The sequence below is a fragment of the Heloderma suspectum genome, chromosome 6 (assembly GCF_057233095.1).
Source record: "Heloderma suspectum isolate Gila_16-S chromosome 6, 16-S_ref, whole genome shotgun sequence".
Lineage (NCBI taxonomy): Eukaryota > Metazoa > Chordata > Lepidosauria > Squamata > Helodermatidae > Heloderma > Heloderma suspectum.
The window spans coordinates 12,373,149-12,445,237 of NC_139463.1; positions in this window are offsets into that span (position 1 = coordinate 12,373,149).

Sequence of the window (72,089 nt, forward strand, 5' to 3'; positions counted from 1 at the left end):
CTAGCGCAGCCTTCCCCAGCCTAGTACCCCCCCCCAGGTGTTTTGGGCTACAAATCCCAGAATCCCTGATCATTGGCCATTGGCCATGTTAGCAGGGGCTGATGGGAGTTGAAGTCCAAAACATCTGGAGGGATCCAGGTTGGGGAAGGCTGACCTAATCTGGTTAAACACAGGGTGGGGAGAACTTAGGGCAGGGGTACTCAGTTTGGAATGGGGCACTTGGTTCTGCCTGCTCAAATACTCTTGATCAGACTTAATTTTGTTTCAGTTTTCTCTAATTATGCATTTCTCATATTTACCTATGCTCCTCCCTGTCGGGATTGGGAGCTTCCATTTTGAAGGTATCCCATTGTACATTGAGTGGGGTTTGAAGCGGGAGCACTTTCTAACTGACATCACTTTCAGGCACTGGTGCTTTCCAATAAAAATAGACCATGCAAGCTATTGATCACAGATGCAAGGGCACGAGAACTATTAAGGGTGGCTATATGAGACTTGGCCATCAGGGAATCAGAAAACAGTTTTTAATACTGCATTAAAGCTTTGCCATTAAGCTTTTTGCTCTATTATTATAAGCTGGAGATGCTAATGTGCAGGATCAGGTGAGTCAAAACTGCAAGCACAATGATCTTGGGCTGGCTTTATTGCAGAGGAAGCTCCAGGGGTAATTAGCAAAGCCTGCTTAGTTCTCTTACCTGATAGCTTCAAATCAGGGCATAGCTCAGAGGCAGAGCACATGCCGTGCATGTAGAAGGCCCCAGAGTCAATCTCTGGCACCTCCAGCTTGCAGGGCCAGCCCTACAAGTATGCAGGATGTGGCAGGCACATCAGGCAGCGTGGAATGAGAAGAGTGGTGAATTGTGCCACTCTCCCCACCCAAAGGGCCCATTGCTCCCTCCCTGTGTGGTGCCACTGCCTCTGGTGCCCACCCACCTCCCTGTTCACTGGCCAGCCTCTTAAACCTTCTTCCCCAGCCATGAGGGACTCCTGGGAGAGTTGGCCAAAATATCATGAGATCCCACAGCCAGGACCTCTCATAGTATTTCAGCTGACTCTGCCAGGAGGCCCCTGCAACCAATGAGGAAGGAGGGAGGGAGGGCCAGAGGGGGAGGAAGAGGAGCCACCACCACCACCACCATCCTGGCACCAAGCTTCTGGTGGCGCCACCACCAGAAGAAGTGGGGTGGTGGCACCAGCAACAGGGGTGTCACTGCCTCCTTGCTTGAGGCAGCAGGATGCCTGGGGCCAGGCCTGCCAGCTTGCAAGTTCTCCAGTACGTAAACAATACTGGACTATATCAACCAATGATTCAGTCCAGTATAAGACATGAAGGAACCTGGGCCCTTGGGGAGAAGGCCCCTGCCCCTGCCAGAAGAGGGGAGTTCTGCTTCAGGGGAAAGGGCTGAGCTTCAACCCAGTTCCATAGAGCCCTGTCACCTTAAGAGTCAGATCAGTAAGTCTGCTTTAAGGCAAAGTACTGAACACCAAGGAAGAATTGCTCAGGAGCAGGCACTGTAATACACAGCAGCTGAGCTGTGGGTGGGGCTCAGGAGACCCTGGGACTATAAGCCTGCATTTGCTGTCTGGACTTTGCTGAAAGCAACCCTGGGTCTCAGCTTCTTGCAGCCTGACCTTAACTCATGTTTGGACCTCAGCATTATTGACAGTGGACTTGCCTGATGCTGCTTCTGATTATACTTGTCTGCTATCCTGTGTGTTTCATCTTGGCTACATCGCTGACTTATCTCTGGAAAATCCTTGTTAGCCAGTAAAAACTGCTTTGCTCTTGGCCTGCTCAGTTGACTCCTCCATTGTAATTAATTGTGTGTGTGTGTGTGTGTGTGTTTGCACAGCAGGGAGCTGAACAGGACCGTTAGGGCAGGGATGGGGAATGTGTGGCATGCCAGATGTTGCTGGACCATAATCAGTGGTGCTGCCAGGGAAGGGCTTCAGGACAGAAGTCCAGGCCCCTGCTCAGCAGAATGAGTGGGAGGGCCCCCAAATGCAGCAGGGCTGGCTTACAGTGGGTTTACTCTACTCTGACTCTTTGTAATAGATGGGACAAATTAGTCTTGACTAACTAAAGCATGACTACATCTGGATCCAACTCATTGCCATGTAAAAGGAGGGGCATGGCCGCATGAGACCATTGACTTCAGAGTCTGAAATTACCAAAATGCATCACTGACTGGGTAATCCCCATCAGTCCTACCCAGCATAGCCAATGGTGAGGGATGACTGGAGTTGTGAATGAATAAATAAATGTTATTTATTACATAGCATTATTAATGTTAATGTTACGTATTGTTATTTATTAACATTAATGTTATTTATTAATGTTAACATATGTTAACATATATTAACATATGTTATATATTAACATAAGTTATTTATTAATGTTAAATAATGAATTTATTTAATGTTATTAATACCATTAATGGTATTTATTAACATATTAGATTTGTATACTGCCCAGTAGCCAAAGGTCTCTGGATGGTTCACAACAATTAAAAATAAAATAAAAAAGGTAAAGGTGTCCCCAGCCAGTCGTGTCCGACTCTAGGGTGTGGTGCTCATCTCCATTTCTAAGCCGAAGATTCAGCGCTGTCCAAAGATGGTTCCGTGGTCATGTGGCCCGACAATAAAATACAGATGATAAAATACAATATAAAAATTTAGAACTACAATACCAAAATAAAAATTACCAAGCAGAGGCTAGCAGCAGTGCAAAAATGTAAAATGCAATACCAGATTTTTTTAAAAAAATGAAAAACTAAAATGCCTGGGAGAATTAAAAGGCCTTCACCTGGTGCTGAAAAGGGCACAATGTAGGTGTCAGGCGAACCTCTCTGAGCTTATTCCACCTCACCTCCTTTGGCAAGTGCTCCCAGAGAAGAGCTGTTGACACTGATCTTGGGGTCTGAGCATGTGTATATGGGAGGAGACAATCTTTCAGGTAGCCTGCCCCCAAGCCATTTAGGTCTTTGAATGTTACTAGTACCAATACTTTGAATAGGGCCCAGAAATGGACTGGCAGCCAGTGCAGATGAAAGAGTACTGGTATAATATGATCATGTTGGCCAGTCTCTCTTGATAGTCTCACTGCCCTATTTTGGACTAGCTGAAGTTTCTGGACCATTTTCAAAGGCAGCTCCACAGATAACATATTATAAGAAACATGGTAGTGCTAAGGTTTTCATGGTTAGAAATTGCAAATGTGGATTCATTTGTTACAATGCTTCCCTTTCAAGAATCTTGCACAGGTAATGAACAAGTCAAAAAGAAGTGTTTAAGTTACCCTTCACTCTGGCATGCTTTCTTTCTACATACAGGGAGGGTTTGGGGGCAGCCAGAGATGTTTTAGACTCTGTACCCTCCCCTGCCCATCCCCTTACAGTTTGAAGAGGGTACCACAACATCCAGGGAAAGCTTAACAATCTCTTGATTCTCCCAGTTGTATAAAGTGGCACTGGCTCTATCCTCAGGATCATGGCGTGTCTGTTAGAAAGCAAGACCTTGGCCTGGAGAGCTAGTGCTGGATGGGGGCGACAATACTGGACTAGACAGACAAGTATTCTGACTTGATAATAAAACAATGTCCTATGAAGGGAAGGTATGTGTGTAAATTGCACACATACATGGACACAGATGCACGTACACCTAGCTATGGCCGGAAAATCAGCAGTCATGTACAGGGCTAGGATTCAGGAAGATTCTCTCCCCTACACTTCTGGCAGTAAATCCCAGGATGATGTTGTCGACAGCTAAAGACTCAGAGTGCAGGACTTCCAAGTGCTGACAGGGCATGTACGATACCATCTGCCAATGCAGAAAACTTGGAAAGGTTTTGGTGTAGCTAGAGGAAAACTTTCCTTTGCCACCAGTGTGGTATTTAATAATGCATGCTTCTTCCCCCTTTCCTTGCCGGTCTTGCTGCATCTTGATTCCTAAGGCAGAGGGTACGATTAAGCAGAAGAAAGTGTGGCACAGTTGGTGTCCCTAAATGCTCCTACTGTATATAGATACAGATATATAAATATAAATGAGAGAGATGGGGATTGCATTTGTAGAGCACTAGACAAATGCTCAGTATCATTTTGATGAGTAAGAAGTGTGCAGAAGCCCCAGAGAGTTGTACTGCTACCCCATCCATATTTTCCCCAATACAACATTGTCTCATCTGCAAGTCTAGCACTTTATTCCCCTACCCCAAATGTGAGATTACGGTAACTAAAAGGGTGTGATCAAGGTTAGTGCTGGGTTGGGGGCTAAATGTGTCACCTCCTCTTGGTGATCCCAGTTCCTGGGGTGAGGGACCAAGTTCTTCTCCAGCTGTGCGTCCCAGATTGCAGACCATTTACTTTGCCACATAGAACTGATCGGGAGGCCTAGGGAATGGGCAGCCCTTCATTTGCATGCCCCCTTCATCTACATAATCTCACTGCCCTGTATTTGCATAAACCCACCCTGGGTTCCATTTCTTGGGGATCTCACTTCCAGAAAATGCCACGTAGAAAAAAAATGCAACCACCATTTTTGATGTGTGTGTCACCTGTTAGGGATGGGGGAGAAATCTGTTCAGTCTGCATTTAATGAGAACTTACCTAACTTTGCACTTTTGACCACTACATGAACTGAAACTCAGCTATACTTCAAAAAGCTTTAGGAGAGGCATTTCAGCCTTTTAGATTGGAGGGGGGGGGAACTATCCAAAAGCTAAGAAACACCAAATGATCAGCAACTGGGGGAAGGGTCATGTCCTGAGAAAGAAGTGTGGCCAGCTGAGGAGGGCCAATTTTTGCCCAGGGGCCTGAAGTTCACCTCCGCTGTCCTAGAACATGACCCCAGAACCCTTTTCAAGACACTGGAATACCCCAGCGGACAAAGTGATGTGGGAAGGTTCCCCTTAAGATAGGAAGAATGAGCACTGATCTCTCAGGAGTGGGGGAAATCTATTTACAATCTCAGGATGTCACAAAGGGTATATTGGAAACTTCAAGAAACATTAGCCATGTTTACACTGGAAATCCCACTAGATGGGAAGGCTGCCACATAATCAAGAGGTGGAGGGCTGAAAACAGATTGCACTCATCTGTTCAAAGGTCAGGAGTGGCAGGAAATATGGCCACTAATTCACAACACGTGGCAGCATTAATATAGGCCACCTCCTGTTGCATTTGAATTGCTGGCTCTGCCCTTATGTGTTAATACTGAGAGAGGGAATTATAAAAATGTAATGAAAGCACTGAAATCTGAAAGTCTCGTAATGATGAAATATAACAACTCGAAACGAAGAAGCAGCAGCAGCAGTAGCAAAAAAAAAAAAATCAATTCTTCCAAAACAAAGAGAAAGAGGAGGAGAGGAAGAGAGCCATGTCTGAAAATGAGTTTTACTTCCTCTCTTAGTGTTCTACCACACACACCCCGCGCGCCCCCAAGCAATTACTGTTGGGCTGGCATTGCCTTTCTGCACATTAATTCCCCATTATGAGTAAAATTAATGAGCTGTCCTCAGTATGGGTTGCACACTTCATTATTGGGACTAATAATCCACCTGAGATTGGGAGCTGGTGCCAAGTACTACCCTGCCCTGGTTTTCTACAAAACCATCGGATCACAGGAAACTGCCGTATACTGAATCAGAAGATCGGTCCATCTAGCCTAGTATTGTCAACACTGACTGGCAGCCACTCTCCAAGGGGTTCAGGCAGGAGTTTTTCCAGCCCTAGTTGGATGTGCCAGGGATTGAATGTGGGACCTTCTTCATGCGAAGCATGCACTCTACCAGGGAGCTACACACCCTGCCTAGGAGGGAGCAAGACTTGGGGAAAAGTGACTCAAAGAGCATGTGCTTTTCTGGTATCTCTCTCTTCAGAGTGGGGTCAGAGAGAGATGCTGCTTTTGTTCATTAGAGCACCAACTTGTCATGACCCCAACTCCAAGCATGTCCCATTCCAACCTTCCCTTCTATGAAGATCAAGTACTCCCTTCTCAGGAGAAGTGCTGTGGTTCCAGGATCAGGAAGGTCAGGCTAGCAGGGGAGTTGTCCAGCAGACAGCACAGTTAGAAAAGTGTTTCTTCAGCAAGGGTTAGGCTCCAGTTGAGCAGCTCACCCCTACAACTTCCTAGACTGCCATTTGGGCCCCGATACAGAGAATGCTTCCTCCTCATAAGTAGGATGCAATAATAGTTGATACACTGACCAATGCTTCTGGTGGTGGTCCTAGGAGGGTTATCAGCATCCTCCAACTTCCCCTGACCCTTGTAAACACCAAGACTTGGAACTGGATCCTCCTCCTCCAAGGTCTCCTGAAGTTCCAGGGAGCCCTGCCACAAAGGTGGTGGGATATGACAAAGCAGCAGCAGCCAAGGACTTGGACACAGAGGAGGAGGAACCAATTGGATCAGGGAAACCAATGGTCTAAACTGCAGAAGCACTGAAACCAGACCCAGACCCCAACACCAAGACCAGTTAGAACCTTTTGGCCAGAAACGCCAGGAGCAAGAGACCCCTGAACTGGAGATCCTGGAGACAGCAGCCTCAGACCAGAGTCTCCTGAGGAACTGGCCCTTTTGATGGTGCCTGCTCACCAGTGAAGGCAATGTTCAAGGCTGGACCTCGCAGATGACTGAGGGTTAGGATCCAGACCAGAGGATTACCCTTTTAAGGCTCTCCACTCTCCAGGAAATAAGCAGATCCTGGGAGGTTTTGTCTGGCCCAAGAAGGATGAAAGCCCTCAGCTTGGAGCTATCCAAAGTCCTATAACTCCAACCCCACCCCACCTGCCTAACTAAGCCACCCTCAAACATTACTCCTGCCCTGTGGTCTCATCATGGACAGGACAGGACACAACTAATAAACTGGCCTTGAAGCTACAGAGCATGGCCCTTCAATGCTGCCCACTCCCCATGGAGCAGCAGAGCTTGGAACAGCCATCGGGTCCTGCCAGGGTTCGATATAAGGTCTCAGTTTTGCCCAGAAGCATGTTAGAGAAAGGGGTCTGCTGCAGCCAAGTTCTAGTGTTCAAAGTGGAGCCCTCTGGATGTTTTGGACTACAACTCCCTGCATTCCTGACCATTGGCCATGCTGGCTGGGGCTGATGGGAGTTGCTGTTCCATCTGGAAGGCTTCAGGTTGGGGAAAACCTGATGTAGTGGATCCTCTATGCATTACTCTATCCTATGCTTTCCCTGCAGCCTTCTCCTCGCTTGTCAGCTCCTGCTGATCATTTACCCTCATGCTCAGCCAAGCCTCTGTGGTTGTACCCAGCATGCCACAGACCCAAACCAGCCTTATAAAGGATACCAGGTCAGTTCCCAGCTAATCCAGTTCCCCAGAGTTGACTCCTTGCTTAATGCACCAGGCATAGAAAGAGCCAGTTCTCTCCTCCAAAGTGTGGCTGCTGTGTCTCAAAAGGCCATCCCCAAATCAAAGGGACAAAGCAAACGCAACAGTCTGTGTTAATCTGTTTCCACTCTTCATCATAGAGGGTTTTGCTTTACAGCTGTTTTCTCTGACTGACCTCCCTTCTGATTGAAGCAGTGCTGGCTTCCAAGCATTCGGAGAAAGTTTTATCTCTAATTGCCTGCCAGGATCAAACTCTCATCCAGATTGTTAACAGGCAGCCACTGTTAATATCAGTTCATTAAGAGATGGCTGCTCCTTAGCCATCAGCACTTCTGGTCGAAAGAAGGCTCTTGTCTTTACAAATAGGAGCTGTAAGGGGCCAATGCAGGGTTGGGCATGATGTGATAAACAGCCCCTGCTAAGGTAGATGCACACAGAGCAACTTCCAAGGCTGGGGGTTGTGTGTATCTATCCATGATATCACCGCTCCTCACTTGTAATGAACGGGTTGTATATGTAAGGAATGGGGGGGGGGCACATCTAGAATAGGGATGGACAAATATGTCATTTTCAGTTACTCTCCAGTTCTCGTTTTTCCAGCCTTAAGTCCAGTTTGTTCAGAACACTGAGAATTGTTTTTAAAAGTTCCTGTGAAAATCCATAAGCATTTTTCTGCATTTTTTTCCTGAATACACACGTTTTTGTATGCCATTTTGCCCAAGTATTCACATTTTTATGTACATAGTTTAACAATGGAATTTGCTACCACAAGATCTAGTGATGAACGCCAACTTGGATGGCTTAAAAAGGAGATTAGACTCATTTTTTGTGGATATCAATGGCTACTAATCCTGTTGGCTGAATGCTGACCCCAGTATTGGGGGCAGTATCCTATATACACCCCTTGCTGGGGGACATGAGTGGGAAGGTGCTATTGCACTCATGTCTTACTCGTGGGCTTTTTGCAGGCATCTGGTTGGCCACTGTGAGAACAGAATGCTGGGCTAGATAAGCCGTCGGTGTGATCCAGCACGGATCTTATGTGCATATTTTCTTGCAGAAGAACTCCATTGCAAAATTCAGAGAAGTTCAAATTTCAAAGGACAACTGAACTTTGGGTTCACATACTGGTTTGAATTAATTTCTCCCTCATCCCTAGCCTAGAACCTGGACTTCCAGACATCAGACTCCAGCACTACCACACCTCTGGTTTCAGCAAGCCTGGCAGATCCATCCTCTGAGGCCAACACCTAGGCTGCAGTACCAGCCTGCCTCTAGCATGAATCAGCTGATTCCAAGGGCCAATCCCTGTCTTTTGTAGTTGTTTATTCGTTCAGTCGCTTCCGACTCTTCGTGACTTCATGGACCAGCCCACGCCAGAGCTTCCTGTCGGCTGTCGCCATCCCCAGTTCCCCCAAGGTCGAGTCCGTCACCTCCAGAATATCATCCCTGTCTACCAGGGTCTATAAAACCTTAGCTCAAGAGTTCGCTCCTTAATCCAAGCAAATTAGCCCTGTTGTGATACTGCTGCCACAGCTCCTGCTTTTCTTTCTTTCCCTGACTGATATTTTGGAACTTGACCATTGCCTGACCTTGACAATATATAACTACCCCTCTGATCCTTGTTGGCTCCCTGGCCCACTTGGACTGATAGCCAGGTCTCCTAGACTCTAGAATCCATCAGTGAAACTCACCATTGTATTTACACCACTGTGAACATCCTTGACATGGTACGTGCCATGGGATGAAGAAGTGCAGTTATCCTGTTGATGAACCAGTCAAACAACTGATTTCTCTTTAGCTGGAAACCATGCCCACCAGTTTCATGCAGAAAATCTTTACATCCAGTTTGATGCACGTAGCCAGTGGTGCAGGAAATTTGCACCTGACCCACAGGTCTGTGGTGCCTGACACTAATTCTCATAGAGCTGTGGAGCTGAACGTAGGGATTGCAGAGACAGTGTGGGTGGGGATGACACTCCTTCATACCTAGCACAGACCACTTTAGTGCCAATGTACCTCTGATCAAAGCTAGGGATGTTGGAGAAATCCACCACAGATTCAAATGAGTTTGGATTTCTACAAATCCAACCTGTGGATTCCACAGCAGCCCTTTTCCGAGTTGCACAGATTCCACAGACTTGCAGACCTGTTTTTACTGGGGGGGATTTGCACAAATTCATACTCAATAATGTGCATTAGCACAAGTGTGCATCAGTGTGTGCTTGCTGTAATGCGCATTAATGCTAAACACAGATGGAACAGATTTAACAAAATCTGTACATCCCTAATCACACCAGATCCCCCAGCTAGTTTGCAAAACCTTGGGCCGTGTTGTTCAACACCCTCATAGATCTATGCCTTAAATCAGGGATGGACAACCTTTTTTGGTTGGGGGCTGCAATGGGCTTGATGGAGCCCTTCAAGGGACATGCAAGTTCTTGTGGCTGGTGGTGAGTGGGGCAACGACACCCACCCATTCATATGCACACATTTACACACACACATTCAGGTTAAGAACTGATGGGTCAGGGTGAAGTTCAAGACTTTTCCCTACCCCACGCCAGCTATCTGGATGGGGATTGTTGTTTTCCCACTACTAATAGTAAGGAAAAAGTGATGCATTCCCTGCAGCCCCACTGCTGACTGATCAGCTGGACTGCAGGGAATAGCACATGGGGCTTCCTAAGGCTCTGCAGGCCAGGGAGTGGGCTGCCCACATGTGTATTGAATGTACATGGTGACATAGACAGCAAATGCTCTGGAACTGGAGAGTGGCCTGACAAGCTCAGCAAGGTACCCACTCCAGCCTACATACTCCAAGTGCCTCTTGAACAAGATCATACACCCCTCTCATCCTTAGAGGATCTTCCTCCAACATCCAAGGCATTATGCTTCAGCAGTGACACCAAGAGTAGGAATGGCTGAGCACTTGCTGAGGACCCACACCCCATCAGGGGTGGCAAGAGCCCCTGGAGTTGTTCCTCCTCTTCACCCATAGCAACCTGCTCATTCACCTGCCTCTAGCTTTGGTCTAGAAAAAGGTGGTGGTGACAAGGTGCAGCTGGAAATGCCTCCACCTTCTTGCTCATTGGCTCACTGCCTATCAAGCAAGGATGTGACAGCAAGGATGAGAAAGAAGATGAGAAGCAAGAGCAGCTGGTGACAATGGCAGTGAGAAGGTAGGCATACTGAGAGAGGGGGCCTATTTAGGGTGCCTCACCCATGGTCCATCAAAAACCTAGAGCAAGCACTGAGTGGCACCTCGAGCAAAACCTAGAGCAAGCAGTCTTAGAGCCAATGTGTGCCTAGCTGCTATGCCTTCTTTTCATTTTTACTTTAGAGTTGGAGCAGAGGGACCTAGGGAGGTGGTGGGCTCTCCCACAGTGGAGGCATTCAAGATGAGGCTGGGCTGCCATCTGCCAGGGATGCTCTGGCTTGGATTCCTGCATTGAGCAGAGGGTTGGACTCGATGGTCTTGTAGGCCCCTTCCAACCCTATATTCTATGATTCTATGACCCAATCCAGATCTTAAAGCCCCCTTACCTGCCACACTAGAGTTCCAATCTAGATTGGGGGGGGGAGGGTGGTCATACTCCAGTGGAAAAATGGTGAGGTGGGATGGGGGACATAGCTGCTAGACACTCATTTAAAATAATGACTGTTTTGGCCCAGAGCTATCCAAATTCTGCTGATCTATAAAAATTTGCATCCCAGAGCTATCAATCCAAAGCCTGTTGCTAGCATTAAATGCATATGACTGAATTCAGGGCTTTTTGAATGCACCTCCATCCCCCATTTCTCAGCAGGTTCTTGTTCCTTGCTGCATTTGCACTTCAGGCAAACAAGGCAAGCAAGCTGACATCCAATGGGCCCCTCCTTTTTGCCCTCCTGCCCCATACTCATTCTCTAGAACCTGACATGGGAGAAGATGAATAGTGAACAGATGCACTGAAGCTCTTCCTCCCCTTCACCACCACCAGTGCCCTCTACCTGCCATCCCAGAAGAAGATATTTCACCATGAAGCGAAATGGAGAATCATAATGAAAAGCCAGCCTCTGTTTAGTGTGTTGGAAGGATATTGTGCGGGCAGTGACAGACATCTGGCACAGGAGAGTCAATCTCCCAGCCAGGGAAGTGAAAGGGCTCATCCAAACTGCCTGTTCAGAAGAGGCAAACTTGGAAATGGCTAACTGACAATGCAGAGGCCTAGTGGAAGACTATCTGTTAAGACGTGGCCTCTGCCAAGGCAAACAGCATGACAAGAGTGATGTTGGCAGAAGCATTTCCTTCTTTTCTGTCTGTCTGTCTGTCCTTCCTTCCTTCCTTAGAATCATAGAATAGTAGGGTTGGAAGGGGCCTACAAGGCCATCGGGTCCAACCCCCTGCTCGATACAGGAATCCAAGTCAGAGCATCCCTGACAGATGGCTGTCCAGCCTCATCTTGAATGCCTCCACTGTGGGAGAGCCCACCACCTCCCTAGGGAATTGGCTCCATTGTCATATTGTTATAGAAATTTGAGTTGTAATATGTCTGTTATCCCATAATTTTATAAGCTAGGCTATGTCTGTTTTACCTCAGTGTGAGACTGCCATGTTAAACAAAGACACAGCGCCTTATCAGAGACTCAAGAATGCCAAGAATGTGTTTACTAGAGTACAAGGCTACCTCTCTGCGCATGCCTAGATATGTCAAAGGTGCTGCCTGTCTTCTGTTTCCCTCTCAGCTAGACAAAGAGATTAGTACAGCGCAAGCGTAAGACAGCCCCAAAGGTCTTGCCTATATAAACTTTTGAATCACATCACTTGATTGTAACCTTTGATGGAGCGTTAGCCCCAAGGGTTGCCTTATTCTGCAGAATAAAATCGTGTTGGACCAGATCTCTGCCTCCTCTCGTTCTTGGTAAATGAATTGGAAGGTCTACCAGGGAAAAGAACACAATTTTTGTAACAAATTTGGCGACCGCGAAGGACAACCCTGTGTGACCTGGGAGCTAGGCAAACGCTGGATCAACCCAAGGGGAGGGCGCCCTGGACCTTGTTTGGTTCACCGTGAGGTTTGAGGCAGCTGTTGCCTGGCAACCCAGCTAGCAAAGGACTCCTGAAGAGACGAGGCGAGTGGCGGTCTTTGGAGGACAGGACGAAACGCTGTCCGACTCTGGGGTCGTTTGGAGGCTGAGCTACGAGGTAAGTTGGATCGCACTGTCTGGGCCGTCTGGGGAGTGCAAATCTCCCATTCTTGTCTAACTGAGCCTTGCTTAAGCAGCAGTTGGGAAAGAAAAAATAAAAAAATTGGCCAACAGGATAGGATCAAAACTTTCGTAGGAGAAAATAGCCAAGACCCACTGGGATGCATGCTTAAGAATTTTAAGTTGTTTAATGACAAAAGATGAGCTCATAAAGTTTTGTAATGGGGAATGGGTGACATTTAGTGTTGGCTGGCCAACTGGGGGAAGCTGAAAAAATGTTGGGTCCAAGGTATATAATAAAGTGATTGTTGATAACCATGGGGATCAGCTGCCTTATATTGATGCTTGGCAAATGTGGATATTGAAAAATCCTGACTGAATAAGAAAACATAAAGGTCAATATTGTAAAGTCATGATGGTATGCTCCGAGATGAAGCCCAAAGCCCCTGTTCTCCCTGACTCAAGCCCCACGGAAAGAGCTTGGAGATTAAGAGATCCTGCCCAAGGCTCCCTGGGTTTCCCCTGCCCTAATCGGCCTGTTAGGTTGGGAGGAGAGGTTGCTGGGGGGAGGAGGGAGAGAAGCCCCCCCCACAGAGAACCCATCTGTTACATCCCCACGTCTCGCTCGGTCTAGCTCCTTCTAAGTTGAAACATCTTCCAGTGTATTCAAGTTTGTTAGAGGAAGCAAGAACAGCTACAACAACAACAAAAAAGTTGTAAACTCTGAAGAAAGAGATTTGTTCGAAGTCTTAAAGACTGTGGCAAAATTAAAGGAACAAAGACAGAGCAATGTCTGGGTCTGTGTAAGCTTATCTCTGCCAGTCTATTGAGAGCAGAGCTAAGGGGGGGTTGCCCGGCCCCACCAGAAGATGTCTGTAAGGACCTAATAGAAACAGTAAGATTTGCAAAAGAATTGCCCAAGTTAAAGCATCACAGCTGGAAAGCTGAGCAGACCTTGCTCTTATCTGTCGAAGAATCTAAAAGAGGTGTAAGGTTACACCTTCCACTCTTAAATTAAAGAAAAGACAGACAGCCTTTGCTAACATCCCATTTTTATTGCCCAAAGCTTTTTGTTTGGATCCATTATTGTTTGGATTTTTGAGAGGCACTCTGCACATGGATTAGAACTTTAGACTGTTAGAGATTTGCCATGAACAGTACTGTGAGGCTTGTCATAGCCATAAACTCCGGTTGTTGTAAATTGTGTGTTTGTTTGTGATCAGCTCAGTGCACAGTTTGATTTGTAACTTCAACACTCAGATAAAAAGCTGTATTTCCAAGGCTTTGAGAGATTCACAAACTACAAAGGAAGCAGCCTTCAAAAAGTTCAAAGAGAAACTACGAAAGTTAGTTTCCGTTTAGAAAAAAAGGGGGCCAATAAATTGTATTAAAAAGTGAGAGAGGAAAATTCCCCCTCCCCTTCTCCTGTGGCATCTCTAAGCCCAGCTGTGCTTCTAAAGCCTGAGAAAGTTCCTGCCCCACGTGTTCCAGCTCTTTCTCAAAATCTGAACTGTCTGGACACTCTAAATGCTCAGAGGCAAGCTTGTCACTCTGTCAAAATTCATAAAGTGTGGAGTTGCCGATGCGAAAATGGTGGCTTAAAACTTTTTGCATATATAAAAATGCCCTTCCCTTGATCTTAATGGGCCCTGGCTGTGTAGCCAGAAGAACAGTATGATTGCCAGATCTGCTCCACCATGCCCTGCAATTAAAAAAAAAATGTTTTTCAGTCATGCTGTTAGATTTCAATGGTGTAAAGCAGAAAAGGCAAGAAAAAAAAAAAAGAAGAGAAAGTTGCAGAAGACTGATGGGGCAGCAGCAATGTCTCTGCCCCAGTTGATAGAGATTGCTTATAAGGTGTTTGTGAATCGTGAGAAAGTAGAGAAGAAGGAAGCAGATAAGAAGGGCAGACAGAACGCAGCTTTGATTGCAATGGCAATCACAGGGCAAGTCCCTGATTGGGCAGATAAAGTTTTAAAGAAAGATTTTGGGAATCAGAGAAAGTTGCATTTGGGAAGAGATGAATGCGCTTACTATAAAGAGAAGGGACATTGGCGAAAAAACTGCCCAAAGCGAAAGGGGAAGAAGAGGGGGGCGATGGTGGCCATAAAAGGGAAAGAGGACCAGCTGTGGGTGTCCTTGCTTCAATATTCAAATGACCTTCTTCTGGCCACCAAGACAGAGGACTCATGTGCTAAAGCTACTATCTCCCTCTTGCAAGAATTAAACTTGAAAGGCTATAAAGTGTCAAGAGAAAAGGCTCAGATTTGCCAGACCCATGTCACCTTCTTGGGCTACCTGATTTGAAAGGGAACCAGAGACATGAGCACTGCTCGGTTGGACATCATACAGAAGACACAGAGGCCTACAGACCCTCGAGAGTTGCGAGCCTTCCTTGGGCTCACCGGGTTTTTTTTACAATGTGGATACCTGATTATAGAGGGAAAGCGAAACCCCTGTATGAAGCTTTGACAAAAAAAATATATCATCCACTGAAAATGGACAAATAAAATGGAAAAGGCTTTTCTTAAGCTGAAGCAAGCCTTGGTGTCGCCACCTGCTCTGGCCTTACCAGATCCCGACAAACCGTACCGGCTCTATGTACATGAAAATAAAGGAGTGGCATCAGGGGTTTTGACCCAAAGGACAGGTCCTTCCTGGAGACCTGTAGGATACTACTCGAAGACTCTGGATCCAACCGCAAAGAGATGGCCTGCTTGCTTAAGGGCCGTGGCAGCAACTGTGCTTTTATCGGTCACGCCAGTCACGCTATGAGATCTCCCTGCTTTCAAGCCCAGGCCTCATCCTGCCACCTTGCTCCCTAAGCCAGATCTAAATTGTCATGACTGTTTAAAAATTTTAAGTCAGGTGACTCTGATCAGGCCTGACCTCACTGATTCCTTGTTACCAAAGCCAAACCTTAAGGTGTTTGTAGATACACAAGATGTGCAGTAGTTACTCTCGAAAAAGCGCATGGAAAGAGTGCCAATCCCGAAAAAAATAAGAGGCAATGCTTTGGCAGATAAGGCTGCAAAAGAAGCCGCACAAATGAGAAGTGAGGAGGTGCATTATGAAAGAGACCTAATCCCATATTTGAGTACAGATTTGGTTCCAATCTACTCTCCAGCTGAGCATGAGAGAGCTCTTGAATACAAAGCAAAGCAAACTAAAGATGGATGGTAGATAGTCCCAAGAGGCAAAGTGTTCATATCCAGGCCTCTTCTGAGCTTTATAGTGAGAGACTTGCACCAGGCTACACATCTAAGAAAAATTGCAATAGAAGATCTACTCGTGAGACACAGTGTAGCCCCTAAATTAAAATGGCCACAGGCCTTGCCAATCGCCTTAACTCGAATACAGTGCACCCCCAGGGGAAGTATTAAATTGACACCGTTTAAAATGTTATATGGGCGCCCACCTCAGATGTTACCTATGGCTGATAGCTTAAATATAAACTTTAAAGTAAGGGCTTTAAAGATCCATGAATATGTTACTGCCTTGCAGTCTGTTTTGTCTTGTCTTCACAGGTTCGTGGCACCATACGAATCCTTGCCTTTAGATGCTCCAGTGCATAATTTCAGTCCTGGTAATTAGGTGCTGATCCAGTCCTGGAAAGATGAACCACTTACTGAAAAATGAAAGGGTCCATTCCAGGTTCTACTCACCACTCACACGGCTATAAAAGTCGCTAGAAGAAAGAAGTGGATCCATCACACCCACATAAAAGCATCACCTGCACCAGAGGGGGTCACACCGGAAGCTGACCCACCTGAAGGCCACCGTTAAAGTAGCAAACCACTAGAAAAATAGGGCAACTTATAAAACAAATGAGTAAAAACTGTGATGACACTGTAATAACAACTGTCAGATTCAGAACCAAACAAGGTAGGGGGTGAACTAGTTACAGGATTGCTTACCCTGGGTTTATACCCAGAAATTATTGCAGAAAAAGTATCCTAGGCCTCACTTGCCATTTAGAAGAGACCATCAGTGCCACAGCCATAATGGTAAGGGCCATGCAATCTGAAATTGAAGATCTCAGCCAGCTAGTGGCCCAGTATCAGTTTGTTTTAGATTATCTCTTAGCACGCCAAGGTGGCTTCTGCACCCTAGTGAAGCAAGGGTGTAGAGTAAAGTTCCATGATTTAAACAAAACCATAGAAGATGAAATTGCCAAACTACAAGATATGATTGGACAGAATTATTCAGGAGCAAGTGATCCTTGGTTATAGTTGACTTCCTGGCTCCCTGATTTTGCATGGTTAAAACAACTTGTAATCAATGCAGTCTTGTTTGTTATGATACTATTGATGCTGGTTTGTGCCTTTAAGTGTGTAGTCCACTGCTGGACCAAAAAGAAGTATGAGATTTAAGAAAAGCCTTTTGAGGGGGGACTGTTATAGAAATTTGAGTTGTAATATGTCTGTTATCCCATAATTTTATAAGCTAGGCTATGTCTGTTTTACCTCAGTGTGAGACTGCCATGTTAAACAAAGACACAGCGCCTTATCAGAGACTCAAGAATGCCAAGAATGTGTTTACTAGAGTACAAGGCTACCTCTCTGCGCATGCCTAGATATGTCAAAGGTGCTGCCTGTCTTCTGTTTCCCTCTCAGCTAGACAAAGAGATTAGTACAGCGCAAGCGTAAGACAGCCCCAAAGGTCTTGCCTATATAAACTTTTGAATCACATCACTTGATTGTAACCTTTGATGGAGCGTTAGCCCCAAGGGTTGCCTTATTCTGCAGAATAAAATCGTGTTGGACCAGATCTCTGCCTCCTCTCGTTCTTGGTAAATGAATTGGAAGGTCTACCAGGGAAAAGAACACAATTTTTGTAACAATATTGCTCTAACAGGAAGTTTTTCTTGATGTTCAGCCGGAATCTGGCTTCCTGTAACTTGAGCCCATTATTCCGTGTCCTGCACTCTGGGATGATCGACATGAGATCCTGGCCTTCCTCTCTGTAACAACCTTTCAAGTACTTGAAGAGCACTATCCTATCTCCCCTCAGTCTTCTCTTCTCAAGGCTAAACATGCCCAGTTCTTTCAGTGTCTCTTCATAGGGCTTTGTTTCCAGTCCCCTCATCATCTTTGTTGCCCTCCTCTGAACCCTCTCCATTTGTCTGCATCCTTCTTAAAATGTGGTTCCCAGAACTGGACACAGTACTCCAGGTGAGGCCTAACCAGTGCTGAGCAGAGGGAACTAGTACTTCCTGGGATTTGGAAGCTATGCTTCTTTTAATGCAGCCCAAAATAGCATTTGCCTTTTTTGCAGCCACATCACATTGTTGGCTCATATTCAGCTTGTGATCGACAACAATTCCAAGATCCTTCTCGCTTGTAGTGCTGTTGAGCCACGTATCCCCCATCTTGTAACTGTGCATTTGGTTTCTTTTTCCTAGGGATGTATGAAAGTAACTTACCTTTTTGTAGACTGATTCGCGGTGGGGGGGAGGCGCTCTGTCCCTCCCCCTGGAATCCTTGAGGGGGGGGAGGCGATCCAGTCCTCCCCCCCAGAATCCTGCCCGGCAAGCTCTGCTCCATGGCAGCTCCACGGAGCAGCCGGCCAGGGCCGTCTGCAGCCGGAGTTCCGGCCACGGACTGGCTGGTGTGGACGCAAATGGTGGCTGCCGTAGCAGTTGCCGTTTGCACCCAGCCAGGCAGCCATGATAGGCTACGTAAGTATTTACATAGCCTATCACGGCAGGCAAAAAAAAAAAAAGAACAGCATACGCAAATGGCGGCGGTTACGGTAGCCGCCATTTCTGTTCCCTATTTTTTACCGTTTTAGCCTACGTAAATATTTGCGTAGGCTAAAATGGCAAAAAATAGGGAACGCAAATGGCGGCCGCCGTAGCTACTACCATTTGCGTACACCTTTTTTTTTTTTTTTTGCTTGGCTTGCCATGATAGGCTGCATAAATACTTACGTAGCCTATCACGGCAAAGACCAGGATGCAAATGGCGGCCGCGGCAGCTGGTCAAAAGACCAGCCGCCGCCACCACCACCACCGGAGCTGCTGTCGGAGCCTCCACCATCCGGAATATCTGCCCCAGGTAAGCTTCGTCCCGGGGGGAATCCATGGGGGGTGGGGGGGCAGGCCTTTCCACCACGGATTTCTGGGGGATGAATGCCAGTGCATTCGGCCTCACTAAAATCTGTGGCAGAATTCTCTGCCATCCCTACTTTTTCCTAGGTGCAGAACTTGGCATTTATCCCTATTAAATGTCATTCTGTTTTCTGCCCAGCGCTCCAGTCTATCCAGATCACTTTGAATTTTGTTTCTGTCTTCCAAAGTATTAGCTATCCCTCCCAATTTTGTGTCATCTGCAAATTTGATCAGCATTCCCTGCTCCTCCTCCTCCAAGTCATTCATAAAAATGTTGAAGAGCACTGGGCCCAGGACTGAGCCCTGCAGTACCCCACTCATTACCTCTCCCCAGTTTGAGAAGGTCCCATTGAGAAGCGCTCTTTGAGTCCGATTCTGTAGCCAACTGTGGATCCACCGGACCGTTGTTTCATCTAGCCCACTTTGAGCTAGTTTGCTCATCAGGATATCATGGGGCACTTTGCCGAAAGCTTTGCTGAAGTCGAGGTATATTATGTCTACAGCATTCCCGCAGTCCACAAGGGAGGTTACTTGATCAAAAAATGAGATCAGATTTGTCTGGCAGGACTTGTTTTTGACAAATCCATGTTGGCTTCGAGTAATCATGGCATTGTTTTCAAGGTGCTTCCAGATGGATTGCTTTATAATCTGCTCCAGAATTTTCCCAGGGATTGATGTCAGACTGACTGGTCTGTAGTTCCCAGGTTCCTCCTTTTTACCCTTTTTGAAGATAGGGACCACATTAGCCCTCCTCCAGTCATCCGGCACTTCACACATCCTCCATGATTTCTCAAAGAGAATAGGCAGCGGTTCTGAGAGTTCGTCGGCCAGTTCCTTTATTACTCTAGGATGCAGTTCATCTGGCCCTGGAGATTTGAACTCATTCAAAATAATTAGGTGTTCCTTGACCATCTGCCTATCGATCTCAAGCTGCAATCCTGCCCCTTCAGCCTGTACTTCGCCTTTTCCAGGGGTGTCATAGACTCTGTTTTGGGAGAAGACTGAGCCAAAGTAGGAATTGAGTAACTCTTAGGGGTGTATGAAACCCCGCTTACCTGGCTCCTCCGGGTTCCGTTGGGGGGGTAGGCGCTCTATCCCTCCCCCCGGATTCCTCAAAAGCCAGCTGTGCTCCATGGTGGCTCCGTGGAGCAGCAGGCCAGGCCCAGGCCAGGGCCGTCCACAGATGGATTTCCAGCCGCGGAGGGCTCTGGGTAAGGGGGAAAAAATGCGTATGCAAATGGCCATTTGCGTTCCTTATTTTTCTTCGTCTTAGTCTATGTAAATATTTACGTAGACTAAGACGAAGAAAAATAAGGAATGCAAATGGCGGCGGCTGTAGCCACCACCATTTGCGTACGCCTTCTTTTTTTACCCAGATGTTTTAGGCTACATAAAAACTTACGTAGCCTATCACATCTGGGTAAAAAAAAACACGTACGCAAATGGCAGCAGCTATTTTTCTTCGTCTTTTCTTTTTTTTACAGAGACGTGATAGGCTACATAAAAACTTACGTAGCCTATCACATCTCTGTAAAAAAAAAAAGACAAGACAAGACAAGACAAGACAAGACAAGACAAGACAAGACTGCAAATGGTGGCAGCGGCAGCCGGTTGGAAGACCAGCCACCGCAGCCACCGCCGCCAAAGCCGCCGCCAAAGCCACTGCCGGAGCCGCCGCTGGAGCCGCCGCCGCCCGGAACATCCGCCCCAGGTAAGTCTTGTCCCGGGGGGATCTGCAGGGGAGCGGGGGGGGTGGCAGGCCTCACCGAGATCCGTGGCGGAATTCTCTGTCATCCCTAGTAATTCTGCCTTTTCTTTGTCATCTGTTATCATTTTGCCATCCTTATTTAATAGCTGTACCACCATTTCTTTCCTCTGTCTTTTACTATGTGTGTAGCTGAAGAAAGCATTTTTGTTGCTTTTAGCATCCCTCGTTAACCTCAGCTCATTCTCAGCTTTAGTCTTCCTGATGCCATCCCTGCAATTCTGTGCTACCTGCTTGTACTCTTCCTTTGTTGCTTGGTCTTCTTTCCACTTCCTATATGTGTCCTTTTTTTGTTTTCAGGCCATCTCTTAGCTTTTTGTGAAGCCACATTGGCTTCTTCTGTTGTCTTCCACCTTTTCTTCTTGTTGGAATTGTTTGTAATTGTGCCTTGAGAATTTCCTTTTTTAAAAGCTCCCACCCATCTTGGACTCCTTTTCTCAATAGAGTCGCTTGCCATGGGACCTTACTGATCATTGTTCTGAGTTTAGTAAAATCAGCTTTCCTAAAATCCAGGGTACATGTTTGGCTACACTCGGCTTTTGCTTCCTTTAGAACCAAGAACTCAAGTACAACATGGTCGCTTTCCCCCAGAGTTCCTGTAACTGCTACTTTATCCACCAAGTCATCTCTGTGAGTCATCTCTGTGAGTCATTCTTTCCTTCTTTCCCTCCTATACACACTACACACATACACACACACACACGAGAATCTAATATATATCAAGGGATAAAGGGAATATAATATAGACATTATGAAGGGTGTGTGTGTGTGTGTTCATGTATGTTACACACACAGATCACAGCTCTGATGAGGGCAGAAGCTGTTATGTTTCGTGTCCTTGATGGTACTGCAAAGACGGCATATCAATGGCTACTAGTCCTAATGGCTCCATGCTACCTCCAGTATCAAATGCAGTATGCCTATGTACACCACTTGCTGGGGAACATGGGTGGGAGGGTGCTGTTGCACTCATGTCCTGCTAATGGGTTTCCTGTGGGCAGGTGGTTGGCCACCATGTGAACAGAATGATGGACTAGATGGACCCTTGGTCTGATCCAACAGGACTCCTCTTGGGTTCTTATTTATTTATTTATTTATTTATTATTTTATTTATTATTAAATTTATTAATCGCCCATCTGGCTGGTCACCCAGCCACTCTGGGTGATGTACAGCATATAATAAAACAGTTTAAAACAATAAAATTCTACAATAAAAACATTTTCTAAAATACCCTAACCCACCCCAAATACCTGCCTGAACAACCACGTTTTTAATGCATGGCGGAAGCTCATTAAAGAGGGGGCATGGTGGAGTTCCCTAGGGAGGGAGTTCCACAGAGTGGGGGCCACCACAGAAAAGGCCCTCTCCCTCATCCCCACCAGTCTAGCTGTCCTGGCTGATGGGACAGACAGAAGGCCATCCGAGGCTGATCTTGTTAAGCGGCCTGTCTGGTGTTGCTGGAGGTGCTCCTTAAGATAGGCTGGGCTGGAACCATATAGGGTTTTAAACGTCAAAACCAACACCTTGAATTTGGCCCGGAAAACAACTGGTAACCAGTGCAACTCCTTCAGCACTGGAGTGATGTGATCTCGCCGGCGGCTGCCTTTAATCAGGCGAGCCGCCGCGTTCTGTACCAGGTGCAGCTTCCAAACCGTCTTCAAGGGTAACCCCATGTAGAGCGCATTACAGTAGTCTAAACGAGAGGAGACCAGGGCATGTACTACCAATGGGAGCAGATGGTAGGGAAGGAAGGGGCGCAGCCGCCGTATCAGATGGAGTTGATACAGCGCTGTCCGGCTCACAGCTGACACCTGAGCCTCCATGGACAGCTGGGAGTTCAGAATGACCCCCAGGCTGCGGACCGGGTCTTTCAAGGGTAGTCATACCCCATTCAACACCAGGTCAACATCCCCCAGCCTCCTCTTGTCTCCCACCAAAAGTACCTCGGTCTTGTCAGGGTTCACCTTCAGCTTATTCCTCCCCATCCAGCCAGTCACTGTCTCCAGACATTTGGACAGGGATTCTATGGCCAACCTTTGTGAAGATTTGAATGAGAGGTAGAGCTGCGTGTCATCCGCATATTGATGACACTGCACCCCAGACCTCCTGATGATAGCCCCCAGCAGCTTCACATAGATGTTAAATAGCATCGGGGAGAGGATGGAACCCTGTGGCACCCCACAAGTGAGTGGCCACGGGTCCAAAAACTCCTTTCCCAGTGCTACCCTCTGGTACCTGCCAGAGAGGAAGGACCGGAACCACTGCAATACGGTGTCTCCAATGCCCAACCCCTCCAGGCGGTCCAGGAGGATACCGTGGTCAACGGTATCAAAAGCCGCTGAGAGGTCGAAGAGAACAAGGAAGGAGCATTCACCCCTATCCAGAGCCCTCAATTTTAAATTCATTGTGTTTTTAATTATTTTTATTATAAAAGGATGCCCCCATTCCCACTATAAATATTCTTCCAGGCAGCTCACAGTACACAATTCAAAAATCACTACAATAAATAACATTCAGGGCTCACTCGTATGCAGACAGGCGGCTGCCTCTGAACTCGGAGGAAACCACCTATCCAATGCAGGGCAGGAGAAGCACAGAGAGGATCATTCCCTCCATGCTCCTCCTGCCCTGCTTTTTCAGCTAGATAGCCAATAGGATGTGTCTTACCAGCATTTCCACCTTCCCTGCCCCAGAAAGGCCACCCGGAATGCCCTGTTTTGGCTGCTCCACACTCCCCTTCCGAGCATGGAGCACAGGGCTGTTCCATGCCACCTCCAAGGCATCATGGAAGGGGGGAAGGTTGGTTCCCAGAAAACCATATATCCTATGGCTGTCTAGCCGCTGACTAGTGACCATAAGATTGCTCTCTTACTCCTTCTAATTGCAAACTCAGCTGGTGAGTGCCAACAGGATTTTAGCCAGAACATGGCTACTGAGAAAGAACAGGGAGGTATCCACATGCTTGGGGGAACCCAAGGTTTACAGAAGTAAAAAGAAAAGAAAAAGGGAAAAACCTAAGAGGACCAGCTTCCCACCCCACCCCCAAAACCCTGCCCAATTTAAATTTCACAGAAAGCAAAGCCAACCAATTAATTTCCCATCCAAATCACCCCCAGTGGTCCCCATTCCCAAATCACTTCTATTATGGCAATTAGTATGCAACCCCACCCCCACCCAAAATGGCCCATTCACATGGCAATTAAGCTTAGAAAAACCTTTCATTGGTACTAGGGATGTCAGAGGAATCCATTTGGGGGATGGAGCTTGATGAGCTTTCATTGGTTCAGCCCCCAGACTTCAGTCCATTTTCTGCTGTGCAACCTGACTCAGCCCGCAGCAAATCAGGTCAGTTCCCAGTTTTTCTGTGTTTTTTAATTTACGAAAACTATGGCTGAATTTTGCGTAGTTTGCAGAATTTGTGCAAATTACAGCCACAAATGGGCACAAATTTCACAAATGTGTGCAAATTTTGGTCGCAGTTTGCGCAACTCCCTATTTGCTCAAATTAAGGCTTGCCTCAAAAAATTATGCTAAACATTCAGGGAAAATGTTGAGGCTCGGCCCGCAAATGCAAACTGAGTCAGGCACACCATGGAACTCTGTCGAGCCAAAAGAGAAATGGATTTCTCAGCACCAGGCATCCCTAGTTGGCACCTATGGATACTCAGGACACTGGAAAAATAGATGCAGAGCTTTTAGAAATAGAATTGGGTCTTGGGCCCCATGGGACCAAGCTGAGAAATGCCCCTAACCACAGCCTTTCAGCTTCAGTCCTCCAACTGTGATGTGAGGATAATGCTACTGACGTATCTTAGAGGTCTCCATAGTGACCTCTGTGATAGTCTTAGATGTGTTGCCTGTTATCCCTGACTACTGAATTCATGGTCCACACAAGTAATTGGTAACTTAGCTGATTTATCTACAAGGATATATACAGCTTCCAGGTAGGGTACTTAATATAGGCCTGCAGCAGGGCTTTTTACTAATCTAAAGGATGAGAGGAACTAGGACGTTTGGGGGCTGGGATGTCCTTAAGGGGACAGTGCTTAGTTCATTCATTGTCTGAATACAGCACACTAGAACTTTCTGGTTAACTTCTATTCTTCAACAGGAGTGGTGCCTGTCAGGTAAGAAGCAGTTCCTGGCATTCACAATCTATACATGACCAAAAGGTGAGGTATAAGTACGTATTTCAAAACAAATAAGTAAATGGAGGGTGGGTAGGGTAGGGTAGAGGACTCCAGTGGGGAAAACAGATTAAATCTGCAAGCTGTTTATTCAGTTCAGTGCTGGCTCCAGGTTTTTGAGGGTACTCAAGCAAGACACCCTCAATGGCACCCTTCCTCAGTGACTGTATTTTTCACCACCATTGTCACCAGCTGCTATTGTTCCTCTTCCTCTTTGTCATCATTGCTACCAGTTGCTTGCTCAACAGGCAGTGAGCTGGTGAGCATGTAGGGAGTGGCATCTACTCTTTCTCACCACTGACATTGTCTGGGCCAGAGCAAGAGGTGGGTGAACAAGCAAGTTGCAAGGCTGAAGAAGAGGAGCAGTTCCAGGGGGCTCTTGTCACTGGGCCCCTGCTGTGGTATGGGCCTTGAGCAAATGCCCAACCATGCCTACGCTTGACACCAGCCCTGATTCAGTTGTCCATTCCTTATCTATCTATCTATCTATCTATCTATCTATGTCTATCTATTTATTACATTTATATCCTGCCTTTCTGCCAAACATGGCACTCAAGGCAGCTAACAGAGCTTAAACAGAGTTTAAAAATAGAAAAACGAATCAATTAAAAACAGTTAAAGATGCAACACTAACAGAAACAGTCAAAACAATAAAAGAAATAGACAGCAGCCAACCAGTTAAAACTACCTTCAGCAGCAGACCAGCTTACATGCCATAACAGATATGCAAATTTGGGGACCAGGAAGCCAACACTATTTATTCAGAACTACAAGATCCAAAGGACTCATGGTTAGAAACATTTTCAGTCATCCACCCTCAAAAACAACCCCCTGAGCACGCTCACTCTCATTCCCATTTTTTAGAATGTGAAATGGGGCGGAGAACTGGCCATTTGGTTTGTTTAGGGCAGAGCAGGATTCTTATCCCAGCATCCCTAGTCCCTTTCACCAGAACACACTAGCTTTTCACTTGGGCTTGGGTTTCTTCAGGCCTTGACTTATTTTGGCAGTGGTCAAGTGGGCAGCTGGTAGTAGGTTACTTAGCAACACCCTCAGCCTTCATATCTATGGTGTCCTTTGGCCAAACACCCTCCTTTAACATCCATTCCTCTATTGTCTGGCGGCCCTTCCATCCTTTCTCTCCTTATAATGTGGCCGGGTCAACAGCGGACTGGAGAGTGGGGAAAGAGAAGAAGCTGAGAGATCACTATTACTGAAAATCTTAGCAAAGATCAGCCTTCTTCTATCAGTGAGCATGTCTGAAAAAGGAACGTTCCTTCGGATGAGCCTATTTTGTGTTCCCCATCTAGTTTGCTCACTCACAAACACAGTCCATCTGGAGAGAGGCTGTAAAATGAACCATCGGGTAGATAAACAGATGCAGGGGGGAAGCCAAACTGTTGTCAGAGATAAACGGGTTGTGCAAGTCTATATAGATGTGAATTGACAAGGGTCAGGGTGGAGGTTTGAATTCAGGGTTCCTAAAGTAAAACTCTGCTTTTGGCAATGGAAGGATCTCTTTTTTCAACATGGACTGGAACAAATGGACTCGAACTAGGGATGTACGAAACTCACTTACCTTTTCATGGAATCTTTTGCGGTGGGGGGGGAGGCGCTCCATCCCTCCCCCCAGAATCCTCAACGGGGGTGAAGCAATCCGGTCCTCCCCCCCCGGAATCCTTGATGGCCAGCTCTGCTCCGTGGCCAGGCCATGGAGCAGCCAGCCAGGGCCGTCCGCAGCCAGATTTCTGGCCGTGGACGGGCTGCTGCGGACGCAAATGGCGGCCGCTGTAGTGGCCGCCACTTGCATCCAGCCAGGCAGCTGTGATAGGCTACATAAGAATTTACGTAGCCTATCACGGCTAACCCCCCCCCCAAAAAAAACCCAGAGTATGCATATGGTGGAGGCTACGGCAGCTGCCATTTGCGTTCCCTATTTTTTGCCGATTTATCTTACGTAAATATTTACGTAAGATAAAACGGCGAAAAAAAGGGGAACGCAAATAGCATAGTGGGCGCTATTTGCGTTCCTTCATTTTTCACCGTTCTAGCCTACGTAAATATTTATGTAAGATAAATATTTACTTAGGCTAGAATGGCGAAAAATAAAGGAACGCAAATAGTGCCCACTACGCTATTTGCGTTCCCCTTTTTTTTGCCATTTTATCTTACGTAAATATTTACGTAGGATAAATTGGTGAAAAATAGGAACACAAATGGTGGCCGCCATAGCCGCTGCCATTTGCGTACACTGGGGTTTTTTTTGGGGGGGGGTAAATTCTTACATAGCCTATCACAGCTGCAAGGACAGCAATGGCGGTGGCAGCAGCCCAGCCACGGCCGGCCAGGAGACCACCCGCCAGAGATGATGACACCAGAGCCGGAGCCGCCACTGCCACCACCGGAACCACTGCTGAATCTGCCGCATCCGCCCCAGGTAAGTGCCATCTCAGGGGTATTCTGAGGGATGGCACGGGGCAGGAGGCTGTTTTGCCACGGATTCTGGGGGGCCGGATTCTGAAGAATCCAGCCTCACTGGAATCCATGGTGGAATTCTCTGCCATCCCTAACTCAAACCCAGATCTGCCACCTCGCTGGGGTCCACATCTCTCCTTCAAGAGCAATCTAGCAGCAATCCTTAAGCATGCATTAGGATCATTTCGGTATACACCAAAGAAGTGTGAACCTAAAAACTTAAAGTGCGAATGTCAGAAGTGCGTATTTGTAAATCTGTATATTGCCAAGGTAGATTGAACAGGGAGTCAGGATGGGCTGCTGATCCGTAATGGGCATATACATGCATGCACTTTTAAATATTACTGTAGCTAGGGTAATGGGCAATTGACCCAACTGTGTGTATGTGTGGGGGGAGGTTTACAATCATGGAATGGGTACCCTCACCAAGAAGGGGTGCCAGTTCCGTGGGAAAGGACCATACAGTTGATCCCACCCAGGGTGAATTAACTCCTGTACATCTAGGGCAAGAGTAGGTGACCTTTGGGGGCCATGGGCACATTTAACAATTTCAGAAAGTGACCTGGGCACCACCACAAAATGGCTGCCATGGGAGGCATAGCAAAGGATAGCCTCCCAAAAAGACTGAGGATAAGGCAGAGGTGGGGTCTAAGCCCCAACAAATGTAAACAACTCCTTTGAACCCACAGTTTTCAGCATCGACAGTAACCTATTTCATAGCAATCCCAGCAGCCAGTGAGAAAATGTGTTTTGTTTTGTTTTTAGAAAGCAGGAGGGGCAGGGCACCTTGGGGGATGTGTTGATGCCCATGGGCAAAATGTTGCCCACCCCTAATCTAGTGTAGCATTTAAAGTGGGCAACTTCTATGGGTCCAGGGGCTATACCCCTCCCATCGAAATTGCCGCCATTGCGCATCGCCAAAATTGCTGCTGAAATTTGGCAGCATGCCAGCAAAAAAAGTGGCGGTTTCTCTTTAAAACAAGCACATATGGGAATGTGCACCTTATTTTAAAGCAAAATCATGATCTCCGGAGGCTTCCAGAAGAGTGATTTTGCTTTAAAACAAGGCACATACTCCCTGCATGCCTTGTCTGAAAGAGAAATTGCCACATTTTTGCTGCCACCACTGCCACATCCCTGAATGTTGGTGGCAATTTGGATGGTGAGGCAGTGGAGATGGTGGGGCCATATGTGGCCCAGCTCTGACTTAAAAGGCCTGAAGTGGCAAACCTGGGTTTGCCATGAGACAGAAGAGAAAAGAAGTTCTCAGGTGCCTGAAATATATATATATATATATATATATATATATATATATATATATTCTGCTCATTTTTTTTCCAGCACCTGAGAATTCTTTTTCTCTTCTGTTTCATGAAACTTAAGTGCCTCCTCCTCTTGCTGTTTCCTTAAACCTGAGTTTGTGCCAATGCAATGGGTGAAATGTAATGGGCGAAACGTCCCTTACAAAAGCTACAGGGTTGAGAGTTACAGGTTTACAGCAATATTATCTCGCAAGTTTGTTAAGTATAGAGGAGGCAGCCTTTAGCAGATAGCTAATTGTAGCCAACGCTGAGACCCTTTGGGTCTTCACTCGGGTGACTTCGTCAACCAGCAGGAAATGAGTTCCTTGCATAGCAAGCTTCACTTGGTACCAGCCTGCACATGGGGAAATGGGAATGAGTTTTATTAATGTCTTCAACTGGATAATCCATCATCCCCTCAACAATGCATTTCTGACAGTTAATTAGACGCCACACAGTGGAATAACTAACATCGTGTTTGGAATAGTAATCCTTTACTGAATGATGACAGACCACATCGCAAGCCATCTTGCCAGCATGAGACCTTGGACATGTTAAGTGCTTTTCATCCCAGAAGTCTGTTTAACCATGTTTGGTAAATATTCCTGCCACATGTTTGCAAATGGCTTCATTAGCACTGAGGGGAGAGGACTTGGTTCCCTGGAAGACATCCAGGAGTCATTAACTTACGAAATTCACTACCAAAAGATGTAACAACAGCCACTAGCAGGGATTACTGTTTTACAGGGTTTGGACAAATTCATGGTCTGGTGGTGGCCATTACCTATAATAGTGAAACAGAGCCACCCTGTTCAAAGGCTGAACAACAAGATATAGCCACTACCTTCATGGGCTGGTTGGCAGCTTATAGACACGTCTGGTGGCTTCTGTTAGGAACAAATTATTACATTATTAGGAGGAACATCTTGACAGCAAAAGCAGTTTGACAATGGAGCCAATTATCTAGAGGGCTGGTGGTCTCTTGGTGGGGGTCTTGCAGAAGAGGCTGGACAGCCATTTGTTGGTGGTGCAGTAGTTCTGGATTACTTGCATTGAGGTGGGGTTGGACTAGATGGCCTCCAAGGGACCTTCCAACTCCAGGATTCTATGTACCATTCACAAAGGGTGTTTGCAACTGACACATTCTAAAACTTCTGGTGAAGTAAGGCAGCAGAGAGCTTGCAGAGCTATGCTTTCCTGCAATTGTCTTGAATGACTGTATAAAGACACCCATGGGCAAAGATTTTCCTTCTAGCTGCTCTTCTGCCAGAATTCAGAAGCTATTTGTTCTTGGACTTCAAAGCTGTCTGTCTAGTAGTATCAACAGCTTCTGTATCTCAGCCAGTGAGAGACAAAAGAGACCCCCATTGATAAAATGATGAGAATGAGGGTTGAGGGCATGAGCTTAACACACTCCCATTTATTGCCTGCTGGGTGAAATGGTGCTCTCGGCCAATGAGAAAGGAGCTGCCATCTCCAGCTAGTCGCCACTGAAGAAACAACAAAAGCCAATTCTGCAATATGCAGTTAAGTGGTAATGGATTGCCATCTGAGCCTGGTGCAAAGGGGCAAACATTTTTTCTATTAAAAAAAAACACCTTTTAAAACATGGAAGAATAGGACCCCAGCAGGCTCCAGTATCCTATTTCTTCCTGTGTTATTGCTATGGAATATGTGTCTCCAATTCTGCATTTGTTTAACCCAAATTCCATAATGGAAATCAGTTAAGGGTGCAATCCTATGGGGATAGGCAGCTGCCTCCAAACTTGAAGGGGACCACCTATCCAGGACAGGGCAGGAAAAGCACTGAGGGGATTGTTCCTCCATGCTTCTCCTGCCCTGCATTTGCGGCTAGACTGCCAATTTCGGCTGTCTAGCTGCAGGAAGGTGGAATGGGGGAGGAGGCTGCTGGATGAGGCTGCTGGATGACACATAGGATCTGTTGTACCAGCATTTCTGCCTTCCCCACCCTGGAACACCCCTGGGAATGCCCCGTTTGGGCCACTCTCTGCTCCTCTTCCGAGCAGAGAGCGCGGGGCCATTCTGCACTGCCTGCAAGTCAACACAGAAGAAGGGGGAAGGTCAGTTCTCCAGGAACCGACCTCCAGCACGGGCTCCAAGGTCAGTTCCCGGAAAACCACATAGCCTATGGCCGTCTAGTAGCCGACTAGCAGCCATAGGATTGCTCCCAAAGCAAATTAAGCCTACAAGTGCATGTTTGTTTTCTGTTGTTCACCCATGGTTGTGGCTCCACAGCCTCAGCTGAGTGAGAGCTAGGGATGGTGGAGATTTCCGCCACAGATCTCGGTGAGGCTGAATGCCAGTACATTTGGCCACCCAAAACCCATGACGGAATGAAGCCCCCACGCCCCCCCACCCCACGAAAGGCGCACGAAACGGAGCACTCACCTGCTGCCGTTCGCGCTGCTCTGCGAATGGCGGCCGCGTCTGTGGCCACCATTCGCTTTACCATTTTTGCCGTGATAGGCTACGTAAATATTTAAAAAAAGGGAATGCAAATGGCAGCGGCTACAGCAAAAAAAGGGAACGCAAATGGCGGCCACTGTAGCCGCCACCATTTGCGTTCCCTTTTTTTTGCCATGATAGGCTACGTAAATATTTATGTATCCTATCACAGCACAAAAAAGGGACGCAAATGGCAGTGGCCACGGCAGCTACCATTTGCGTCTCTGTGCAGCCCAGCAGCGGCCAGATGTCGCTGCGGGCTGCCCCAGCCAGCAGCTCTGCAGAGTTGCCACGGAGTGGAGCTGGCCATCGAGGATTTCGGAGGGTGGGACGTAGCGCCGCCCCCCCCACCGCAGATTTACGAAACAAAACAGGTAAGTAGTTTTGTACATCCCTAGTGAGACCTGCACTATCAGCTGCCCATGTCCAAGAATTTCACTGATGTTCGCAACGCATGCAAACATGTCCCATTTGCAAATGCAAACATGAGCAAGGGCGTCTTTTTCAAGAAAATGTTGCAATGTCCCAAACTTGCCTTCACATCCCAAAATGTACACTTTTTAAAATGTGCACTTTTTAAAATGTGCATTTCCAAAAATAATTCACAATTCCACGCTTCACTCCATGGGGGAAGGGGAGTGTGCATTTGGTTGTGCTCTTTTAAAAAATGTGCATTTTTCATGTTCGCAATCCTTTGCTCTTTCCTAGGAATGTCAGAGAATTCTGCCACAGATCTCAGTGAGGCCAAATGCCAGTGCATTCGGCCCCCCAAAATCTGTGGCGGAATGGCCTGCCACCCCCCCGCCCCACCCCCACCCCCGCGGATCCCCCCCGGGACGAGACTTACCTGGGGTGGATCTTCCGGGCGGCGGCAGCTCCGGCGGCGGCTCCAGCAGCAGCTCTGGCGGCAGCAGCAGTGGGCGGTCTTCCGACCGGCTGCCGCCGCCGCCATTTCCAGGCTTGTGCGGGGGGGGGGGGAAGACATGATAGGCTACGTAAAGATTTACGTAGCCTATCACGGTTGGGGGTGGGTTTTAAAAAAAATGCGTACGCAAATGGCGGCGGCTACGGCTGCCGCCATTTGCATTCCTTCTTTTTACCGTCTTAATCTACGTAAATATTTACATAGACTGTGACGGCGAAAATCAAGGGGAACGCAAATAGCGTAGCGGGCGCTATTTGCGTCCCCTTTTGATTCGCTGATGTCAGGGTGGACACTGAGCCCATAGAATCCCAGAGTAGTTCTGATTCTGAGGAAGAGCAGTCGCTCCTGGGAGAGGAGGGCGCTCCTCTTTCCCAGGGCCAACAGCTGACGGAGATTCCTCCCACCGGCATTCCTAGCTTAGATAGCAGTCCAGGGAGTGACAGAGGGTGGATAGCAGACTTGGTGGACGTGCGACGCCGACGCAGAGAGCAGCGCCAAATGGAGGGCGCAGAAAGGAGGCGTAGTGCCTGGTAGGCACGCAAACAACGGCTGTGCCCAGAGGATCCAAAGGAAAAGGGGAGGGACTCTCCCTACTCCTTAAGTTCAGGGGTCTGCCAGTAATTCCCTTTCAAACGGGGACCAACTGTTCCAACTTAGGGCATAGGTACTGTGCTGCTCAGATCTAGTTGCAAACGGTAGAGTTATTAAGTTGTAAAAGAAGAATAAAGCTTGGAAAGGAATCCCTTTGTCCGTGTCTGGACTTGGCTACTGGATTAGACTGAGAGAGGCCTCCAAGGAGCCCTTGACAGCCGTTTTAGCCTACATAAAGATTTATGTAGGCTAAAACGGTGAATGAAAAAGGGACGCAAATAGCGCCCGCTACGCTATTTGTGTTCCCTTGATTTTCACCGTCATAGTCTATGTAAATATTTATGTAGATTAAGACGGCCAAAAAGAAGGAACGCAAATGGCCATAGCCGCCACCATTTGCATACGCGGTTGTGGGTTTTTTTTTTTGTTGTTGTTGTTTTTTACCTAGAGCCCTCTGCGGCCGGAAATCCAGCTGCGGATGGCTCTGGCCTGGCCGGGCTGGGCCTGGACGGCTGCTCCACGGAGCTGCCGCGGAGCACAGCCAGCCGTTCGAGGATTCCGGGGGAAGGAACAGAGCGCCTCCCCCCCCAGCCAGGATTCCGGGGGGAGGGATGGAACGCCTCCCCCCCACACCATCAACATAATCCGCGAAAGGTAAGTCACTTTTGTACATCCCTACTCTTTTCCCCATTTTTCAAACAAAATGAAAAGAGAGCACAATTGAGCATAGGAAATGAGATTAGGCCAGGCAAGCTTCAAGGTGGTGTTTGGGGGACCTTGACAATGATACAAATCACTGGTTTGCCCATCCCTACCATCAGGAGATGATGCTGTTAAAGTGCTACACTCAATATGCCAACAAACTTGGAACACTCAACAGTGGCCACAAGACTGGAAAAGGTCAGTTTACATTCCGATCCAAAGAAGGGCAACACCAAAGAGTGTTCAAACTACTGTACAATTGTGCTCATTTCACATGCCAGCAAGGTTATGCTCAAAATCCTACAAGTTAGGCTTCAGCAGTATGTGAACCAAGAACTACCAGAAGTACAAGCTGGGTTCCGAAGAGGCAGAGGAACTAGAGAGCAAATCGCTAACATTCGCTGGATCATGGAGAAAGCAAGAGAATTCCAGAAAAACGTCTATTTCTGCTTCATTGACTACGCTAAAGCCTTTGATTGTATGGATCACAACAAACTGTGGCAAATTCTTAAAGTGATGGGAGTACCAGACCACCTTACCTGTCTCCTGAGAAACCTGAACAAGGGTCAAGAAACAACAGTAAGAACCAGACATGGAACAACCGAGTGGTTCAAAATTGGGAAAGGAGTACGACAAGGCTGTATATTGTCACCCTGCTTATTTAACTTATATGCAGAGTACATCATGAGAAATGCCGGGTTGGATGAATCACAGGTTGGAATTAAGATTGCTGGGAGAATTATCAACAACCTCAGATACGCAGACGATACCACCCTAATGGCAGACAGTGAAGAGGATCTAAAGAGCCTTTTGTTGAGGGTGAAAGAGGAGAGTGCAAAAGCTGGTTTGAAACTCAACATTAAAAAAATGAAGATCATGGCATCTGGCCCCATCACTTCCTGGCATATAGAAGGGGAAGAAATGGAAGCAGTGACAGATTTTATTTTCTTGGGCTCCAAGATCACCACAGACGGTGACTGTAGCCATGAAATTAAAAGACACTTGCTCCTTGGGAGGAAAGCTATGGCAAACCTACACAGAGTAGTAAGAAGCAGAGACATCACTTTGACAACAAAGGTCCATATAATCAAAGCTATGGTTTTCCCAGTAGTAACATATGGCTGTGAGTAGCTGGACTATAAGGAAGGCTGAGCGCCGAAGAATTGATGCTTTCAAACTGTGGTGCTGGAGAAGACTCTTACGAGTCCCCTGGACTGCAAGGAGGTCAAATCAGTCAATCCTAAAGGAAATCAACCCTGAGTGCTCATTGGAAGGACAGATACTGAAACTGAAGCTCAAATATTTTGGCCACCTAATGCGATTATGCGAAGAGAAAAGTCACTGGAAAAGACCCTGATGCTGGGAAAGATTGAAGGCAAAAGGAGAAGGGGATGGCAGAGGATGAGATGGCTAGATAGCATCACCAATGCAATGAATATGAACTTGAGCACGCTCTGGGAGAGAGCAGAGGACAGGAAGGCCTGGCGTGCTATGGTCCATGGGGTCACAAAGAGTCGGACATGACTTAACAACTGAACAACAACAACACCATCAGGAGAATCACATGCTGTTGCAGCTCCTGCTTAGTCAGTAGCGGGCTCTTCTCCCACACTGGAGGCATTCAAGATGAAGCTGGACAGCCACTTGTCAGGGATGCTTCGACTAGGATTTCTGCATTGAACAGGGGGTTAGACTCGATGGTCTTGTAGGCCCCTTCCAACCCTACTATGATTCTATGATCCCAGTATCCAGGACAGGTGATAACATGCTTGAGTGGTCCCTCATGTTAAAAAAAAATGATGGAAAACTAGCAGGTCAGAGGAAGAGATGTAGCCTTCTCATTGACGGCTAATCCTGTGTGCAGTAAATGTTATATATTGTTGTTGTTGTTGTTCAGTTGTTCAGTCGTGTCCGACTCTTCGTGACCCCATGGACCATAGCACGTCAGGCCTTCCTGTCCTGCACTCTCTCCCGGAGCCTGCTCAAGTTCATATTCATTGCATCGGTGATGCTATCTAGCCATCTCATCCCAAGAGATGAGATTTTACTTTTTCTTGGAGCCCAAGAAAGTAAAATCTGTCACTGCTTCCATTTCTTCCCCTTCCATATGCCAGGAAGTGATGGAGCCAGATGCCATGATCTTTGTTTTTTTAATGTTGAGTTTCAAACCAGCTTTTGCACTCTCCTCTTTCACCCTCAACAAGAGGCTCTTTAGATCCTCTTCGCTTTCTGCCATTAGGGTGGTATCGTCTGCATATCGGAGGTTGTTGATAATTCTCCCAACAATCTTAATTCCGACCTCTGATTCATCCAACCCAGCATTTCTCATGATGTACTCTGCATATAAGTTAAATAAGCAGGGCGACAATATACAGCCTTGTCGTACTCCTTTCCCAATTTTGAACCAATCGGTTGTTCCATGTCTGGTTCTTACTGTTGCTTCTTGACCCTCGTACAGGTTTCTCAGGAGACAGGTAAGGTGGTCTGGTACTCCCATCACTTTAAGAATTTGCCACAGTTTGTTGTGATCCACACAATCAAAGGCTTTAGCGTAGTCAATGAAGCAGAAATAGATGTTTTTCTGGAATTCTCTTGCTTTCTCCATGATGCAGCAAATGTTGGCGATTGGATCTCTAGTTCCTCTGCCTCTTCGAAACCCAGCTTGTACTTCCGGTAGTTCTCGGTTCGCATACTGCTGAAGCCTAGCTTGTAGGATTTTGAGCATCACCTTGCTGGCATGTGAAATGAGCGCAATTGTGCGGTAGTTTGAACACTCTTTGGCATTGCCCTTCTTTGGAATTGGAATGTAAACTGACCTTTTCCAGTCTTGCGGCCATTGTTGAGTGTTCCAAATTTGTTGGCATATTGAATGCAGTGCTTTAACAGCATCATCTTTTAGGATTTTAAATAGCTCAGCTGGAAGACTGCTAGCTTTGTTGTTATTAATGCTTCCTAGGGGTGGACGAAAGTCACTTACCTGTCCTCGAAGATTTCCCGTGGTGGGGGGGAGGCGCTTCGTTGCTCCCCCCATGAAGTTCAGGCCAGGGGGGGAGGCTTCCCGCCTCGCCCAGCCGAAATTCAGGCCGGGGGGGAGGCTTCCCACCTCGCCCGGCCGAAATTCAGGCCGGGGGGGAGGCGCCTCGCCTCACCCGGCCGCGAACTAAACAGTTAAAAAAAAAAAAATGCAAATAGCGTTGCCCTTATTTTCGCCGTAGTCTACGTAAACATTTACATAGACTACAGCGACCAAATAAGGAACGGGAATGGCGGCTCCCTATGGGGGCCGCCATTAGCCGTACGCGCTTTTTTTTTTTTTTTTAAGTCACCCGTGATAGGCTAAGTGACGATTTACGTAGCCTATCACGGCTGACTTTGCAAATCTAGCCGTGATAGGCTACGTTAATCGTCACGTAGCCTATCACGGGGGCGTTTTTGTTTTTTTTCTTTTATTGCAATGGCGGCGGCGGCAGCCAGTCGAAAGATCGGCTGCCGCCCCCGCCCCTGACGAAGACCCGCCGAACCGCCAGCCGGACCCGCCACCGGGAGGGACATTGGGCAAAGGTAAGTCCCATCCTGGGGGGGATGCAGGGGGTGGGAGGGCAGAGAATTTCTCCCCGAAACTTGTTCGGGGGGCCGAACACGTTGGCGCTCGGCCCCCCGAAGTTTCGGGGAGAAATTCTCCACCATCCCTAATGCTGCCTAAGGCCCACTTGACTTCACTCTCTAGGATGTCCGGCTCAAGTTCAGTGACCACACTATCATGGCTATCAGGGACATTCAGATCTTTCCTGTATAGTTCTTCTGTGTATTCTTGCCACCTCTTCTTAATCTCATCTGCATCTGTTAGGTTCCTGCCTTCTTTGTCCTTTATCATGCCCGTCTTTGCACAAAACGTTCCCTTGAGATCTCCGATTTTCTTGAAGAGATCTCTAGTCTTTCCCATTCTGTTGTTTTCCTCGATTTCTTTGCATTATTCATTTAAGAAGGCCTTCTTGTTTCTCCTTGCTATTCTCTGGAACTCTGCATTCAGTTGGATATATCTTCCCCTTTCTCCCTTGCTTTTCACTTCCCTTCTTTCTTCAGCTACTTGTAAAGCCTCATCAGACAGCCACTTGACTTCCTTGCATTTCTTTTTCTTTGGGATGGATTGAGTTGCTGCCTCCTGAACAATGTTACGGACCTCCATCCATAGTTCCTCAGGCACTCTGTCTATCAGGTCTAATCCCTGAAATCTATTCCTCACCTCCACTGTATATTCATCAGGGATATGATTTAGGTCATACCGGAATGGTTTAGTGGTTTTCCCTTCGTTCTTCAATTTAAGCCGAAATTTTGCAACAAGAAGCTCATGATCTGAGCCACAGTCAGCTCCAGGTCTTGTTTTGACTGACTGTATGGAGCTTCTCCATCTTTGGCTGCAAAGGACATAATCAATCTGATTTCGATATTGACCTTCAGGTGATGTCCATGTGTAGAGTCGTCTCTTGTGCTGTTGGAAAAGAGTGTTTGCTATGATCAGCGTGTTGTACACCAAGGCCATGCCTGCCTGTTATCCCAGTGATTTCTTGACTTCCTACTTTAGCATTCCAATCCTATGATGAAGAGGACATCTTTTTTTGGTGTTAGTTCTACAAGGTGTTGTAGGTCTTCATAGAACCGATCAACCTCAGCTTCTTCGGCATCATTGGTTGGGGCATAGACTTCAATTACTGTGATGTTGAATGGTTTGCCTTGGATTCGTACTGAGATCATTCTATCATTTTTAAGATTGTACCCCAGTACTGCTTTTCCCACCCTTTTGTTGACTATGAGTGCTACTCCATTTCTTCTAAGGGATTCTTGCCCACAGTAGTAGATATGATGGTCACCTGAATTAAATTCGCCCATGCCTGTCCATTTTAGTTCACTGATTCCCAAAATGTTGATGTTCAATCTTGCCATCTCATGCTTGACCACCTCCAGCTTACCTTGATTCATTGATCTGACATTCCAGGTTCCTAAACAATATTGTTCTTTACAGCATTGGATTTTCTTTTCACCACCAGACACATCCACAGCTGAGTGTCCTTTCGGCTTTGGCCCAGCCCCTTCACTCTTTCTGGTGCTACTTGGAAATACCCTCTGCTCTTCCCCAGTAGTATATTGGACAGCTTCCGACCTGAGGGTCTCATCTTCCGGCGTCATCTCTTTTAGCCTTGTGATACGTTCCATGGGATTTTCTTGGCAAGAATACTGGAGTGGGTTGCCATTTCCTTCTCCAGTGGACCACATTTTGTCAGAACTCTCTGCCATGACCTGTCCGTCTTGGGTGGCCCTGCACAGCATAGCTTATGGCTTCACTGAGTTATGCAAGCCCCTTCGCCACAACAAGGCAGTGATCCATGAAGGGGAAAATGTTATTTATTAGGACGATTCAAATGTAACTTCCACACATGTGGCCTGAAGTGGAAAGGCCCAGCAAAAGCTGCATGTGATGGTCCTGCCTTGGGTTCTACCTTCTCCAACTTCCATATGATGAAACTGACGAGAAAACCCCCTCAGGATGTCTGCCTCCACTGGGTCAAAGAGACACACAATATGACTAATTGGTTCTCTTTACCCAATACAGGAGAAGTAACAAAGGAATGTGTTTGGTTTTTTTCTAATGGTAGTGCAAGAAGACAAACCAACACGTGGGATTTTGTATTTATAATAATAAACAAAGATTTATTTAATACAAGAAGAGTGATATATTATTATTAATCAATCTATAAGAGCATCAATCTATAAGAACATAAAACCATAAGAACATAAGATGAGCCCTGCTGGATCAGACCAGGGGTCCATCTAGTCCAGCATTCTGTTCACATATTGGCCAACAAGCTGTTGACCAGGAACCCACAAGCAGGGCATGAGCACAACAGCACTCTCCCACTCTCCCATGCATGTTCCCCAATAACTGGTGTACATAGGCTCAGTGCCTCTGGTCCTGGAGGTAGCACATAGCCATCAAGACTAGTAGCCATTGATAGCCTTCTCCTCCAGGAACTTGTCCAACCCCCTTTTAAAGCCATCCAAATTGGTGGCCATCACTACACCCTGTGGCAATGCTTGGTCCTAACCTACCCACCTACTCTACCCCCTCTAAATCCTATTCCCCAAACCCCACTCACTAGATGTAGCTTCCTCAATCCCTAAGGCCCTGACTAAAGAAATGTCAGTTCATTCCTTTTATAACCTCAGAATCCTCATACACACACAAGCCCCTCCCACCTTTCATTTACTCCCTACTACTTTATTAACCCCATCTTACCTGGGTCACATTTAACACCGCAAACGCATACAGTAATATGACAGGCATATGTTACACTGCATCATGCAACTCTGCTGATAATGTATCTTAGTTCTTAATTCATTCCTGGGAATGCAGTGGCATACTGCATCTGATGAAGTGGGCTGTAGCCCGTGCAACCTTGCATCATAATAAATGTGTTTGCCTTTTACATGCCACAGGATTCTTTGTTGCTTTGGTGCCCCACATTCATGTGGCTCTCCTTCTGGAAATTGCTACAGTGGGGTGTTTTGCCACAGCTTTGCCATAAAGTAAATGTTGTTGTTCAGTCGTTCAGTCGTGTCCGACTCTTTGTGACCCCATGGACCATAGCACGCCAGGCCTTCCTGTCCTGCACTCTCTCCTGGAGCCTGCTCAAGTTCATATTCATTGCATCGGTGATGCTATCTAGCCATCTCATCCTCTGACGTCCCCTTCTCCTTTTGCCTTCAGTCTTTCCCAGCATCAGGGTCTTTTCCAGAGAGTTTTCTCTTCGCATTAGGTGGCCAAAATATTTGAGCTTCAGCTTCAGCATCTGTCCTTCCAATGAGCACTCAGGGTTGATTTCCTTTAGGATTGACTGATTTGACCTCCTTGCAGTCCAGGGGACTCGTAAGAGTCTTCTCCAGCACCACAGTTCGAAAGCATCAATTCTTCGGCGCTCAGCCTTCCTTATAGTCCAGCTCTCACAGCCATACATTACTACTGGGAAAACCATAGCTTTGATTAGACGGACCTTTGAAACACCAGTTATAGGTCTGTTCTGATTGCTCAGAAGTCCACAAAGAGAGGCAACAAGCAATCAGGGCAGGACTTTCAGGCAGGTGTCCAAGACCCCACTTAGCAGGATGAGAAGGTGGACTCCCAAATGCAACAGGGCTGGTTTAGCATATTTTGAAATAAGTGAAGTAATACAGGCAGTAAAAAGTAATACTTTTACCATCTAAAAGCGGAGGGCAGCGTAAGACCATTCAGTTGATAGTCTAAGATAACCTAACTGCACCATTAACAACAAGCAGACTTTCTTAGTAACCATTTCAGTGTGCCTGATCATGTCAGCAATTATTTGAGGGTGGGTAGGGAAGAGGCTATTTAAAAAGTCCAACCAAATAAGGGCACAGTTCTATCAACTGCGCCCTTGCTGCTCGGAAACCCCTGGACCCAAAAGCTTCCAAGTTTCCTATGCCCTGCCATGCTGAAGCCAGTAGGGGAACAGGAATGGCAGAGGCAATCCTCGTCTCCCCACCCTCCCACCTCCTGTATTGTCACTAGACTGGTTTTGCAGCCCATCTAGTGAGGACGCTTTGGAAGGGAAAGGAAAGATGTTGGAGGAAACTCAGGATGACTCATATCATGCCCCTCCAGTCTCCTCCCCTTCCACACACCAGAACACCCCTTTTCCTAAGGCTCTGAGGTTGCTTTTCTCACCTTGGAGAGGCAGCCAACGCAATTCTCTCATGCCAGCTGCGAGGGGTAGCGGTCTAGTGTCAGATCTCCAACTACCCCTTTCGAGGCTGGAAAGCTGTCTCCAACCTTGGAGGGGTTTCACTAGCCATCCTACAGTCCCTGGACACTCTCCCAAGGACCATAGGAAAGCTCTCTAAAAGACCTTTCCAAACTGGTCACTCTCCACCTTTGTACAGCTGTGTTTATCAACCCATCTCAGAAATCACATTCATTTTTTTTTCTCGTCATGACAAAAAACAAAACAAAAAACCCACCCCAACTCTGAAATGAATGCAGTTCATGCCAGCCTTTTTACAAAGACCCATACACCTTCCTCTCACACATCACTGAGTTAATGATTTAGGGTGCAATCCTATGCAAGTTTAGACAGAAAGAAGTCCTACAGCTCCCAGCATTCCCCAGCCAGCTTAATGACAGATTCTTCATAATGGTTTAGAATGTCTGGTGTAATGTGGCAAAAGCTGTCTTTCTCTTGCCATCATTGCATTTCCCTTCTTCAACCTCCTTTCCCCAAAGAAATGCTGTTGTGGCATGCTTCAATCGGGGGGGGGGGGGGAGTGTGATGTGAAATTTTTATTCACAGACAGATAGCCAGGAATTAAATGAAAAGAAACATATGTGATTGCTTGTTTGTTACTTCTCCGTTAAAGCCCCTAGAGACGTTTTTCCTATCACGCTCCTTTATTAGATTAGCTACCAAGTAATCTCCCCCAAAATGTGTCTGTCTGATTGGGAGGGAAGGGGAAAAAGAGGCTGTTAGCTTCAGGAGATAATATTTCCCCATTAAGGAAATGAAGTAATTAATTAATTTGTATTCAGGCTGAGCATTTCAATGTTATTATGAAGACTTTGGATTTAGTAGAGCCCTTTCAACTACAAGATTGCAATGCCTTTTTAAACCAAGGAATGGCTCTTTGAAGCCATGCTTTCTTTTGCTTACTATTAGGATGTTAGAAAATACGCTAATGTTGTTATTAGGCGGGGCTGAACACAAATGACTATCTGTTTCCCATTATCATTTTTGGCAGTTACAGAAAATATTTCCACTTTTCAGCCTTGGGGAGGGGGCATCCCTTGCCAGTATGTTTGCTTTAACTGCTTAAATTGCCATCAGTGACATCATGACATAGCTAGATCTGATCTGTCACATAGCATTGTGACAGCATCCATTCACTCTATGATCCTTGATTGGGTGGGACCATCCAAGTAGGGATGTCGGAGAATTCCACCACAGATCTCAATGAGGCAAAATGCCAGTGCATTCGGCCCCCCAAAATCCATGGCGGAATGAAGCCCCCCACCCCACCATCCCGCGAAAGGTGAGCGAAATGGATCACTTACCTGGTGTCGTTAGCGCTGCTTTGCGAATGGCAGCCACACCAATTTTTGCCGTGATAGGCTACGTAAATACTTACATAGCCTATCACAGCTAATGCAGGGATGCCATTTGCGTCCCTGCAGAGGTTGTGATAGGCTACGTAAATATTTATGTAGCCTATCATGGCAAAAAAAGGGAACGCAAATGGCGGCCGCCGTAGCCGCCGCCATTTGCACCCCTGGTTTTTTGCCGTGATAGGCTACGTAAATATTTAAGTAGCCTCGCAAATGGCGGCTGCCATAACTGCTGCCATTTGCGTCCACAGGCTCTGCACGCCTGCGAATTTGCCTGGCCTGCGGCTCCGTGGAGTTGCCGTGGAGCGGAGCCTGACGGGTTAGGATTTCGGGGGGAGGTGCGGAGTGCCTCCCCCCCACCACAAATCACCTCCTTCAAAAAGGTAAGTGACTTTCGCACATCCCTACATCCAAGTGACTCATCTGAATAGGATCTGAAAGTAGAAGCCACTGGGGCTCTTGGGATGTTGGGATGTTGGACTACTGCTCCTATCATGCATTATCCATGACCATTGGCCATGCTGGCTGGGCTGATGGGAATTGAAGTCCAACAATGTCTGGGGGGCCACAGGTCCCCTACCCTGAGATAAGGGGACAAAACAGTGCCAAAGCAGCAGCAGCAGCAGCCATGAGCAATGATGGCACTAGACAAAATTGGAAAGGGGGATTTGCCAGTGTGGTGTAGTGGCTAGAGTGTTGGACTGGGACTCAGGAGACCCAGGTTGTAGTCCCCATTCAGCCATGAAGCTTCAGTGGGTGAATTTGGAGCAGTCACTGACTCGCAGCCTAAACTACCTCATAGGGTTGTTGTGAGGATAAAATGGAAAGGAGGAGGACTGCGTAAGCTGCCTTGGGTTCCTCGCAAAAGGCAAAAAGATGGGCCATAAATGTAACAGTAAAAAATACTTAATAGAATACATTTACACAATCAAGGTTTTGTTTTGTTTTTTGTTTTTGATTTGTTTGATTTAGGAGATTCCCCACCATCACCATCCATTTACTCTTTTTGACGCTGTAATTGAAACTGCTGAATATCTGGATTTTAACTTAACCCTTTGGATTTTTTCATATATACAGGAATGTACTGGTCAATGCAGTAACAGACAAACAGTGTGCAGGGCAACCTTTATTAGGAATCTGTTTGTCCAGGAATAAATGTGTTTGTCCAAGCATACATCTGTGTGACCTCAGATATTTTTCCCTAGCAGGATCGATGTTTTTTAAACAACAATGTTCATTTTCATTTCTGATAGATAGACAGACAGATAGATTAATATGGGCAAGTATTCAAACATGCAACCATTTCCTTTCAGCCTGAAGTGGTACAGTCCTCCTAGACTCTGTTCGATTTGATTTATCTATAGAGCCAAGCTAATGCCAAAGTGACCAGACACATAATAGTGCTGGTCTACCTGTCAGTGTGCATACAAATGCATAGCCACTTCCAATGTCTCTGCCACCAAGTGAACATTTTCTGTGTGTGCTTCTAGTCACATGCAATACCTTCATCTTTCACATGACTATCTCTTGATCAATACTACTGTCCACACATTCTCAAACTTTTCACAGGGTCTTAAGGACTAGAAACTTTGCTACACAATATTTATATGGGAAGAAGAAATTTCAGGGTGCCAAATTTCACACCCTTCTCCCAATTCTATGCACTGGGTGTTTCTTCCAAATGACAAATCTTTGCTTCCCTCTTCACAGGAAATCTTGCACTGGGTCCCCAAGCCTAAACATACAAGGATGTTTGGCATACACAAGAAATGGCAGCTAAGTCGATTGTAAAACAGAGCATCATCCAAAGAACAGCTGTTAGTAAAAAAATAATTGTCTCTATAGTTGTTGCTACTGCACTGTGGATCAAAGAGAAAGGCTTAGTTGATTTTTTTTTTTTTTAAAGTGTGGAGCAGATGCCATCAAAGAAAATCCAAGCAAAAATTGGCAGAGGAGTCAGGGATTGTTCCAAAGATATATTTCATACTCAGCAGCACAAAAGCAAAATATATTTAGCAATTGACAATGATGCAGTTTTGAGGAAATAGACTTTGTCGTTCAGTTACCACACCGATTGCTTGCTTTCACCACCACTAACAGGACCCCTTTGTTTGTTGTTTCTATTACTATTATTACTTCTCATTCATTGTAAAATAAGTGGGACCTCCAAGAAAATCTTGCAGTATGGAATGCTCTTGTTCATTGTTCCAGTGAGCCAGCCATGCCCTGCTCCATGATATGCCATTCCATTCCCTCCTCCAACTGTCAGTCAGCATGCTATCCCCACTGAAAATGCACAGCCCTCTTTGGGCTGTTTTAAGGATCCCCCCCCCCATGATTTTTTGTACGTCTGTAAGCCTAGGGGTTCTCCCAAGCTTGCTGATATCTCCAGTTGTGCATGGATGGTGCCATTTTGGCTACATAACCATTGGCACATATGCCTCAACATCAGAAATAGAGGGAAAGCTGCTCACCAAATAATGGGGGGGGGGGAAGATGTGTGGTAGAAATGGGACCTTGAAATGGCTGAGTCTCTTCCTGGTTTGTTTGGTTGTTTGGTTGTTGCTCCCAACTAGATTCACTACCAAAATTTTGCCTAATGAGAAATATGGAGCAAATTTAACGGTTTCTGTTCAGGCAAAAAAGCTGTGGATTTTCAAGGGAAGTTGAAACAAGTCTGGAATCAGTTCTCAGAGTGGGCCTACAAATGTTTAGGTAGTGCTGAGCCAAAGTGCCTCCTCTCAGCTTTGTCCCCTTGTTAGTACACTGCAAAATTAGAGGGTATTCCAGCAATTTTGGGCTCAGGGGTGCAAACAGGGGCAAGGTGCGGGGCAAATTTACCAGCAGTAGTAATTGCTTGCTGAGTGTCAGGAGGACCCAAACCCTGTGATACCTCATCTTGACTGCATCCCCTAGCACAGACTCGGACCATGGGGCATTGACACATCCCAGGTAAAACACACTACCTGAAGTGCCTGAGATCTCAAGATACCAATATCCCTTGTCAGGTCTCCCAACCCCAGCTCTAGACCCCTTCTTATCACCCCTGGGATCTCAGAACCAGCATAGATAAACTATGGAATTCACTGCCACAAGATGTAGTGATGGCCACTAATTTGGATAGCCACAAATAACCCACGAAAGGAACCCATGGTTTGTTGGTGTGGCTGGGTTCACATAACACAACAATCCATGATTCAAAAACAACCCATGGCTCAATGACAACCCACACTCAACCCTTACTCAGCTTGTACTCTGGCTTGTTGTATTGTTTGAACCTGGTCAGATTTGAGCCCTGATGGCATACTGATGCCCCAATAGCTGTTCATGTTCATGCTGAGCCTAAATAGCAGACACTATCTTTCAGGGAAGTTTCTCAGCCTTTACTGTTCTCTTCTCTGAGGGAACCCTGGTAAGTTTCCAAGGATCCTGAGGGTTCCTCAGATCTTGACTTGATAAACCACTAGTGTATAGATGTTATATTCAAATATTCACCAGCATTACAAGGCTGATACTTTCTCCCCTCACTGATAAATTTAAATCACACATTCTCCTGAACAAAGTTTCTCAAGTAAAGATTCAATTTAGATTCTGTGAGATTGCTCTCAAGTGTTAATTAAAGGGCAGATTATTATGGGGAGAAAACCCACCCATATTTATGAAGGTCCTGAAGTTTATTGCATAGCTTTGTTAAAGATCCTGTTAATAAATTATTTCTGCCCCATATATTATTTTCTTTTCAAGCATATCTTTTGTTATCCTTTATGGTGGAGTGTACATTTCTGAGATTTTCTTTCCTTTGTCTGCCCATAATAGCTTCCTAATCATAACTGTAAAAAGAGTGTGACAGAACTAGGAGAAATATTCATCCATATATTGTAATGCATTAAAAGGCTTTCTGGAACTGGTGGAAATCAAGCCACTTAGACATGATTGGTTGGGCTGCCCTGATGTCACAGTAGAAGGACCTCTGGCTGCCATTGCCTGAGCTGCTTCTATTCCAAAGGAGAGCAGGGCAGGCAAAAAGGCCTAGCGAAGGAGTCCAGGGTGGGTGGGTAAAAGTTTGTAAAATTATCAGCCATGCGGAGAAAGTCGATCCAGATAAATTGTTCTCCCTTTCCAAGAAGTTGAGGACATCCAGTAAAACTGATTGGCAGTAGGATAGACAATGGGGAAGGACTTCTTCATGCAGCATGTAGTTAACTTAAATAACTCAGTACCATAAGTTATGTTGACTGCTGCTAGTTTAGGCAGCTTTAAAAAAAAAAAAAGCCAATTGGACAAATTCAGCAACCAATCAACTACACTTTCCATTACAAACCAAGGCCTCTGATAACTAAGGATGTGCAAACACACCCCAGCTCAAGTTCTCTGGGTGCCCTCTGAAGTGCCGCCCCCCTCTTCCGCCCCCACCAGACCCATACTCAAGCCCTCATGAGCTCAGCAAGTCAATCACACTCATCACAACCCCATCCGGTGAGGGCCTGCCATTTTGCTGCCTCTTCTCTGCGTAAAAAAGGGAGTTTTTAAAAATGTGCATATTTAAATATGTGCAGTCTGGGGCCCGGGAAAGCTTAATATGTGTAATATTAGAGGCATAATGCTGGACAGGGTCACAATGAGTCCGGGGGGGGGCATGAGAGGGTGCGAGCGAGGACAGGGGCTCAGCAGGCGCAGTCTGGGGGTTGCAGGTGGGGGGGCAATGGACTCTTGGACCCAGTCAGGTGCCCGCAACATCCCTACTGATAACCAGATACTGTGGACAAAACAGATACTGTGCTCTACCTGTTGACTTCCTGGAGGGGTCTGGCTGACTACTGTCAGTTAAACAATAGATTGCTAGATGATCTGATCCAGAAAAGCAGTTCTTATATTCTTATTTCTGAGAGGCAGTGATTTATTTCCAGCCTACATCTCACAGGTTTATTTCCTTCCAACAATCCATCTAGGATGGAATATGAAGTCTTCACTGAGACATATTTGTAGACCAACGGTGATTCTTCAGCAATGGCAAACTCATGGAATTGAGGGGAGGTCAGCAAGTGGATGAATTTAATTCTTTCCTTATTTGCACTGCAATCTCCTTAATTGCTGAGTTTCCACATTATTCACCAGCTCTTACTTCCTGCTCAATAGTTTTGCTAATAGCAGTACTATTGATGGGACCATCTTCCACAGCAGAGAAAAGACCCAAAGCGTCATAGATTAAAAATGAATGGAGTGTTTACCTGTACATCATTTTAATGGATGGTGAAATCCATTCTCGTGATAGACCCATAAATGTCACTTTCTGTCTGCCACAGCAAAATACATGTGTAATGGATGACATGCTGTGTTAATACCCAACAAGAAGTCTTTCAACAAAGCCTGACTTGCATCCCTCACACTAATAACCTCAAAGTGGAAGCTTTATCAACTGATGCAAGGAGGGGAGGAAAGAAATACTCATAATCATGTATATAGATGATGGAGCAGATATGGGATGGGATACACAGGTGGAAAGATGGAGGCCATTAGGCCAAATAGGCAGTCAACAGCTGTTCCAGCTGCAAGGGAATCTCCTAGTCAAGCTTGCTTGTATTCCATAAACTACCATGCAAATACAGGCACAGTCCAGCCAAAGTTAAGACCTCTTAAGTCGAAGTAGCTTTGAGGGAATAAAGTGGCATCCATTATGAATCCAATAGGACATGGCATGCAATCTTAGGCATGTGCATTCAAAAGCAGGGATGCGGGGGAATTTTGTTCAGTCCACATTTTTAAGCAAACCAGCCTAAGTTTCATGTCCCAGACTAATACGCAAATTGAAGCACAGATATCCATTGGACTGTGTACTTCCCCAAACGTTGCACTGCAGTTCTCAGCTCAAAAAATGCACATATTAGGGGGAAATGTGTAAAACGTGTGTTCTTTAGGGGAACTTTCATACAAAAATGTGCATTTATACACATGTGTACAGTTTCAATGTGGATTTTTGTACTTTAAAAACCATGGCAGAAAATGGTACCAAACAGATTGAACACACGTGAAACTGACACAGACAAGAAACAGAATGATCTGTCCATCCCTATTCAGAAGTAGATCCCATTGAGTTCAACCAGACTCTCTGCCTTGAAAGTAACCTTACAATTGCAGCTTTAAAAGCATTCCACTCCAGCTGGATCTCATCCTCTGGTATTATTGCTCACAATCCAGGTAAGCACTTTTCTGTCCACAAATGGGAGTTCTAGTGGGAGAGATTCAAGCATGTGCTTAACTCTCACTTTGAAATCAATAGGCCCCAAATTGTTTACATCTGGCTGGATCATGCCTATAGTCAGGACTTACATTTATGGGGCACGTGTGTCCCAGCCATACACTAAGGAAGTCAGGGAAACATAAATGTATCAGAAACACACACACACACACACACACACACACATATATATATAGATATAGATATATATAGATATAGATATCAGAAGTGTGTACAAAAATGCATATGTTTATGAAAATGATGTGGAAAAATGAATTAGGGGAAACTGCTTTTAAAAATATTATATTAGGCAAAATTGTGTACAAAAATGTACTAGAAGAAAGGCACAGAATTGATTTTTTTAAAAAAATGCAAACTGTCGCAGAAACAGGATGAAACAAACCTAAGATCTGAGAAAATGAGAGAAAACAAAACTGACATGTTTGTCCATCCCTACTGAACAATACTGGTAAAGGTAGCTGGCTGGTGTAAATATGCTTCCTATGATCCTATATAATATAAATAGTTTGTGTCATTGCCAGTAGAAACAGCACTTTCAAACATTGTATAAACAAAAATATACCGGAGCATAGCTTAAACAATAAGGCAACGTCAAGATGTGGGGAAATGACACAATTTGATTCTTGCAACTATTTCCTCAGGTTTAGTTGCTTAGTGTTGCCTCTGTTGTCATGTCAAACATACCTGAAGTTTGTTACAAGTGTGGTTCTTTCCTGCTTTGTAGAGAACAAGTATTCACTCTAAGGCTTTCAATAAATCACAGCAAGTTGTTTGTTTATTTTTTATTTATTTGATTTACATCCTGCACTATCCCAAGGGCTCTTACTAATTCATACTCAAGAAAGGAAAAAGGGAGGGAAAAGAGGGCAGGGAGAGGATGGGGAGAGAGAGAATAAAGAAATGCAGCTTTCCTGTAAACATTTTTCCAAATCAACAGTGGCCACAACCATTTCATGGCTTCCTATAGTACAGGTGATTGGCCCAATGAGAGTTTTTGCTTGGAAAAAGGGTGAACTGGATCTCAGCTGAGACCAGCTCTGACTGCAAACATTGGAGTCAAGCTGACCTTGTCCTGCCCCTCTCTTCTTTATCTGTAGAGTATAGGGTGGCCATATGTCCTGTTTACAGAGGACAATCCTCATTTGGAAGGGTTCTCAGAAGATGGTCCTGTATTGGAAGGCATCCTCCATTTCAGGAATGGCGAACCACCTCAGGACCAAGGACCAAACCCAGCCCACTAAGGCTTCCAATCGAGCCCTCTGGGGTTCCCCTGATGGTCATGCCACCTTCCTTTGGCCCCAGGTCTTTCCCTGAGCACCTACTGCTTGGTGGTTTCCCAGCTTTAGTGCAGTTTTCTCCCCATTCTAAAAGGCCGCGGTGGCGTAGTGGTTAAGACGCTGAACTGCAGACTGGAAGGTTGGCAGGACAGCAGTTCGAGACCCGAGTGCTGTGTGACGGAGTGAGCTCCCGTCTTCAGTCCCAGCTTCTGCCAACCTAGCAGTTCGAAAGCAAGAAATTGCAAGTAGATAAATAGGTACCGCCTCGGCGGGAAAGGTAACAGCGTTCCGTGCACCTCGGTGTTCAGTCATGCCGGCCACATGACCATGGAAGCGTCTTCGGACAGCACTGGCTCTTCGGCTTAGAAACGGGGATGAGCACCGCACCCTAGAGTCGGACACGACTGGTTGGGGACACCTTTACCTTTATTATTATTATTATTTATATACTGCCTGTTGTTATTATCATTATTGCATTTATATATCCTGCCCTTTTTTCCCTCTTGTAAGCAGCCCAAGGCAGTTTATACGTGGTCCTCCTCCTCTCCATTTTATTAGGGTTGGTGGAGAATTTCTCCCCGAAACTTCGGGGGGCCGAGCGCCAACGTGTTCGGCCCCCCGAACAAGTTTCGGGGAGAAATCCTCCGAACCCCCCCCCCCGCACCCTGCACACACACCCCCCGGGACGGGACTTACCTTCACCGAATGTCCCTCCCGGTGGCTGGTCCGGCCGGCGGTTCGGCGGGTGTTCGAGCGAGGCGGGAGCGGCAGCCGGTCTTTCGATCGGCTGCTGCCGCCATTGCAATGAAAGAAGAAAAAAAAACGCCCCCTGATAGGCTACGTGATGATTCACGTAGCCTATCACGGCTAGATCTGCAAAGTCAGCCGTGATAGGCTACGTCAATCGTCACGTAGCCTATCACGGCTGACTTAAAAAAAAAAAAAGTGTGTACGGATAATGGCGGCCCCCATAGGGAGCCGCCATTCCCTTTCCTTATTTGGTTGCTGTAGTCTACGTAAAGATTTACGTAGACTACGGCGAAAATAAGGGCAACGCTATTTGCGTTGCCCTTATTTTCGCCGTAGTCTACGTAAACATTTACGTAGACTACAGCGACTAAATAAGGAACGCAAATGGCGGCTCCCTATGGGGGCCGCCATTAGCGTACGCCCTTTTTTTTTTTAAGTCACCCGTGATAGGCTATGTGACGATTGACGTAGCCTATCACGGCTGACTTTGCAGATCTAGCCGTGATAGGCTACGTGAATCGTCACGTAGCCTATCAGGGGGCGTTTTTGTTTTGTTTTTTAACTTTCGCGTTCGCGGCCGGGGCGAGGCAGGAAGCCTCCCCCCCCGGCCTGAACTTCGCGGGGGGACCAGCGAAGCGCCTCCCCCCCACTGCGAACGTCCTTCGAGGACAGGTAAGTGACTTTTGTCCATCCCTACATTTTATGCCTCTCCTAAAGCTTAGTTACTAACAGTAAGAGCTTTAAGCTACAATATGCTGGTGTTGGGTTGTTGTTGTTGTTTTTATATTAGCCCTGCCCCCTTTTGCCTTTGGCCCCACCCATCATAAGAACATAAGAAGAGCCATGCTGAATCAGACCAAGGGTCCATCTAGTCCAGCATTCTGTTCACACAGTGGCCAATCTGCTGTCCACAGGAAACCCACAAGCAGAACATGAGTGCAACAGCACCCTCCCACCCATGTTCCCCAGCAACTGGTGTACATAGGCTCACTGCCTCTGGTACTGGTGGTAGAACATAGCCATCAAGGCTAGTAGCCATTGATAGCCTTCTCTTCTAGGAATTTGTTCAACCCCCTTTTAAAGCCATCCAAATTGGCAGCCATCACAACATCCTGTGGTAGCCAATTCCATAGTTTAACTATACTGGAATGTGGCCTCAAACTGAAAGAGGTTCAACATCCCTGGTATATAGGGCAATTTGTTCCGGGTGCTGAGGACCCTTGTGTCCCAGTGCAAACAAAGCAGAGGCTTCCAACAGAGCAACAGAGGCAGGCCTGGGCTTGGTGTCCATGTATCTACCAGTTGGAAGTTGAAGAAAAAACACCTTGAGAGAATCCTTGAATCTAGGGGTGGGAGACATGGAGCTTCAGTATGCCTTCTCCTGGGGGTTGTTCTTAACACAGAGCAATACACAACATTCAGTTTGGGTGGCAAAGTCCAGAGGGGGAACAAAGTCAATATGACACACCAGAGAGGTCTCTGCTCATGTTCAGAAGCCTCTGCTATCTCACACAGCAATGTAGCACAGTGCCGTCATCTTAGTATGCACTGAATCTGAGGGTTCTGCGCATGTAAAGCAAAGCCTAGCAGCAGCCCCAAAATTCACCAGCACCTTGCTGGACCGAGTGATAAACTCCAGTAATTCCTGGTTCCAACACAGCTGTGTAAATCTGGTATGAATTATGGTTCAGATGAAATTCAGTGACATACCTAAGTGTGCATCACTCCCAACACAGCACAGAACATTTTACTTCTGGGTCAGAGGTTCAGCCTGAATGCTGAAGTCTGAGCGAACACAGCCTTCTGTTTCTGGGATTCCTTTATTCAAATATTTGGGAACTACAAAGCTGGCTGCTATGGCAACAAGCACCAATACTGACCACTTTTGTAGGACGTGAATTTCAGCTGGATTAAGAAAAAAAAATTCTAACAATAGGTGTGCAAACTAATTGTGGAAGGGGAGACTCATTAGTCACTCCAATAGTATTAAAGCCCCAGAAGGAGTTTTCCAAGATTGCAGTTATTAACCTTCTTCATCTGACTAATTGCTTTTTATCTCCTCCCAGTCAGTTGGCACCTTTCCATCTTAGTTGCTCCATCCTGATCATGTCACCATTTCAGCTGACTTTCAGTCTCCCCATTAGGGCTGATTTCAGGACCTGCTCAAGACTGCCAAACTCTGTTGATTGCTAATGCTGAACAAGGTGTCAAGGGGTTGGCAGCTTCAGCAGGACTGGAGCCAACAGGTAAGTCACTTTGGAGATCACGTTCCCAAAGGCAAACATGCACAGAGGGAAAATGCAGCCATGCAATCCACATAGGGACCTGCTTATAGCAGGTTGGATGAGTACTCCATCTAACCCAGTATTGTCTCCTGGCTGTCAGAAGGACTGGCAGCAGCTCTCCAGGTCTTCAGGCAGAGAAAGTTCTTAACCATCAGCTGCTACCTGGTCCTTTTTAAGTGAAGATGCCAGGGACTGAATCTAAAGTGAACCTAAAGCATGTGCCCTACTGTTGAGTGAGGATTTCCTTCCCTGGTCTCCATAATTCTCCACAATTCTTAATCTCAAAAGGGAGGGACAGTACATGGAAGAGGAACAGGAGATGATATGCCACCAGATGTATCTCTGATATAGATACAAAAGGGAAGATGGCAAGGGATGGGGTAGACAGGTCACAGGGATTATGAGAAATTCCTTTCAATTCATTTTTGATCAGGATTTATCCAGTTTGCAGCTTTCAGGACCAGTCATGGACTTGGATGCAATCTGCAGTGGAAGACCATACATTTCTGAGCTTGCAATGAAATTCATGGCCCCAAAAATGTGTTTGACAGAATGTGCACATTTGACAAATGCTCATGAAAAAAAAAAAGTGTACTTTTGAAAAATGCACACAAATATGCTTTAATCAATGGGAGAAGTATGCATACATTTCAAATATTCATTTCATTGATTCATTTACTGGATTTATAAACAACCCAATAGCCAAAGCTCTCTGGGCAGTTTACAAGATTAAAACCTTAAAAATACATTATAAACACCATTTACATACAAACATAATCACACAGCACACACAGAGACACATATATATCTAAAACAATTTCAAACAATCAACAATAAGAAAAATCCAGGACCTGCTTAAAACCTCATCGTATGCTGCCAAATGCCTGAGAGAAGAGGAAGGTCTTAACCTGGTGCTGAAAATATAACAATGTTGGTGCCAGTTGGGCCTCGTTGGGGAGGTCATTCCATAATTGGAGGGCCACCCCTGAAATGGCCCTCTCCCTTGTTGCAGCCTTTTGAGCCTCCCTTGGAGGAGGCACCTATAGGGGGGCCTTAGATGATCAATGTAGTGTACAAGTAGGTTCATCCTGGGAGAGGCACTCCTTCAGGTACTGCGGTAGGGATGTACAAAAGTCCCCTTACCTGGCTCCGCCGGGTTCCCGCGAGGGGGGGAGGCGCTCCGCTCCTCCCCCCCAGAATCCTGGCCAGTTGACTCCACTCTGCGGAGCCATTTGCATCCCTGTAGTCAGCTGTGATAGGCTACGTAAAGTCTTACATAGCCTATCACGTCTGGCTTAAAAAAACAACAACGTGCGTATGCAAATGGCGGCGTACATAGACTAAGATATTTACATAGACATAAATATCTTTACAATATTTACATAGACTAAGATGGCGAAAATAAGGGGGAACGCAAATAGCATCCACTACGCTATTTGCGTTGCCCTTATTTTCACCGTAGTCTACGTAAACATTTACGTAGACTACAGCAACCAAATAAGGAACGCAAATGGCGGCTCCCTATGGGGGCCGCCATTAGCGTACGCGCTTTTTTTTTTTTTTTAAGTTACCCATGATAGGCTACGTGACGATTGACGTAGCCTATCACGGCTGACTTTGCAAATCTAGCCGTGATAGGCTACGTTAATCGTCATGTAGCCTATCAGGGGGCGTTTTTTTTTTTTTTTTAACTTTCGCGTTCGTGGCCGGGCGAGGTGGGAAGCCTCCTCCCCGGCCTGAATTTCGGCCGGGGCGAGGCGGGAAGCCTCCCCCCCCGGCCGGAACTTCGGGGGGGGAGCAGCGAAGTGCCTCCCCCCCACCGTGAACATCCTTCGAGGACAGGTAAGGGACTTTCATCCACCCCTAGAGAGTGGAGATCCAAAAAGTTTGAGGAAGCCTGTGGCTCTCCAGTTAAGGGACTAGACTCTGAAGCAGCAACACATCCTAGCCCGAGACCTAAAAGTGCTGCTCATTTTAACAGATGAAGTTGCTTATGATTAGAGATGTTTCATTTTCCATTAGAACCCTGGTCTCCAGCTGGGAAGCTGCATCCTTACCTAAGAAGGTCACACCAGTCGCACAATGACTCCTTGTTACAAGTTTGGTTTCAAGATGGTTTCTAGGTCTGGAAAGGTTGGAGTCCCTTGCATTAGGAATACCCTATGGATACCAGGGCTCTGAGCCATAAAGTTTCTTTCAGGTTAGATCTGCTCATAGGTGCCTTTGAAGTCATGCACATGGTGGAGAAAGCCTTCATGACTTGCCAGTCTCTATGGATTGATGGCCTATATCTTCAGCATCTTGCCACTCTCAAGTGGCCCCTGGAGCCAAGGTGGGCAGAGCTAGCAAACTTTTCAGTTGGCTTGGACCTGGAGCTTCCCGTCCCAAAGCTGAGAACATCTGTTTCTTTGGGAGATGCCAACAGTAGGATGAGAACATATGGCAATTAAGGGAACCCTTGGTGAAGGTGTCCTCTCTGAAGGTGTTATCTGCCACCAGTGTTTTCTCTTTCCAAGAAGTTGTATGGATGCTTAAGCCTAATGTCCCTGAGCTCCCAGCTGATGGGCTCTCTGTGCAATTTGTACAGGGAAAGAGAAATAATTCTGTTTGGCTGTCTCAAGAAGGCATGTTCTGTGTTTTTAAAAAGCTTGAGTCATGAAGGGAAAGAGTCCACTGTCACACACACACACACACACACACACACACACACACGAATAATCTCCTTACACCTACACATTAATTAAAGGCATATGATAATCCTGACACAGAAGGGAGTCCAATTTGTTAGTCAATAGGAGGGTGGGGAAACAGCACTTTATAAAAATACATATCAGTGGCTAATAAGCAGTTTCCCACTTGCCCTTCACATACTTATCTGTGTTTGGTAAACACTGCACCTGGTAATCACAGCGTCCCTGTGTGGAAAACACTACATCACAACCTCAGTAGCTCCCCAACCTCTCTCTCTCTCTCTCTCTGTCTTCCTTGACTTCATATAGTTCGGAACACATAAAAAGAGAGGGTTTATTGGTCAAGGGCTGCATTCTCAAGTCATTTTATTTTGCATCTGGATTTAGAAGAGCAGAATAAATACAACCATTGCAATCCATTCTGACAATTGTTGATGCATATTGCTTTAAATACTTGATTTGTAGCCCATACACTTCAGAGCACATAACAGTACTCATGGATGTAACAGTATAGCCAGCCACTTTTCTTCAATTGGGTCTACTTTATTTTATTTACTTATTAAAGTATTTCTAACCTGCCCTGTAACAATAGATCTCAGGGTGGGATACAATTCATCAATAAAACAATTCATCATAAAACTATAAAGCAACATAGGAACATCGGAAGCTGCCTTATACTGAGTGAGACCACTGTTCCGTCTAGCCCAGTAATGTCAATACTGACTGGCAGCAACTCTCCGGGGTTTCAGGCAGGATTCTTCCCTAGTCCTAACTGGAGATGCTGGGGATTGAACCTGGGTACCTCTTCATGCAGTATGCGCTGTACCACTCTGTTATGATTAGCGATGTCCATTGCTTTGAAATCCAGCTCTTTGGGGGCTCAAGAGAATCCCCCAGCCTATCCAACACAGCCCACATTTGCTGAGCCATGGGTTTTTCACGAAATCCAGGAACTTTTGCTGCATTTTTTTTATTTGCCCAGAGTTTATTTGCATAAATTGCAGCTGCAATTTGCATAATTTGTGCACATTTCAACCACAATTTGAGTAATTAGTGCAAATCACAGCCACAAAATCTCTATTTGTGACTCTAATCTCTAATTTTTTTAAAAAAAAAATACAGAACATCCGTTAACTGGCCTGATGCAGATTGAGTCAGGCCAATCCATGGAAATTGAACCAAAGTCCAGGGGGCCAAGCTGAGGGAAACTCAATGAGCTCTATTCCCCCAAATGGATTTGTCCAACATCCCTATTTATAGCCCTTCCCAACAATAATCCACAATCTAGTATAATCATTATCACTATAAAATCAGCTCTAATAACCCAAACAAATAAATTAAACTGAGCTACTGTCAATGAGATCCAAAAGCTTGGGTAAATAGCCAGGTCTTAACTTGGCTCCTTAGTGACAGCAATGTCAGTGACAGCCAGAACTCCAAAGGGAGGCATTCTATAACTGGGTACCACAGCTGAGAAAACCCTCTGTACCTAATTTCATAGAGCCATAGAATAGTAGGGTTGGAAGGGGCCTATAAGACCATCAAGTCCAACCCCCATACTGGGATACAAAGCAGAGACCCCTTGGCAGGTCATAAAACTGAAGCACATGTATTCAGGAAGTGGTGCAACCTCAAATATTGAGGTCCCAAGCCATTTAGAACCTTAAAACATTATCACTAACGCTTTGATCTCAGACCAGAAGCATATAGGCAGCTCGTGCAGTGTCTTTAACATCAGTGTTATATAGTTTCTATATGCTGTCCATGACAGTAATCTAGCCACTGCATTCTGCATTAGCTGCAACTTCCATGTTGTCCTCAAGGGAAGCCCCACATAGAGGCATTGCAGTAATCTAAACAGGAAGCGGCCAGTGCATTGACTGCTGTGGACAGGCTGCATTCTGATGTCGCTGTCGTGGGTGAAAACAGAAGCCCATTGCCATGCCCCTTTGGAAGGACTCCTCACCAGAGGATGACCTGTAGCCCCCCTGAGTCAAACACTGAGAGGAGCTTTCTGTCAAAGGACCTTGAGGCAGATCAGGGGGACCCTGGGCCCTCAGGGAGATGACCATTAACTCTTCCCCTTGAGAGGGAGTTAGCCCTCTCAGACTTGGAGGCAGATGCGTAGCAGCCACTTAGCCCCAGGAACCCAGGCACCAAAAGGGTTGGGCTCAGCCAGCTGCCAGACTCAGAAGTTCCCACCTGAGGAACAAGGACTCCTCGTGAGTAAAGGGATAATGAGTAAGACACTCCTGGTGAGTAGACCTTTCCTCAGGTGGCACTGATAGCCTGCAGCTTTGCTCTGAGTGGGGGCTCTGGAGGCTCAGGCTTAAAAGCCTTCTGTTCTAGGCACAGAGTGATGGAGCTTTTTGCACCAGCTGTTTGTGTTGTAGTTCCCTGAAAAACCTAGCTATTCTCTAGAACTCCCTGTGTTTGGATTTTGGACTGCCTACTGACCTTGCCTTTGGTACTGGCCCTGTCTAATTTGCTGGACTTCTGTCCTTGCACCACCATGAGCAAAGATACTAAGGGCACAATCCTATGCATGTTTAGATAGAAAAGAATGTCCTACAACTCCCAGCATGGCTGGCTGGGACATGCTGGGAGGTGTAGGACTTTTTTCTGTCTAAACATGCATAGGATTGCACCCTTAATGATCAAATGGCCACTTACCATGGCATGGTCCATCTGTCAAGCTTCTTGCTTAGATTGAGGATGGACAGATTTCAAGCATCTGTAATGTACGTTCCTTTTTACTAGAACCACCGCCCCAAAATCCCATGGAGTTTTGAGTCTGGAGCCAGACACAAAATGGTGGCTTAAGGCACAGAGCCAGGCTCAAAGTGATGGCTTAGTGGGTGAAGTCAATTACCTACTGCACCTCAGGTCATCTTGCTGACTGCTAAGGAAAGCTGTACTACCCTTTTGCATCTACCCTTCCTGTCCTGCTTGTGAGCACCTAGAGTGGAGAAGGATGGATCGGTCTATTTTTAGTCTGTCTCAGTTTCACATGTGTTAAGTCCATGCTGTCCCTTTGCATGCATGAAACTTTACTTTTCTTTTTTTTTTTTACTTATTTTTCACAAAATATGCATTCCTATATGCATCTTACCCTAAAATATGCATTTTTGTACATTTTTGAGGCCAAGAACTATTTTGCCAAATGCAAAGAACTGTGAAAATCCAAGGATAGTGGTATTCTGATCTGCATACCAGCCTGAAAAGTGTGAATCAGTTAGATTTTCCTAATTAAAAATGTGGACTGAACAAAATCCTGAAGAATGCCAAACCCAAAGGTAGCTGGCTGTCCCTGAGTGGAAACAGCGTGCTGGACTAGATGGATTATGGGGTTGATCTTGCAGAGCAGTTCTTAAGGGAGCAGGTATGCTTGATGGGTGGCTTGAAGTGGTCCCTTTTTTTGACAATGTGTTCCAGGCAGGGATGTATCAGAAATTTGTTTCAGTTCAGTTTTGATCACAATTTACCCATTTTACACCTTCTGGACCAAACACTGACTCAGACGCTATCTGCAGTTGAAGTCCATACATTTTCGAGTGTGCAACGTGATTCACAGACCAAAATAATTGTGTTCGACAGCACACATACATTTGAAAAATGTGCATGAAAAATATGTACTTTTGAAAAATGCATACAAGTACACTTTAATCAATGGGTGAGAATGTGTACATCTTAAAGATACACACAATTGATATGTATATTTGGAAAAATATGCACAAACATATGCATGGATTTTCATACGAGAGCAAAAAACTAAACTTGCAATCTGATATGCACTTGAGTTGGAATGAGCTTCGAGATGAAATTCAGGGAACTTCAGCGAGCTCAGGTTTTCCTGATTCATACAGCCCTAGTTCCAGGAATGCTGAAAGCAGAACCTCCCAGCTCTGTGTCATGAATGCTGGTCCCTCTTTCCTGCATAGCTCCTTTGCAACAGCCAACACACACAGCCGCAGACAAGCCTGCATCTCTCATGTCCTCATTCTGAGCCTCTGTATGCCTTGGAATGATAAATACGATGTAATTCAGTTAAATGGGAAGGGAAGGCAAACTCATCATCACACGGTGGGTTCTTTTTATTTATTTGTGGTGGAGTTTTTTCATTCAAAAATGAAAACACCTAATAACAGCTGCTTGTGCAGGAGCCGCAATGGCCAATTTTGATTTCTCATAAGAGAGAGCGATGATGTGTGTCTCCAGGAGAGCGGAGCGCAGCTGCGGCTGCCTCCAAGTGCCGCTTTAACCAAGTTTCTGGAACAACGTGATAGATGGGATCTGCATAATCCAAGGAGCGCAAAACCATCACTGAGCCAAACTCCTAATGGGCAATAAAGCTAAGGCGCTAACATACACGCCGTCAAGCACCTAATCAATTACACATCTATTTATGCAAAGGGGAAAAGACTACCCTATGGGTAGTTGCATCTGTGCGGAGGATTTCTATGTTCTAGTGAGCAATGAGTGGACGCTGCAATCACATATGTCTCTGCATACTGCAACTTGCCAGAACACTGGCGTCGGCTGCTTCAGCTGAGTTGCCATGCTAACATTGACAAACAGGATTATAAATAGCCACTTGCCCAGCCATCTGTGTTGGCTACAATAGCCTCCAGGTGACCAGTCAGGGAAGCTTTTTCTTTTCTTTTCTCCCCCAAGCAGGGTTGCCAACTACACCAAGCTCACCAACCCCTCCCTGATCTGGCCTGCTTCTTTCCCTTTAGCTGAGGTTTGATGATCTGCAGATATCAGCAAGCGAGTCATTTCACAGCCTGGAGCTAAACATGATCACCTCTGCAGTTCATTGCTTCTGTTCCAACACCTGTTTAAAAGATAGCTACAGGGGTCAGTTCAAAAATTGTCATCCCTACCATAAATGACTGTAGGCACAGTTACACAGGTAACTGTGTAGGCACTGACTGGATTATTTAAAAACAACAACAACCAGAAATGTTATGACTAGTAACTGTTTGAGATTTGTTTGGTTATCACATGCAGCAAGTCCCAGCTTCAGTTTCTGGCACCTCCAGTTAAAAGCATCAGGTCATAGGTGGTAAGAAAGACCTTTTCCAGCACCATAGAGGGTTGTCACTGGTCAGAGTAGACCGTGGAGAGGAACCTCTGGACTGCAGAGACTTCTGCCAGTCTTCCAGTGGTGGTGGAAGAGGGGGAAATCCCTGATTATTATCCCACTGTTTTCTGTGATGCTCACCCTTGGACAAATACTTAAACCTGGTATAAGGCAACTTCATCTGTGCCTAAGTGGTGTACCACTTTTCACCCTTTTTTATCATGAAATTTAATTTTAGTTTGAAATGAAGTTAAAAAAATAAAGGCAACAAAAGAAGAAAATACATAATAATAAATCAAGATCACTAAAGAAACACAGGAGTTCACTAGTTACAATTCTTAGTCTATAACTGATACGCTTATGGAACATCTACACTAATATAGCCCAAGTAGGAGCTCAACAACTAATGAATAAAAATACAATTTATACAGCATATAGGAGTATGTGTGGGTGCATCGTATTTTGTGGGTATGTGTGTATTAATCAGGAAAAAATATAGGAAACTATATTTGTTCAGAATTTGATCAAAAAGTTTGAAAGGCTTCAACATAGGAATTAGATAGATGCATGCTCTTGCCTCGGAAAGGAGAGCTTCTGCCCTGAAAGGCAGCCTAGAAATATTTTAAATAAATATCTAGGCAGCCTAGAAATATTTTAAATAAATACCAGAAGGTCCGAACATATAAGACCAACTCTGGCCCACTTGCACTGGCTGCCTATATGTTTCCAAGCTCAATTCAAGGTGCTGGTTTTAACTATAAAGCCCTACATGGCTTGGGACTGATGGCACACCTCTCCCAAAATGAACCTACCCATATGCTACGTTCAGCATCTAAGGTCCTCCTCCAAGTGACTCCTCCAAAGGAAGCTCAGAAGGCGGCAACGAGGGTGAGGACCTTCTCAGCAGTGGCCCCCCATCTGTGGAATGAGCTCCCCGATCAAGTCCACCTGGCACCAACATTATCTTTTCAGTGCCAGGTTAAGACCTATCTCTTTTCCCAGGCATTTGGGAGCACATGATGAGTCTTAATCAGTCCTGGATGTGTCTTTAGTTATGACTGACAGTTCAAAGTTATATGTTCTATGTTGTTTGCATATATTGTCTGTGTGCTTTTATGTAAATGGCTTTTAAACTTTTTATATTATAGTTAATGGTTTAATTTCTGTAAACCGGCCAGAAAGCTTCAGCTATGGGGTGGATAAAAATGCAAACAATAACAATAACTATAATGATGGTGGAATACAAAGTCCTTCTTAGCTCCCTCTGGATTCTGAGATTTCATCTGGCACTTCCCTACCATACCTTACATGCACACACAGGTTTAATTTGTCCCCATATGGAGTAGGAACATGCTTGTTCAAATCAAAAAGCGTTGCTGAGTCTCTCGGGCTTTCAAGTTCCACTAGACTGCATGCTTGGGTAGAATACACAAACCCTTCACAGTACAGGAAAATGCTGAATATCTCTACTGAAATACAGTCAGGGCCAGAAATATTGGAACAAGGATAACTGTTTTAGCAGTTGGCCTCTGTACACCACCACATTGAAGCTGAAAGGAAACACACCCAGATGGGAGTGAAGTCAGGACTTTCAGCTGTAATTCAAGGGGTTTGACAAAAGTGGGGCACTAACCATTCAGGAAGGACAGCCAGTGGCATCCACACACACACATGTCATTGGTGGCTTATAAGTAATGGAAGGAATGGCTGACAAGCAACTGCATGGCCAGGTGTGGCCTGTTTCCTGGGTACCCCATGACCAATCAAGCAGAGAAAAGGCCTGGAGGTGGTTCTGAGTGTTACATTTACATTTGGTAGCTGTTCACTGGAACTCCCAACATGAGATCCAAAGAGGTGTCCATGCGAGTGAAGGAGGCCATCATTAGGCTGAGGAAACAATATAAACCCATCAGAGAGATAGCAGAAACAGTGGGAGTGGCCAATACAACAGTTTGGAACATCCTGAAAAAGAAGGAGTTAACTGGCAAGCTCAGCAACAGCAAAAGGCCTGGAAGACCTCGGAAGACAACTAAAGTGGATGACCGCAGAATTCTGCTCAGGGTGAAGAGGAACCCTTTCACAACATCTAGCCAGGTCAAGAACACTCTTGAGGAGGTAGGCATGTCATTATCAACATCGACAGTCAAGAGACGGCTTTATGAATGTAAATACAGGGGCTTCACAACAAGGTGCAAACCACTGGTAACGCTCAAGAACAGACAGGCCTGATTAGCCTTTGCCAGCAAACACCTAAAAAAGCCTGCCCAGTTCTGGAATAAGAGTCTTTGGACTGATGAGACCAAGATTAACTTGTACCAGAATGATGGGAAGAGAAAAGTATGGAGAAGGAAAGGAACAGCTCATGATCCAACGCATACCACATCATCTGTCAGACATGGTGGAGGCAGTGTTATGGCATGGGCATGTATGGCTACCAATGGAACCGGGTCACTGGTGTTCATTGATGACCTGACTGCTGATAAAAGCAGCAGGATGAATTCTGAAGTGTATAGGGCTATACTTTCTGCTCAAATCAGCCAAATGCTGCCAAACTGATAGGACGCCGCTTCATATTGCTGATGGATAATGACCCAAAGCATACAGCAAAAGCTACCCAAGAGTTTCTCAAGGCAAAGAAGTGGGATGTTCTTCAATGGCCAAGTCAGTCACCTGATCTCCACCCAATAGAGCATACTTTTCACTTACTGAAGACAAGACTGAAGGCAGAAAGACCCACAAACAAGCAGCAGCTGAAGGCAGCTGCAGTAAAGGCCTGGCAAAGCATCCTGAGGGAGGAAACTCAGCATTTGCTCATGTCCATGGGTTCCAGACTTCGGGCAGTCATTGACTGCAAACGATTATCATCCAGGTATTAAAGGTGATCCTTAAGTTTGAAATTATGTTGGTTTGTTCCATTACTTATGAGCCACCAACGACGGGGGGGGGGGTGTATGCCACGGGCTGTACTTCCTGGATGGTTAGTGCCCCACTTTTGTCACACCCCTTGAATTACAGCTGAAAGTCCTGATTTCACTCCCATCTGGGTGTGTTTCCTTTCACCTTCAGTGTGGTGGTGTGCAGAGGCCAACTGCCAAAACAGTTATCCTTGTTCCAATATTTCTGGCCCTGACTGTACATACAACCTGCATTTACTCCAGCTAACGGTCTGTCCCCTTTGTCTCAGAGGTCCACTTGAAGCAGCTTAGGTCGATGCTGTTCCATCTTTTCTTATTAAACACCCAGCAACGTTGGGTTAAGTGGGGAGGAGAGAATTAACGATAAGCCCAAGAGACATTCTCAGTCTCTCACCCTTTTAAAGGTCTGATTAAAAATAAACAAATAAATAACAGCTTTTCAGGAAGCGAACAATATGCATATTGCATGAAATACAATTCCCTGTCTAGTTAATTGTGATCTTTCTTTGCCAGGCTAACTGCTCCTCGTTAAGTCATTTGAGCTGACAAACAGGGAGGTGGCTAAAAATGCTCTGTAATGTTCTAGTTCTCACCACACGTAAGCTGCTAAAGCAGGCATGGGGAACCTCCAGTTCGCAAGCCAAATATGGCTGTGGGAGGTGTTCCCCATCCAAACTTCTTTCCCAAGCCATGCCCCTTTCCCTGCCCCAAAACAGCAAATGCCCCCCTCAGCTGATCTGCATTGATCAGCTGAGGAGGTGGGGGCTAGGAAGGACGTGTGTGTGTGTGTGTGTGAATGAATGAATGGGATGTGCGCACTTATGTGAATGGTGTGTGTGTGTGTGTGTGTGTGTGACTGGTGTGTGTGTGTGTGACTGGTGTGTGTGTGTGTGACTGGTATGTGTGTGATTGGTGTGTGTGTGTGTGTGTGTGTGAGTGAATGAATGAATGGGATGTGCGCATTTATGTGAATGGTGTGTGTGTGCCTGCTGTGTGTGTGTGTGTGTGTGACTGGTATGTGTGTGTGTGATTGGTGTGTGTGTGTGTGTGTGAGTGAATGAATGAATGGGATGTGCGCATTTATGTGAATGGTGTGTGTGTGCCTGCTGTGTGTGTGTGTGTGTGACTGGTATGTGTGTGTGTGATTGGTGTGTGTGTGTGTGTGTGTGTGTGTATGAATGAATGAATGGGATATGTGCATTTATGTGAATGGTGTGTGTGTGACTGCTGTGTGTGTGTCTGTGTGTGTGTGTATGAATGAATGAATGAATGGGATGTGCACATTTATGTGAATGGTGTGTGTGTGCCTGCTATGTGTGTGTGTGTGTGACTGGTATGTGTGTGTGTGATTGGTGTGTGTGTGTGTGTGTGTGTGAGTGAATGAATGAATGGGATGTGCACATTTATGTGAATGGTGTGTGTGTGACTGCTGTGTGTGTGTGTGTGTGTGTGTGACTGGTATGTGTGTGTGTGATTGGTGTGTGTGTGTGTGTGTGTGTGTGAATTAATTAATTAATTAATGGGATGTGCGCATTTATGTGAATGGTGTGTGTGTGACTGCTGTGTGTGTGTGAATGAATGAATGAGATGTGAGCATTTATGTGAATGGTGTGTGTGTGACTGCTGTATGTGTGTGTGTGTGTGTGTGTGACTGGTATGCGTGTGTGTGACTGGTGTGTGTGTGTGTGAATGAATGAATGAATGAATGGGATGTGCACATTTATGTGAATGGTGTGTGTGTGACTGCTGTGTGTGTGTGTGTGTGTGTGTGACTGGTATGTGTGTGTGTGATTGGTGTGTGTGTGTGTGTGTGTGAATGAATGAATGAATGAATGAATGAGATGTGCGCATGTATGTGAATGGTGTGTGTGTGACTGGTGTGTGTGTGTGTGTGTGTGTGAAAATTCCAAGGTGCTGAAGCCTATCCCCAAAATAGGTTCAGTACCTTGGCAACACCTTGGATAGCTACTTTAGAGTTCAGACTACAACCAGGAGCGCTTTCACTTCCTCCATGACATTGGAGTCACCAGCCTCCACTCAGGGGTACATGGCGATAGTGGGCCCAGCAACACTGGGTGGTGGCCTACCTACTCTAGGTGGCAGCTTCACCCCTGCTGATATGTCCTGGCCCAGGGCCAATTCAGCCCATGGGCCCAAAATGCCCCCCACTCTTCACTAGAGCCTAGAGGTATTAGGTGCTATACTATACCTATAAAATGCTGGAGGGTATGTGTCACTGCTTCCAGATATGGCCTTAACATGAAGCCAATACCTCAGTGGGGCAGAGTTTGGGCACAAAAAGGGGGCAGAAGAATGGGAGACAACCCCATGGGACACAATCCACCCAGAATATCTCTTGTTCAAGCTCTCTGCTCTCATGCTGCTCCTAGTTTAGCTCCCTAGTCTTTTGGCTCTGCTGATTTAAATCTGTATTTTAAAGCTCTGCATTGCTGCTAAGTTTTATTCTGGTTGCACTATTTTACTGTGGTTTTAAGCTTTCATATTTTATATTGTTTTATGCTGCGCCTTGTGGTTTTAATTTTTGTGAACTGCCCAGAGAGCTTCGGCTATTGAGCGGTATAGAAATGAAATAAATAAATAGTATTTCTTTCAATGAGGCTGGCGCAGAGATAATTTCCCAGGCAGGGCCAGCCCTACCATTAGGCAGACTGAGGCAACTGCCTCCGGTGGCAGATGCTGGGGGCAGCAACAGCCCCCCAGTTTATTTTCTCTTGAGCTCTCCAGGTGTTCCCCTTTGTTGGAGAGCAGAGTAGTGTATGCCCCATAACCTGTTCTGAACCCCCTAAACTAGCCTGCTGCCTCAGATGAGGTGGAAGATGCCATCCCATCAACCCAATCAGCTTGAGGACATGGGATGGGGAGGGGCTATCATCTTGTCCTTTGCCTCAGGCAGCAAAAAAAAAAATGGGCTGGCCCTGTTCCCAGGGTGTCTCCCTATTTATTATATTGCATTTCAGGGCCAAGGGCCTTCTCAAGGCAGTTTACTTCAGAGCATAACATCAATTTAAAACATAAGACGTGGAACAGTAGGCATCTAGCATAATACACAGATCAAATAAAATTATAAATCAGCCACCTTATTCAGTGAAAAGTAGATTGGAATAGCTGAGTCCTTAAGGCCCATTCAAAAACAGCCAGAGAGAGTGCCAAATGCACAGGGAATCCCATAGGGAGAGGGCCACCAAGGAAAAGACTCTGTCTCTTCTGGCTGCTGATCTGATAGATCTTAATGTCGGGCTGGTAAGCAGTGCCTTTGGGGCCAATCTAAGAGAACAGGCAGGTTTGTATAAGTGTAGGTGGTCCTTCAGATAACCTGGTCCCAAATGGCTTAGGGATTTTTAGAATGTATCCAACAGCATTTTATATTGGGCCCAGCAATGCACCAGCCACCAGTGTAGTCAGTCAGTGCAGAGTAGGTGTTAGATGCTCCAGTCATTTGGTCCCAAAAAGCAACCAGGCAGCTGCATTCTTCACCAGCTGAAGCTTCTAAACCAGTCAGGTCCACTTTCTCCAGATAGGCAAACCAGCCAAAGCTGATAAAAGGCAGTCCTTGCACCTGCACCTCCATAGTTTAGGGATGGTGCAGGTGCCCAATTCCCTCTAGGAATCCAGCGGAACGCATACACTCCCCTGCACCCCATGCTGCACTCTCTGAGCCCCTGCCGCCGCTCACCAAGCTGCCTGCACTCACCTGGGTGGTGGCATCAAACTCCACAATTGACATTTTTCGGGGGGAAATGGCAAACAAGAAAAAGTGCATATAAGCAAAATGGGGGCGTGAGTTGCACGTATATGCAAGATTACAGGTGTTTGCTTGCCTATAATCGTGCGTGTGTGGGCCATTCACGGCCCCATTTTGCATATATGCGAATGTGTATGCATTTTCACAAATGCGCATATTTGCATATGCACGAATATGTGCATATTTGTGTATATGAAAAGTGGGGACGTGAATAGGCCACATACGCAAGATTAAAGGCAAGCAAGCGCCTGTACTCTTGCGTATATGGGCGATTGACAGCCCCATTTTGCTTCTGCACAAATATGTGCATTTTTGCAATCACCATTTCATTTTTCAAAAAATGGTGATCACAAAGCTCGATGAGGCTGCCTAGGTGACTGCGTGTGGCTAGAGCACAGGTCTGGATGTGTACAAGCAGGGGTAGGGGCTGGGAGGGTGCCCAGAGAACCTAGATGGAGGGGGACCCATCCCTAGACCTAAGTCCAGGAGAACCCCCAAATGGCAAACCTTGTCCTTCAGGGATAGCGCAAACCATCTGACACTAGTTGCATGCTCCACATCTCTGGAATACCCTCTGCATAGAAATACCTCTGGCCATATCACTGTTACCATTTAGAGGACAGCCCTGTTCCAATTGGCTTTCAAATGATTTATGGTTCCATAACCGTTTTATTTGCTGCCACTGTTTTAAGTTGTTCTTTTATCTGCTGCTGCTATTTTTATTTTATTATCTGATTTATTTATGTGCTGCTATTAGCTTAATATTTTGTGGTTGCTGTTGTGTAATTTTATTATATTGTTTTACTAACTATTGTAAACAAGCGTGGGAGGATCATTTATCTGGAAAGATGGTTTTAAAATACATTAAATAATAATCATAATAACCCAGATCGGCTGATTCCCCACCAACAGTACCACTGTCTTTTCCAGATTAAATTTCAGCTTGTTTGCTCTTGTTCATCCCAAAATGTATCCAGATACCTGTTCAGGGTTTACACAGCCTCCCTAGGATTAGTAGATAGAAATGAGAGGTAGTGCTACATGCCCTCCACATACTGATGACTTTAGCCCAAACTCTGGATGACTTCTCCTAGCAGCTTCATGTAGATGTCAAAATGCATGGGGGACAAGATGGAGCTCTGAGGCACCCCAAAGAATGATGTCCATAGGGCACAACAGAAGTCCCCCAGCACCTAGGGATGGCGAAGAATTCCACCACAGATTTCAGTGAGGCCGAATGCACTGGCATTCAGCCCCCCGAAATCCATGGCGGAAAGGCCTGCCCCCACCCCCCCATGGATCCCCCCCGGGACGAGACTTACCTGGGGTGGATGTTCTGGACTGCGGCGGCTGCAGCGGCAGCTTCGGGGGTGGCAGCAGCTGGTCTTTCGACGGGCTGCTGCAGCCGCCATTTGCAGTCTGGTCTTTTTTTTTTTACCCAGACATGATAGGCTACGTAAAGACAAAAACAAAACAAAAAAAATGGCATACGCAAATGGCGGCGGCTACGGCGGCCACCATTTGCGTTCCTTATTTTTCACCATTTTAGTCTACATAAATATTTACATAGGCTAAAACGGCGAATAAAAAAGGAACGCAAATAGCGCCCATTACACTATTTGTGTTCCCCCTTTTTTTTGCCATAATAGTCTACATAAATATTTACGTAGACTAAAACGGCAAAAATAAGGAACGCAAATGGCGGCCGCCATTTGCATATGCCTTTTTTGTGGTTTTTTTAACCCAGACGTGATAGGCTATGTAAAGACTTACGTAGCCTATCACGGTTCCCTGGCTGGATGCAAATGGCAGCCGCCATTTGCGTCCGAACCAGCCAGTCCGCGGCCGGAAATCCCGCTACGGACGGCCCTGGCCTGGCCCGCTGCTCCGCAGAGCTGCCTCGGAGCAGAGCCAGCCATTGAGGATTCCAGGGGTGGGAGGACTGGATCGCCTCCCCCCCTGTCAAGGATTCCGGGGGGAGAGATGGAGCACCTCCCCCCCCCCACCACGAACAGAATCCGCAGAAAGGTACATGACTTTCATACATCCCTATCAGCACCACCTTCTGGTTCTCTCCCTCCAGACAGAACTGAAGCCACCATAACACTGTGCCCCCCCCCATTCTGTTTCAGCCACCCTGCCCAGAAGGATACCATGGCCAAGGCATCTAAAGCCCTGTCTGTTCCCTGGTATCAGTTATCCACCAGGATGACCAAGGCTATTTCTCTCCCAGCACCAGGCCAGAAACCAGACTGGAAAAGATATAACTAATTGGTATCATCCAAGACCACCTGGAGTTGGGAGGCCACCACTTTCTCCAGTATCTCACTCAAGAATGGAACATGAGATACTGGACAATAGTTACTCCAAGTCACCGCATCCAAATTTGATTTCTTTACCAAGGGTTTAACCACTTCCACCTTAAGGGCAAGAGGAACTACTCCCTCCCACAAAGAGGCATTTACTGCCTTCAGGGTCCAGATGGTAAGCCCAGACGTGGCAGCGTTTACTGAAAGGGAGGGCAAAGATCCAAGGAGCATTGCTGGTCTCAGCCCTCAGAGAATCTTGTCCATATCCTCAGTCTGAAACAGATCTAGACCACATGACTAGATGGCATCCTGGCTGCATCCATTTCTGACTCTGTCAAAACCATGGCATCCATTTATTGTGCAACTGCATTGCCTCATACATGGAATTTTGCAGGGGTTCCAGATGACAACGTCTTCCATTTGTAGCCCTCCTGTGTTTTCCCACAAGGTCTTCCCACTGTTTTCTTACCAGAATTTTTTTTTTTTAAGTCTGTTAAGGAGGGAAAGACAGAATAGCTGCACACATTGCCTTTTGACTGGTAGTGCTAGGAGATGTCCATCCGGAAGCCGCCCGTGACTGTAGCGTATAGTGCCGACCCCAGGTTTCGAAGGGCACCGCTGTCACAGCTGCTGTTCCTCCTCATCCTCTTTCTCATGAATGCTCCCCCTTGCTTGCTTGACAGGCAGAGAGCCAATGAGCAAGGGGGCCATGGCATCTCCTGCTCCTCCATCTCACCATCACCATTGTCCAGGCCAGAGCAAGAGGCAGGTGAACAAGCAGGCTGCAATGGTGCAGAAAAGCAGCAGCTCCATGGGGAACTTGCCAGGCCCTACCTACCTCTGACGCTAGCCTGGTAGTGTACCCAATTTGTCAGTAAGAGGGAAACCCGCTCCTAGTTTACAGAGTTTGGGCCAACGAATGCAAATATGCTGAGAGGATAGATGAGCACTTAGCTCTCTTGTTTTTCTAAACATGTATTTAAAACATAGCACACTCCCTGTATATAAGGCTTTGCTGTTTCTCGGTGACCTGAAACCCTGCAACCCTCCCACCCATTCAGCCTGGGAAACACACTTCCTGGCTACTGGCCTGGACCATGCCAGAAAAGTTTGATTTAAACAATAAAAAAGATTTATAGCCTTCCATATCCCCGGAGCTCTGTACACAACCAGGTAAATGACTGGCTGTTGCCTTAAAATCCTAAAGCCTCCAGCTGTTCAATCATATGTATCCCATCACCAGGACCACCCCTAATACTGTTGGATACATCAGAGAGAGTAAAACCTGCATTATCTGGGATTTAGGATGTTTGTTTTGCAGAGCAAAAGATTAAAATATAAAAATCCTGAAATGACCATCTGTCTGTAGAGCAGGATCCTGTGGTCCTTTTGTCTAATCCCTGTGGCTTTATTTAGTATCTTCTGTCATACATCATCCCCTCAGTGTCTTGGAAAGAGATGCCAAATTACTTTTCTTTTTTAGTGCCCCGATCCTGTGCCTTTAAGAGCATCTTCATGTGCCTCACTTTAGCAGATGGCAGATGCAGGCTTTTCTGAGAAGTGGTGGGAAAAGCTTTACCTGCAAATTTTTTGTATGTCTGGCTGGCTGATGTGAATGGCAGAAGAGCAAGGCCAGTGAAAAAGTTTGCAACCTGTGCAGGAGTGTAATTATTAAATTTTAGACTCTGAACTTAATGGTCTTATGAAGTGTGGGGGGGGCCCCTCCGGCTCTGCTTAGATGGTAATACACTTCACTAACTTCAAAATGCCAGACAGCCCTTCTGCATTGGGGTCCTTCCTGGTCATTCTGCTAAGTGGGGCCTTGAACTTTTGCTCCAGTGTCCTAACCTGTTGGCACCATGGAGCCCATGTCTCAGACAATTCCCCTCTTAATTCCACATTCACATTGGCTCTCCAGTTATGTGTTTTCTGTTCACAGTTGAGGTGATTAATTAATGCCTTGCATTTTTTTAAAAAATCAACTCTTGCTGCAAGAAATACATGGTATCATTCACCAGATTTTATCTCACAATAATCCTGTGAGGCTGGCTAGTTAGTCAAAAGGTTGAGCAGGTCTTTTTTACACCTGAGTTTTCCTGGTCTGAATCCAGGTCTCTATCCACTCCACAGCATGGCCTTCATTGTTTTCTCCCAAAATGTCACCCACAGGAAGTCATCACTCCACTTTATTCTGCATGAGTCAGACCTCATCTGGAGTACTGTGTCTAATTCTTGGCGCTGCAATTTAAGAAGAACATACACAAATTGGGACGGGTTCAGAGGAGGCCAACAAAGATGGTTGGGGGTATGAAAAGCAAGTCCTAGGAAGCTTGAAGGAACTGGGTATGCTGAGGATGGAGAAGAGAACACTGAGGAGGAACATGATAGCACTCTTCAAATACTTGCAGAGTTGTCACATAGAAGAAGGCAGTACTAGATCGAATGGTCTTGTTACAGGAGGGCAGATTTTGGTTGAACACTATGAGAAACTTCATAGGGGGCTTTTCTACTCAAGGCTGTTAATTCA